The sequence below is a fragment of the Nerophis lumbriciformis genome, linkage group LG26 (assembly GCF_033978685.3).
Source record: "Nerophis lumbriciformis linkage group LG26, RoL_Nlum_v2.1, whole genome shotgun sequence".
NCBI classification, from domain to species: domain Eukaryota; kingdom Metazoa; phylum Chordata; class Actinopteri; order Syngnathiformes; family Syngnathidae; genus Nerophis; species Nerophis lumbriciformis.
This window is the reverse complement of record NC_084573.2, coordinates 11422632-11494720: the sequence shown is the minus strand read 5'-3', so window position 1 is coordinate 11494720 and position 72089 is coordinate 11422632. Positions and strand designations below refer to the sequence as shown.

General features: G+C 39.3%; 2 protein-coding genes and 1 pseudogene across 2 annotated transcripts in view; 1 reads left to right on the top strand and 2 right to left on the bottom strand.

Moving 5' to 3' along the window:
- Positions 1–7654, bottom strand: part of LOC133623909 (calpain-3-like) — a 77684-nt gene extending 70030 nt beyond the window's left edge. The window contains exon 1 of the mRNA XM_072916257.1: positions 7269–7654. Within this exon, the coding sequence (XP_072772358.1) occupies positions 7269–7565 (297 nt within the window). The 5' untranslated portion in view covers positions 7566–7654. The remainder of the gene's footprint in view (positions 1–7268) is intronic.
- A 7475-nt stretch (positions 7655–15129) lies between these two features.
- Positions 15130–49616, top strand: nrbp1 (nuclear receptor binding protein 1). Its single transcript, XM_061987384.2, has 18 exons — positions 15130–15606; positions 15913–16157; positions 22543–22665; positions 27034–27135; positions 27217–27306; positions 27378–27418; positions 27505–27599; positions 27666–27749; positions 27813–27871; positions 31424–31522; positions 31600–31732; positions 31811–31901; positions 31982–32032; positions 38554–38689; positions 38754–38807; positions 38886–38949; positions 39024–39079; positions 48969–49616. Exons 2-18 carry the CDS (start codon positions 15930–15932, stop codon positions 49062–49064), a joined length of 1602 nt encoding a protein of 533 aa, XP_061843368.1. The 5' UTR covers positions 15130–15606; positions 15913–15929; the 3' UTR covers positions 49065–49616.
- Positions 29207–29468, bottom strand: LOC133623467 (SS18-like protein 2 pseudogene; annotated as a pseudogene).
- Positions 49617–72089: the final 22473 nt, after the last annotated feature.

Below are 72089 nucleotides of genomic sequence, written 5' to 3'. Positions count from 1 at the left end.
TCTTTATTATACCGCCGCCTCTTTGAGCTGTAATTTGACCCCCTTAACATGCTTCAAAACTCACCATATTTGACACACACATCAGGACTGGCCAAAATTGCCATCTAATAAAAAACCAAAACTCAAAATTGCGCTCTAGCGCCCCCTAGGAAAAAACACAGACAAAACAGCCTGTAACTTCCAGTAGGAATATCGTAGAGACATGAAACAAAAACCTCTATGTAGGTCTGACTTAGACCTAGATTTCATACACTGACATCAAAAATCAACAGGAAGTTGGAAATTCCCCCTTCAAAACTAAAATTTTGTAAAAACAGTAATTTTTGCCTCTTTGAGCTGTAATTTGACCCCCTTAACATGCTTCAAAACTCACCAAACTGGACACACACATCAGGATTGGCGGAAATTACGATCTAATAAAAAACCAAATCCGAAAACTCAAAATTGCGCTCTAGCGCCTCCTAGGAATAAAACACAGACAAAACTGCTCCTCGGAAGAAAACAGACAAAACTGCTTGTAACTTCCAGTAGGAATGTCGTAGAGACATTAAACAAAAACCTCTATGTGGGTCTCACTTAGACCTACATTTCATTCATTGACAACCCCCAGCAAAAATCAACAGGAAGTTTGGGGTCAAAACAGTCACCTTTTTTTTTAAACATTATCTCTTCTGAGCGCGTTTGTTTCCAAAGACATGTACCTGGGGATAAGTTGATTGGCAACACTAAATTGGCCCTAGTGTGTGGATGTGAGTGTGAATGTTGTCTGTCTATCTGTGTTGGCCCTGCGATGAGGTCGCGACTTGTCCAGGGTGTACCCCGCCTTCCGCCCGATTGTAGCTGAGATAGGCTCCAGCGCCCCCCGCGACCCCAAAAAGGGAATAAGCGGTAGAAAATGGATGGATGGATGGAGCGCGTTTGTCGTTTCGGCTTCAAACTAGCACAGGAGAGAGATTGAACCCTTCTGATTAAACGTTGACGAAAGAGTTCTAATTATTGCTCCGGTTTTGATTTTATGAGCCTTCAAAGAACCGCTGCGCTGATGCTGCTGCGCTGCTGCTGTCTCAAGATGGCCGCTTAAAAGCAGGAAGCACCAGCGTGAGCACACAATGCAGAGAAGGTATGTACACTAGACAAAAGTATTGGGACACTTAGGACTAACACTGGACAAAAGTATTGGGACACTTAGGACTAACACTGGACAAAAGTATTGGGACACTTAGGACTAACTGGACAAAAGTATTGGGACAGTTAGGACTAACACTGGACAAAAGTATTGGGACACTTAGAACTAACACTGGACAAAAGTATTGGGACACTTAGAACTAACACTGGACAAAAGTATTCGGACACTTAGGACTAACAATGGACAAACTATTTAAAGTGCACTACGTATAATAAACGCAACATTATTAATATTTCTACTACGGATAATTTAAACAAAAACTCGTCAAAACAGCCCAATACTTATAATATGGGCTTTTTAAACATAAGATCATTGTCTCCCAAAACGTTATTAGTTAATGAGGTCATTAGAGACAACAATCTTAACATCATTGGTCTTAGCGAAACCTGGCTCAAACCAGACGAATTTTTTGCGCTAAATGAGGCATCTCCTCCTAACTATACGAATGCGCATATTGCCCGTCCCCTTAAAAGGGGTGGGGGGGTCGCACTAATATACAATGAAAACTTTAACCTTACCCCTAACCTAAATAATAAATACAAATCGTTTGAGGTGCTTACTATGAGGTCTGTCGCACCGCTGCCTCTCGATATGGCTGTTATCTACCGCCCCCCAGGGCCCTACTCGGACTTTATTAATGAATTCTCAGAGTTCGTTGCTGATCTAGTGACGCACGCAGACAATATAATCATAATGGGGGACTTTAATATCCATATGAATACCCCATCGGACCCTCAGTGCGTGGCGCTCCAGACTATAATTGATAGCTGTGGTCTTACACAAATAATAAATGAACCTACGCATCGCAACGGCAATACGATAGATCTAGTGCTGGTCAGGGGTGTCACCACCTCCAAAGTTATGGTACTCCCGTATACTAAAGTAATGTCCGATCATTACCTTATAAAATTCGAAGTTCTGACTCATTGTCAACAAACTAATAATAATAATAACTGCTATAGCAGCCGCAACATTAATGCCGCCACAACGATGACTCTTGCTGACCTACTGCCTTCGGTAATGGCACCATTCCCAAATTATGTCGGCTCTATTGATAACCTCACTAACAACTTTGACAATGCCCTGCGCAAAACCATTGATAGTATAGCACCGCTAAAACAAAAAAGGGCCCCTAAAAGGCGCACCCCATGGTTTACAGAGGAAACCAGAGCTCATAAATTATCATGTAGAAAGTTGGAACGCAAATGGCGCGCGACCAAGCTTGAGGTTTTCCATCAAGCATGGAGTGATAGTTTAATATCGTATAAACGCATGCTTACCTTAGCTAAAGCTAAATATTACTCAAATCTCATCCGCCTCAACAAAAACGACCCTAAATTTTTGTTTAGTACAGTAGCATCGCTAACCCAACAAGGGACTCCTCCCAATAGCTCCACCCACTCGGCAGATGACTTTATGAATTTCTTTAATAAGAAAATTGAACTCATTAGAAAGGAGATTAAAGACAACGCATCCCAGCTACAACTGGGTTCTATGAACACAGATACAACTGTATCTACGACGGATACTGCAATACAAAATAGTCTCTCTCTTTTTGATGAAATAACATTAGAGGAACTATTACAGCGTGTAAGTGGGATAAAACAAACAACATGTTTACTTGACCCACTTCCTGGGAAACTTATCAAGGAGCTTTTTGTATTATTAGGTCCATCAGTGCTAAATATTATAAACTTATCACTTTCCTCTGGCACTGTTCCCCTAGCATTCAAGAAAGCGGTTATTCATCCTCTGCTCAAAAGACCTAACCTTGATCCTGACCTCATGGTAAACTACCGACCGGTGTCCCACCTTCCCTTTATTTCGAAAATCCTCGAAAAAATTGTCGCACAGCAGCTAAATGAACACTTAGTGTCTAACAATCTCTGTGAACCTTTTCAATCCGGTTTCAGGGCAAATCACTCTACGGAGACAGCCCTCGCAAAAATGACTAATGATCTACTGCTAACGATGGATTCTGATGCGTCATCTATGTTGCTGCTTCTTGATCTTAGCGCTGCTTTCGATACCGTCGATCATAATATTTTATTAGAGCGTATCAAAACACGTATTGGTATGTCAGACTTAGCTTTGTCGTGGTTTAACTCTTATCTTACTGACAGGATGCAATGAGTCTCCCATAATAATGTGACCTCGGACTATGTTAAGGTAACGTGCGGAGTTCCTCAGGGTTCGGTTCTTGGCCCTGCACTCTTTAGTATTTACATGCTGCCGCTAGGCGACATCATACGCAAATACGGTGTTAGCTTTCATTGTTATGCTGATGACACCCAACTCTACATGCCCCTAAAGCTGACCAACACGCCGGATTGTAGTCAACTGGAGGCGTGTCTTAATGAAATTAAACAATGGATGTCCGCTAACTTCTTGCAACTCAACGCCAAGAAAACGGAAATGCTGATTATCGGTCCTGCTAAACACAGACATTTATTTAATAATACCACCTTAACATTTGACAACCAAACAATTACACAAGGAGAATCAGTAAAGAATCTGGGTATTATCTTCGACCCAACTCTCTCGTTTGAATCACACATTAAGAGTGTTACTAAAACGGCCTTCTTTCATCTCCGTAATATCGCTAAAATTCGTTCTATTTTATCCACTAGCGACGCTGAGATCATTATTCATGCGTTCGTTACGTCTCGTCTCGACTACTGTAACGTATTATTTTCGGGTCTCCCTATGTCTAGCATTAAAAAATTACAGTTGGTACAAAATGCAGCTGCTAGACTTTTGACAAGAACAAGAAAGTTTGATCATATTACGCCTATACTGGCTCACCTGCACTGGCTTCCTGTGCACTTAAGATGTGACTTTAAGGTTTTACTACTTACGTATAAAATACTACACGGTCTAGCTCCGTCCTATCTTGTCGATTGCATTGTACCATATGTCCCGGCAAGAAATCTGCGTTCAAAGAACTCCGGCTTATTAGTGATTCCCAGAGCCCAAAAAAAGTCTGCGGGCTATAGAGCGTTTTCTATTCGGGCTCCAGTACTATGGAATGCCCTCCCGGTAACAATTAGAGATGCTACCTCAGTAGAAGCATTTAAGTCCCATCTTAAAACTCATTTGTATACTCTAGCCTTTAAATAGCCCCCCTGTTAGACCAGTTGATCTGCCGTTTCTTTTCTTTTCTCCTCTGCTCCCCTTTTCCTTGAGGGGGGGGGGGCACAGGTCCGGTGGCCATGGATGAAGTGCTGGCTGTCCAGAGTCGGGACCCGGGGTGGACCGCTCGCCTGTGCATCGGCTGGGAACATCTCTACGCTGCTAACCCGTCTCCGCTCGGGATGGTGTCCTGCTGGCCCCACTATGGACTGGACTCTTACTATTATGTTGGATCCACTATGGACTGGACTCTCACAATATTATGTCAGACCCACTCGACATCCATTGCTTTCGGTCTCCCCTAGAGGGGGGGTTACCCACATATGCGGTCCTCTCCAAGGTTTCTCATAGTCATTCACATCGACGTCCCACTGGGGTGAGTTTTTCCTTGCCCGTATGTGGGCTTTGTACCGAGGATGTCGTTGTGGCTTGTGCAGCCCTTTGAGACACTTGTGATTTAGGGCTATATAAATAAAGATTGATTGATTGATTGACAAAAGTATTGGGACACTTAGGACTAACACTGGACAAAAGTATTGGGACACTTAGGACTAACACTGGACAAAGGTATTGGGACACTTAGGACTAACACTGGACAAAAGTATTGGGACACTTAGGACTAACACTGGACAAAAGTATTGGGACACTTAGGACTAACACTAGGCAAAAGTATTGGGACACTCATGGACTACAAGTAGACAAAAGTATTGGGACACTTAGGTACTAACACTGGTCAAAAGTATTGGGACACTTAGGACTAACACTGGACAAAACTATTGGGACACTTAGGACTAACACTAGGCAAAAGTATTGGGACACTTATGGACTACAAGTAGACAAAAGTATTGGGACACTTATGGACTACAAGTAGACAAAAGTATTGGGACACTTAGGACTAACACTGGACAAAACTATTGGGACACTTAGGACTAACACTAGGAAAAAGTATTGGGACACTTATGGACTACAAGTAGACAAAAGTATTGGGACACTTAGAACTAACACTGGACAAAAGTATTGGGACACTTAGGACTAACAATGGACAAAAGTATTGGGACACTTAGGACTAACACTAGGCAAAAGTATTGGGACACTTATGGACTACAAGTAGACAAAAGTATTGGGACACTTAGGACTAACACTGGACAAAAGTATTGGGACACTTAGGACTAACACTGTACAAAAGTATTTGGACACTTAGGACTAACACTAGGCAAAAGTATTGGGACACTTATGGACTACAAGTAGACAAAAGTATTGGGACACTTAAGACTAACACTAGGCAAAAGTATTGGGACACTTATGGACTAAAAGTAGACAAAAGTATTGGGACACTTAGGACTAACACTAGGCAAAAGTATTGGGACACTTATGGACTACAAGTAGACAAAAGTATTGGGACACTTAGGACTAACACTAGGCAAAAGTATTGGGGCACTTATGTACTAAAAGTAGACAAAAGTATTGGGGCACTTAAGACTAACACTAGGCAAAAGTATTGGGACACTTATGGACTAAAAGTAGACAAAAGTATTGGGACACTTAGGACTAACACTAGGCAAAAGTATTGGGACACTTATGGACTACAAGTAGACAAAAGTATTGGGACACTTAGGACTAACACTGGACAAAAGTATTGGGACACTTAGGACTAACACTGGACAAAAGTATTTGGACACTTAGGACTAACACTAGGCAAAAGTATTGGGACACTTATGGACTACAAGTAGACAAAAGTATTGGGACACTTAAGACTAACACTAGGCAAAAGTATTGGGACACTTATGGACTAAAAGTAGACAAAAGTATTGGGACACTTAGGACTAAAAGTAGACAAAAGTATTGGGGCACTTAGGACTAACACTAGGCAAAAGTATTGGGACACTTATGGACTAAAAGTAGACAAAAGTATTGGGACACTTAGGACTAAAAGTAGACAAAAGTATTGGGGCACTTAGGACTAACACTAGGCAAAAGTATTGGGACACTTATGGACTACAAGTAGACAAATGTATTGGGACACTTAGGTCTAACACTAGGCAAAAGTATTGGGACATTTATGGACTAAAAGTAGACAAACGTATTGGGACACTTAGGACTAACACTAGGCAAAAGTATTGGGACACTTAGGACTAACGCTGGACAAAAGTATTTGGACACTTAGGACTAACACTAGACAAAAGTATTGGGACACTTAGGACTAACACTAGGCAAAAGTATTGGGACACTTAGGACTAACAGTAGACAATGACAATGTGAAATGGAATTAATTCATTTTTCTCCTCAAAATTCTACACACAATACTCTATAATGACAACGTGAAATGGAATTATTTCCATTCAATAGGGTCCTCTGTCCTCTAAATTCTACACACAATACCTTGTTGAATGGGTAAAGGCGGGAAACACCAGCAAAAGTCGGTCCCTTCCAACGCTGCTTGCAGCTTTAATTTTATTTGATTTTGTGCGTGGCATAGATTTGCCGTGCGCAGAGGACGCTTGAGCAGTGCGCAATTGCACAGGCGCGCACCTTAGAGGGAACATTGCTGAAGACGCCGCACCGATCCGCCTGTCGACCTCACGATCCACTCTTCCCCCACTCGTGAACAAGACTCCGAGGTACTTGAACTCCTCCACTAATAATCCCTTCCCTACTAAATAAGCTCAAGCCAGCGAGTAAGACCAGATGTTTTGGTAGGATCAGATACGGTTCACTGTGACATTTGCTTCGCCAACTAAAGGCAGGGATGCTTGTAATTCAAATTTTTGCTTGTAACTTAAAGCATAATAATTAAAGCTCTTATGTCAAATCACTTAAGTTGAGTACTAATAAAATACAACACTTCTAACAGAAAACAATTATATGACGCTTGTACCATTCGACATCCCACTTTATGTTATCGTAATCAAAGCATCACCATGGTAACCCAAAGTGATGAGACAACACTCACGGAAGGACGTTTCCACTCAAACTTCATGGGAGGTTTGTGGCTGTAGAAGAGTGAGGAGTCACAGGCCGGGAAAAGAGGGTCTTCAAACAGCACCTTCTTCTTCACATATTTGTCCCGCAGCTCCAGAAAGGTCTTCAGACGCTTGGCGTCCTTCACGGCCTCGTTCCTGCTCAGGATGGCCGAGTAGATGGAGTTGGCTCCGGCCAGCGGGTAGTCCGCTTTCTCATCGGGCACCAGCGACGCCTCCGTGTCGTGAAGCGTTCTGACGTCAATTTGTTCGACAACGGGCTTCTCCATCTTTTTGCTACACCTAGTCTTGTTCAGAGTGGCTCCAATGATCACTTCCAGCTTAGATGATTATCTGCAAATGGTGACACCCAGGTCAACTCTCACACTCATGGGTGCTGGGACTAAATATAGAGCCCTCACAAGGAGGGGGAGGAGGCTTCTGGTGGGCTCTCTCCAAAAATACACGTCCATTTCTCAACAATCGGGTCCAACAAAGAAGATCAGACACAGAATTTACAGTCGTCCCTCTATTGCGGTTTCACCACATGGCAGATTTTTCCTCTATTAATCATATTCTTCAACAGTTGTGCCTTTAATTAAGCGTTTTTAGGCATAAAAATGGCTAAATGTACTAAAAATGTCAATTAGACTTGTCAGGTTCAAACACTGATGGCATCTATTAAACAAGACAAGAAGCAAAGAATTAAACAGAGACAGAATTCAATTTGGCTCAATTTGAGGAGAGACGCCTGGACACTGTACCCTTGGACAGTGTCTCAGCACGCTCTGCCAAAAGATTGCACGCCTCCTTCTTTTATTTGGACCTTCCCTGACCACACGGCAACAGCTTCTTCCAAAGGGACGGGGGTCGTAAACAGCCATCGCCTTTGATTACAAAACAGTTCAAAAGAAAAGGTTGGTTCAAAAAAAGAGGTCGTAAAAGAGTTCAAAAAGGGGTCGTAAAAGAGTTCAAAAAGGGGTTCGTAAAAGGGTTTGTAAAAGAGTTCAAAAAGAGGTTCGTAAAAGAGTTCAAAAAAGAGGTTTTGAAAGAGTTCAAAAAGAGGTTCGTAAAGAGTTCAAAAAAGAGGTCGTAAATTAGTTCAAAGAAGAGGTCGTAAAAGAGTTCAAAAATAGGTCGTAAAAGAGTTCAAAAAGAGGTTCGTAAAAGAGTTCAAAAAGAGATACGTAAAAGGGTTTGTAAAAGAGTTCAAAAAGAGGCTCGTAAAAGAGTTCAAAAAGAAGTTCGTAAAAGAGTTAAAAAAAAGAGGTCGTAAAAGAGTTTAAAAAAGAGGTCGTAAAAGAGTTCAAAAAGAGGTTTGTAAAAGAGTTTAAAAAAGAGGTCGTAAAAGAGTTAAAAAAAAGGTCGTAAAAGAGTTCAAAAAAGAGGTCGTAAAAGAGTTCAAAAAGAGGTTCGTAAAAGAGTTCAAAAAGAGGTTTGTAAAAGAGTTCAAAAAAAGAGGTCGTAAAAGAGTTCAAAAAAGAGGTCGTAAAAAAGTTCAAAAAGAGGTTTGTAAAACAGTTCAAAAAGAGGTTCGTAAAAGAGTTCAAAAAGAGGTTCGTAAAAGGGCTTGTAAAAGAGTTCAAAAAGAGGTTCGTAAAAGAGTTCAAAAAAGAGGTCGTAAAAGAGTTAATAAAGAGTCCGTAAAAGAGTTCAAAAAGAGGTTCGTAAAAGAGTTTAAAAAGAGGTTCGTAAAAGAGTTCAAAAAGAGGTTCGTAAAAGAGTTCAAAAAAGAGGTCGTAAAAGAGTTCAAAAAGAGGTTCGTAAAAGAGTTCAAAAAGAGGTTTGTAAAAAAGTTCAAAAAGAGGTTCGTAAAAGGGTTTGTAAAAGAGTTCAAAAAGAGGTTCGTAAAAGAGTTCAAAGAAGAGGTCGTAAAATAGTTCAAAAAGAGGTCCGTAAAAGAGTTCAAAAAGAGGTTCGTATGAGGTTCGTAAAAGAGTTCAAAAAGAGGTTTGTAAAAGAGTTCAAAGAAGAGGTTTGTAAAAGGGTTTGTAAAAGAGTTCAAAAAGGTTCGTAAAAGAGTTTAAAAAAAAAAAAGTTCGTAAAAGAGTTCAAAGAAGAGGTCGTAAAAGAGTTCAAAAAGAGGTTTGTAAAAGATTTTAAAAAGAGGTTCGTAAAAGAGTTCAAAAAGAGGTTCGTAAAAGAGTTCAAAAAGAGGTTCGTAAAAGAGTTAAAAAAGAGGTTTGTAAAAGAGTTCAAAGAAGAGGTCGTAAAAGAGTTAAAAAAAAGAGGTTCGTAAAAGAGTTCCAAAAAAAGGTCGTAAAAGATTTCAAAAAGAGGTTCGTAAAAGAGTCCAAAAAGAGGTTCGTAAAAGGGTTTGTAAAAGAGTTCAAAAAGGTTCGTAAAAGAGTTAAAAAAAAAAAAAAAGTTCGTAAAAGAGTTCAAAGAAGAGGTCGTAAAAGAGTTCAAAAAGAGGTTTGTAAAAGAGTTTAAAAAGAGGTTCGTAAAAGAGTTCAAAAAGAGGTTCGTAAAAGAGTTCAAAAAGAGGTTCGTAAAAGAGTTAAAAAAGAGGTTTGTAAAAGAGTTCAAAGAAGAGGTCGTAAAAGAGTTCAAAAAAGAGGTTCGTAAAAGAGTTCCAAAAAAAGGTCGTAAAAGATTTCAAAAAGAGGTTCGTAAAAGAGTCCAAAAAGAGGTTCGTAAAAGGGTTTGTAAAAGAGTTCAAAAAGAGGTTCGTAAAAGAGTTCAAAGAAGAGGTCGTAAAAGAGTTCAAAAAGAGGTTTGTAAAAGAGTTCAAAAAGAGGTGCGTAAAAGAGTTCAAAAAGAGGTTCGTAAAAGAGTTCAAAAAGAGGTTCGTAAAAGAGTTCAAGAAAGAGGTCGTAAAAGAGTTCAAAAAAGAGGTCGTAAAAGAGTTAAAAAAAGAGGTCGTAAAAGAGTTCAAAAAGAGGTTCGCAGAAGAGTTCAAAAAGAGGTTCGTAAAAGGGTTTGTAAAAGAGTTCAAAAAAGAGGTCGTAAAAGAGTTCAAAAAGAGGTTCGCAGAAGAGTTCAAAAAGAGGTTCGTAAAAGGGTTTGTAAAAGAGTTCAAAAAGAGGTTCATAAAAGAGTTCAAAAAGAGGTTCGTAAAGAGTTCAAAAAGAGGTTCGTAAAAGAGTTCAAAAAGAGGTTCGTAAAAGGGTTTGTAAAAGAGTTCAAAAAAGCGGTGCCTGGAGGGGAGTCAGGCCCTGCTTCCTCTCCGCTTTGTAGTTCTTGGGTCACGACAATATCTTTCTGTTGATTACAATACATGAAAGAAACAGAACACCTTCATGTTGCTTCCCATCCTACACAGTGGAGTTTTACAAGCCTTCTTCTTGGTAATTCAAAGACAGCTTTTTGCTTCTCGCTCGGAACTCATTGAAACACAAACTTTTGTGATAACTTAGATGCAATTATTCTGACAACTACAGTAGTACTGGTCACTGTGTGAGACCAAACCAATCAGATCACGCTGTTCAGTATCGTGGACACCGATTGGCTCGCACACCGCACTGAAAGATGCTGATGTGCGTACATGGAAGAGAAGGTTGGATGCTGACCGAAATGTGGCAGTAATTTGACTGTTGGTGTTGGCTTGCCATCAAAGTAGGCCTATGAGATATATAATAGATTATATATTATTATTTTGATGGCGGTATGTGCGGTCAAACTAGACATTTTAGCGGGCTAATGCCAACAATCTGTCCCGACTCCCGACGAAAATATTGCTGCGTAACATTTGGCTAATCGACATCCGTAAAATGTGGCACAATTACTTAGTAAACTATCTTGCAAGAAGTATAAACAAGTGAAGCCTACAGCGTAGGACTCGTAGATTGCCATTTGAAGTTCCTTGGAGTTGAATTCGGGGGGTTGGGTTTGGTTGTTATCATCAGTCATCAACAATTGAGAACAGAGAAATGGATATTGAAACAGCGTAGGTCTGACTTGGTAGGATATGGACAGCAAGTAGTGGGCAGAGAGAGAGAGAGAGATCAGAAGGCATAAGAAAAAGTATCTGCATTTGATTGTTTACATTTGATTATTAACAATCCGGGGAGGGTGTTAGTTTAGGGTTGTAGCTGCCTGGAGGTGAACTTTTATTGCGGTTTTGAAGGAGGATAGAGATGCCCTTTCTTTTATACCTGTTGGGAGCGCATTCCACATTGATGTGGCATAGAAAGAGTATGAGTTAAGACCTTTGTTAGATCGGAATCTGGGTTTAACGTGGTTAGTAGAGCTCCCCCTGGTGTTGTGGTTATGGCGGTCATTTACGTTAAGGAAGTAGTTTGACATGTACTTCGGTATCAGGGAGGTGTAGCGGATTTTATAGACTAGGCTCAGTGCAAGTTGTTTTACTCTGTCCTCCACCCTGAGCCAGCCCACTGTGGAGAAGTGGGTAGGAGTGAGGTGGGATCTGGGGTGGAGGTCTAGAAGTAATCTGACTAGCTTGTTCTGGGATGTTTGGAGTTTAGATTTGAGGGTTTTGGAGGTGCTAGGGTACCAGGAGGTGCATGCGTAATCGAAAAAGGGTTGAACGAGAGTTCCCGCCAGAATCCTCATGGTGCTTTTGTTGACCAGAGAGGAGATTCTATAGAGAAATCTCGTTCGTTGGTTGACCTTTTTGATTACCTATTTTTTTTATCACATGAAAGATTAGCCTCTAGAATGGAACCTAGGTAGGTGACCTCATCTTTCCTGGTGATAACAATGTCACCCACTTTTATAGTGGAGTCATTGACTTTCTTAAAGGGGAACATTATCACCAGACCTATGTAAGCGCCAATATATACCTTGATGTTGCAGAAAAATACCATATATTTTATTAACCGATTTCCGAACTCTAAATGAGTGAATTTTGGCGAATTAAACGCCTTTCTATTATTCGCTCTCGGAGCGATGATGTCACGTTGTGACGTCACATCGGGAAGCAATCCGCCATTTTCTCAAACACCGAGTCAAATCAGCTCTGTTATTTTCTGTTTTTTCGACTGTTTTCCGTACCTTGGAGACATCATGCCTCGTCGGTGTGTTGTCAGAGGGTGTAACAACACGAACATGGACGGATTCAAGTTGCACCAGTGGCCCAAAGATGCGAAAGTGGCAAGAAATTGGACGTTTGTTCCGCACACTTTACCGACGAAAGCTATGCTACGACAGAGATGGCAAGAATGTGTGGATATCCTGCGACACTCAAAGCAGATGCATTTTCAACGATAAAGTCAAAGAAATCTGCCGCCAGACCCCCATTGAATCTGCCGGAGTGTGTGAGCAATTCAGGGACAAAGGACCTCGGTAGCACGGCAAAAATTGGCGGCAGTTTGTTCCCGCAGACGAGCGAGCTAAACCCCATGGATGTCTTGGCTCACACCGTCCCTTATGCCACCGAAGCTGATCAAGAGAAGAATATCGACCCTAGCTTCCCTGGCCTGCTGACATCAACTCCAAAACTGGACAGATCAGCTTTCAGGAAAAGAGAGCGGATGAGGGTATGTCTACAGAATATATTAATTGATGAAAACTGGGCTGTCTGCACTCTCAAAGTGCATGTTGCCAAATGTATTTCATATGCTGTAAACCTAGTTCATAGTTGTTAGTTTCCTTTAATGCCAAACAAACACATACCAATCGTTGGTTAGAAGGCGATCGCCAAATTCGTCCTCGCTTTCTCCCGTGTCGCTGGCTGTCGTGTCGTTTTCGTCGGTTTCGCTTGCATACGGTTCAAACCGATATGGCTCAATAGCTTCAGTTTCTTCTTCAATTTCGTTTTCGCTACTTGCCTCCACACTACAACCATCCGTTTCAATACATGCGTAATCTGTTGAATCGCTTAAGCCGCTGAAATCTGAGTCTGAATCCGAGCTAATGTCGCTATACCTTGCTGTTCTATCCGCCATGTTTGTTTGTATTGGCATCACTGTGTGACGTCACAGGAAAATGGACGGGTGTATATAACGATGGTTAAAATCAGGAACTTTGAAGCTTTTTTTAGGGATATTGCGTGATGGGTAAAATTTCTAAAAAAACTTCGAAAAATAAAATATGCCACTGGGAACTGATTTTTAATGGTTTTAACCATTCTGAAATTGTGATAATGTTCCCCTTTAAGGTTGATGTGGCACCCAAATAGGATGGATTCCGTTTTACCCAAGTGTATGGATAGCTTGTTGTCCGCGAGCCAGGTGCAAGTTCTACAGAGTTCAGCACTGAGGATTTTCTCCACCTGTGACTTGTCCTTGTCTGATAGCAGCAAGGCTGAGTCATCCGCAAACAAGAACAATTCACAGTCGCATGCCGATGACAAGTCGTTTATGTATATTAGGAACAGTAAAGGCCCCAATACACTGCCTTGGGGGACTCCACAGCTCACCGAGAGAGGGGGACACGGTGCCGTTCACCTCTACCACCTGTTCCCTCCCCTCCAAGTAAGATTGCATCCAGCTCGATGAGGTTTTGTTAAATCCGATTGCTCTGAGCTTATCCAACAGTATAGCGTGGTCAACGGTGTCAAAGGCCTTTGACCAACTTCGTTTTTTACAACATATACGTCCCATCCATCCATTTACTACCGCATACGTTACTTTCAAATTATTCAAAAGATCCAAAGTGAATATAAGTATGTGGTACGATATGGTGCTCTGGCGGCATCTAGTGGTTGAAAGATCAAACTACACATCTAATAAAATTTGGAAGTAATTCAAAGGGAACCGTTTGGAGTCATTTGTTTTTTCATAATGGAAAAGCGTTACAAAATAACAGGTTTACTGTATATCGAAATGTGGAAATTATAAAGGGGGACAAATAACAGATAACGACCAAGAATTAATTCAATGAAAAGCACTGTTTTATACAGAGGCATTTCATTTAAATATTAGGACTATTCCCAGTAAAAAAAAAAACATTTAAGAAACATGTAAAGTTAAGAGTTAATTGTTCATGTTATCAGTTTGGGAACTGTTTTTTCTCCTATTTTTCTTTTTTTTCTCTTTCCCTTTTCCCTTTCTTTTATTCGTACTTTTATTTTGAGAATTTTCTTTTCCTTTGTCCTTTCTTTTATTGTAACTGGATCTGCGTATGTTCTGTAATTTTATCTGTGTACTGTTGTTGTTGTTTTTATATTATTTTGAGAATTTTCTTTCTCTTTTTCCTTTCTTTTATTTGTAATTGGATTTATCTATGTTTTGTAACTGGGTCTGTGTATTATTATTTTACTTTGAACTTTTGAAAAGGACCCCAGGAAGACTAGCCTGGGGATCCTCAATAAACAATAAACTGTGATGTGGTGGCGACTTGTCCAAGGTGTACCCCGCCTTCCGCCCGATTGTAGCTGAGATCGGCTCCAGTGCCCCCCGCAACCCCGAAGGGAATAAGCGGTAGAAAAATGGATGGATGGAATAAACAATAAACAATTGTGCTAAAAATAACTTTGCGAAAAGGGACAATGCAGATTTTTTTTTAATTAATTCCTTTACAACTCATGTGGTCATATTTCAACCTACTAACCTTTAAAATAAACATTATGTTGCATTATGTCCTCTTCAAAGGCAATAAAAAAGACCCAGAAAGGGCTCAGGCCTCAAGAGTTAAATCAGTATTTTTACAATGAAGTCAATTGACACCTGGTGGTGATAACACGGTACTACTCAATTGAGGGTTGCCAGGTTTGGGAAATACGTTCGACATTCACTGTGTGGTCAATTCAGGCAGACCTTGTACCAAAAGGGGGCTTGTATTAAAGATTGAATGCTATTTAAATGTTTAAGGTGAGAGAATTATTGCAGAAAAGATTAGATCGCTAATGTTGCTAAACGTCGGGGTATTTTTGAGGACATGAGGGGGAACGGGGGTTAAATGACTTGGCAACCAGCGCCGGTCTGACGTACGAAGGCGTGCTCGTGCCCGTGCCAGTGCTCGTGCCCCAGCTGGAAGTTGACGCCATTGTATCCGGTTAAGTGTGAAAATAGCCCTCGCAAACCTTGAATATGACAACTTAATTGTATCACTCTTTTGTGTGACTTTATTGAATTCCTAATTTTCTCGGTTATCGTTGATGTGTTTCGTAATAGTGTCGTACGAACCGAGGCTAATACACATCTTGAGCGGCAGCAAGGTTAATCCAAGGAGCGGCTGGCTGCTCGTGGATGCTAACGCTACGTGGCTAGCAGCCACTTATATTCACATTTAACTGCATTGTTGGCCTTCAAGTATTATTATCACTGTTATAAGTTCGTCCTGGTTACGTTGGCACTTTTAGCGAACCACGCGAACTTCCGCTAAGAATCACAACATTCTTTTGAGCTAACGAAGCTAACTAGTAGCTTGGCCGGATACAAATGTGTTAAACTGGAGGCGGCACCGTCACAAATCTTCCTTTAACACGTAAGTATTACATTTTATTTTGCCACGACGACTCGTTTTTTTCCTGCATGTAGCCTTTTATCAAACGCCAGCTGTTGTTTCCGCAATGCAAAGTTAGCCGCATCCGCGTGCGAGGATCGATTAGTAAGCCTGGAATATTACATTCGTGCTACACAACTCGTGTTTGAACAATTCTTTATTCTCGCATGTAGCCTTTCATCAAACGCCAGCTGTTGTTTCTGCAATGCAAAGTTAGCCGCATCCGCGTGCGACGATCGATTAGTAAGCCTGGATCATGGTGACTCATGACTTGTTGTGGCACGACAGGCTCCCCGGCGTGGAACATGTCTGAGGGCCCCGAGGGCAAGCAGGCCCCGGACGCTGTCCAGGAAGCCAAGGCGGAGCCGATGGCCGCGGCGCCCGCGGGACAAGGCGTGTCCCCTCCCGTGTCCGTGGTGAGCCAGCCGCCCCCCGCTGCCGCCGCCACCGAGGATGAGGAGGAGGAGAGCGAGGATGAGTCTGAGATTCTGGAGGAGAGTCCGTGTGGACGCTGGCAGAAGCGCAGAGAGGAGGTACGCAGCAGATTTATCCCTGCTAGGGCTGGAGGATTACAATTAAAAAAATAATAATCACAAATATTTTTGATTGCTATTGAAATCACGATTATTTATTCATTTCAAGGGTTTTATTTGTCACATGCAGAGTACACCTAGGGATGTCCCGATCCGATATTTGGATCGGATCGGCCCCTGGTATTTGCAAAAAAATGCGTATCGGCAAGGCATGGGAAAATGCCGATCCAGATCCAGTTAAATAAAAACTCCGCTCCGTGTTTTCCAACGCACCTATTTAAATAGTACATTCCACTTTTCTGCTGCTCCCTAATTTCCGTTCCGCATTTTCCAGCACACCTTCAACACATCCACACGTCTGTGGATTCTCACGCAGTTGCTTTTAGCTGCTGGCATTACACACAGGCTCTTCTCACTCTTTCCTGTGTCTCCCTCTCACAGACAGCAAACGCACCTTCTTACACACGTCACATACTGTCACGTCATACGTCACATACGTATACGTCCTCTCCCAGCAGAGAGGTAGCAGCATGGCTAACGTTAGCTGTTATGCTAGCGCAGCCGTGCGAGCAACGCTCCCTCTAAGGTGCTCGCCTGTGCAATTGCGCACTGTTTAAGCGTCCTCTGCGCATAGCAATTATATGCCACGCACAAAATCAAATAAAAAAATAAGCGCATAACGATTTTCGACACACGGACACGACAGAGAAAACTGTTTTCGTCATCGTTGTTCAAATATTGTAACGTCTATCGAGACGCTTATCTCCGTTCGGTGCCACACGCCCACACCATCAAAATGCCGAGGCAAAAATGTCCACATCAACACCGTATGAAAAAAATAGTGATTTTTTTAGTTGTGATTTCCTTCTCTGCATGAAAGTTTAAAAGTAGCATATATTAATGCAGTATGAAGAAGAATGTTTTAATGTAGAAATGCAAGCCTTGAAAGAAAATTTTGAAAATCAAGACATTTCCTGCAAATGGGTGCATACCCTATATTTTAACTTTAGATTTATTTTCATATCAAACTCTTTTAGCTGTCTTTTTGACACTTACATCAGGCGCCCCCCTCCACACCCTGGATTATAAATAATGTAAGTAATTCAATGTGATTATCTTGTGTGATGACTGTATTATGATGATAGTATATATCTGATAGTATATATCTGTATCACGACTCAAACAAGTTGAAAAACTTATTCGGGTGTTACCATTTAGTGGTCAATTGTACGGAATATGTACTTCACTGTGCAACCTACTAATAAAAGTCTCAATCAATCAATCAAAACACATAGAATCATCATACTGCTGTGATTATATGCATCAAGTGTTCATTCAAGGCTGAGGCAAAATATCGAGATATATATCGTGTATCGCAATATGGCCTTAAAATATCGCAATATTAAAAAAAGGCCATATCGCCCAGCCCTTGTTTCAATGATGCCATTTCTGTTTGTCATGTATAATTTTGTCTATTATGTGTTTATCCTTGAATAAAAAGGTCAGTTTCTTGTTACCAACCATTGTGTATTATTCAAACTCCCCTAATTCAGCTGGCTGGTTGTTATCAAGAGTACTAAAACCCTTTTCAACATGATTCTGACAACTAAGTAGGCTAAATAACTTTAAACTTTAATACATCCTCGGATAGGCCATTATCGGTCGGTATCGGATCGGAACTGCAAAAACAATATCGGTATCGGATCGGAAGTGCAAAAACCTAGATCGGGACATCCCTATACAGTACCAGTGCAATATCAAATAGTATAACAGTATATACAGCAGGGGTGCTCATTACGTCGATCGCGAGCTACCGGTCGATCGCAGAGGGTGTGTCAGTCGATCGCCAGCCAGGCATTAAAAAAATACCGTATTTTCCGCACCATAAGCCTCCCCGGGTTATAAGCCGCGCCTTCAATGAATGGCATATTTCAAAACTTTGTCCACCTATAAGCCGCCCCGTGTTATAAGCCGCACCTACACTGCGCTAAAGGGAATGTCAAAAAAACAGTCAGATAGGTCAGTCAAACTTTAATAAAATATTAAAAACCAGCGTTCTAACAACTCTGTTCACTCCCAAAATGTAATGTGCAAATGTGCAATCACAAAAATAGTAACATTCAAAATAGTGCAGAGCAATAGCAACATCAATAACTCAATGTTGCTCGAACGTTAATGTCACACAACACACAAAATAAACATACAACGCTCACTTTCTGAAGTTATTCTTCATCCATAAATCCCTCGAATTCTTCTTCTTCGGTGTCTGAATTAAAAAGTTGGGCGAATATGTCATCCAAAATGGCCGGCTCCGTCTCGTCGAAGTCATCAGAGTAGGGATGTCCTGATCCAGGTTTTTGCACTTCCGATACCGATATTGTTTTTGCACTTCCGATCCGATACCGATACTGGCCTATCCGAGCATGTATTAAAGTTTAAAGTTATTTAGCCTACTTAGTTGTCAGAATCATGTTGAAAAGGGTTTTAGTACTCTTGATAACAACTAGCCAGCTGAATTAGGGGAGTTTGAATAATACACAATGGTTGGTAACAAGAAACTGACCTGTTTATTCAAGGATAAACACTAAATAGACAAAATTATACATGACAAACAGAAATGGCATCATTGAAACTAGGGCTGGGCGATATGGCCTTTTTTTAATATTGCGATAATTTAAGGCCATATTGCGATACACGATATACATCTCGATATTTTGCCTTAGCCTTGAATGAACACTTGATGCATATAATCACAGCAGTATGATGATTCTATGTGTTTTGATTGATTGATTGAGACTTTTATTAGTAGGTTGCACAGTGAAGTACATATTCCGTACAATTGACCACTAAATGGTAACACCCGAATAAGTTTTTCAACTTGTTTGAGTCGGGGTCCACTTAAATTGATTCATGATACAGATATATACTATCAGATATATATTATCATCATAATACAGTCATCACATAAGATAATCGCATTGAATTATTTATAATCCGGGGTGTGGAGGGGGGCGCCTGATGTAAGTGTCAAAAAGACAGCCAAAAGAGTTTGATATGAGAATAAATGTAAAGTTAAAATATAGGGTAGAAATGCACCCATTTGCAGGAAATGTAGTCTTGATTTTCAAAATGTTCTTTCAAGGCTTGCATGTCTACATTAAAACATTCTTCTTCATACTGCATTAATATATGCTACTTTTAAACTTTCATGCAGAGAAGGAAATCACAACTAAAAAAATCACTAATTTTTTCATACGGTGTTGATGTGGACATTTTTGCCTCGGCATTTTGATGGTGTGGACGTGTGGCACCGAACGGAGATAAGCGTCTCGACAGACGTTACAATATTTGAACAATGATGCCGAAAACTGTTTTCTCTGTCGTGTCCGTGTGTCGAAAATTGTTATGCGCTAATTTTTTTATTTGATTTTGTGCGTGGCATAGATTTGCCGTGCGCAGAGGACGTTTGAGCAGGCGCGCACCTTAGCGGCTGCGCTAGCATCACAGCTAACGTTAGCCAAGCTGCTACCTCTCTGCTGGGAGAGGACGTATATGTACGTGACGTATGACGTGACAGTATGTGACGTGTGTAAGAAGTTGCGCTTGCTGTCTGTGAGAAGGAGACAGAAGAAGGAGTGGGAAGAGCCTGTAGTGCAATGCCAGCAGCTAAAAGCAACTGCGTGAGAGTCCATAGACCTGTGGATGTGTTGAAGGTGTGCTGGAAAATGCGGAACGGAAATAGGGAGCAGCAGAAAAGTGGAATGTATTATTTAAATCTGTGCGTTGGAAAACACAGACCGGAGTTTTTTTTAAACTGGATCTGGATCGGCATTTTCCCATGCCTTGCCGATACGCATTTTTTGGCAAATATCGGCGGCCGATCCGATCCAAATATCGGATCGGGACATCCCTACCTTATACTTATAAATTAAAGGAATATACATTCGTAAAGATGGACCGGCAACTTCTGAACAAGTCGCGGCAGAAAAGGCTATTATTTGCAATGCTATTCGCTGTCCGGGACATGAGACGAGAGCTGGATTTTGATCTGAGACTTCATAAAACTTCACATAACTTCCTTTTGCTTATGTATTGACATCTTGTGCTGGTGAGCTGCTTTCTCGCCTAAGAGCTCGTGAAAGTTTATTGTGGATTATAAACCATGTCTCTCACCTGGATAGCAAAATGATTTGGACATAAACTGAGACGTTGGTACATTTTGACAGCACAACTTGGAACCGGAAATGGCAAAGAAGACCCATCTGTGTTCTTGTTTTACATAAGTATATTGAATGCTAAGCAACATTCCAAAAAAGTGCAGTTCCCCTTTTAAATATAATTAAAATAACATATATAAATTAGTAATGAATAAACAACAAGTAAAATAACAATTGTAACAGCAAAACATTAACAATAGGAATATAAAAAACAAAATTATTATTTTTTCCCCTTTTTTTTTAATTCTGTTTTTTTTTCCTCATTTAACCCTATTCAACCACCCTAAAGTGGTAAATCAAATTTGACAAAATGTTTAAATGAAAATAATCCTCACATTTACTGGTGCAATACATTTTTGGAGAATTTTGATCAGTGTTTTAGGCCAAAGCGTAGTAATAAGTGTGTAAATATCTCAATAAGTGTTTTAAATACATTATGCTTCTGTAAGGTACTTTTTTGAAACCTTTTATTGTGTTAGCACAGTCACACCAGATGTGGCGCACCACACTATTATTGTGAAGGGGGGAAGAGTGCTGTGCTGCTGTTCTCAGATTGACGAGTGAACGGAAGACTTTAGGCTGTATTTAAAAAAACTGATATTCTGTGTTTATCAGCAGATTCCGTTTTATTGGTCAATTACGAGACTCTGTCAATGCAAAACATGTTGTAGACCAAAAATCACTTCATATTCTCTACTGGTCGCTAGTGTTACCATATCTGAGGTATTGTGTAGAAATATGGGGAAACAACTACAAATGTGCTCTTCATTCACTAACTGTTACAAAAAAGATCAATTAGAATAATACATAATGTTGGAAATAGAGAACATACAAACCCTTTACTTATTAAATCACAATTATTGAAATTCAACGATTTGGTGCATATGCAAACAGCTAAAATGATGTATAAAGCAAACTATAACCTGCTACCCAAGAATGTACAACAATTCTTCTCAACAAAATAGGAGAAATATAACCTTAGGGGAAAATCACATTTTAAAAATGTGTACTGTATTTTTCGGAGTATAAGTCGCACCTGCCGAAAATGCATAATAAAGAAGGAAAAAAACATATAAGTCGCACTGGCGTATAAGTCACATTTTTGGGGGACATTTATTTGATAAAACCCAACACCAAGAATAGACATTTGAAAGGCAATTTAAAATAAAGAATAGTGAACAACAGGCTAAATAAGTGTACGTTATATGACGCATAAATAACCAACTGAGAACGTGCCTGGTATGTTAACGTAACATATTATGGTAAGAGTCATTCAAATAACTATAACATATAGAACATGCTCTACGTTTACCAAACAATCTGTCACTCCTAATCGCTAAATCCCATGAAATCTTATACGTCTAGTCTCTTACGTGAATGAGCTAAATAATATTATTTGATATTTTACGGTAATGTGTTCATAATTTCACACATAAGTCGCTCCTGAGTATAAGTCGCACCCCCGGCCAAACTATGAAAAAAACTGCGACTTATAGTAATTAAATTATGGAACGGATTAACCACAGAAATGAAACAAAGCACCAATATGATTCAGTTTAAGAGACCGTTCAAACTACACGTATTCACAAAGTACACAGAATAAGAATTATGATGAACATCTTGAACCCTTTTTTTTCCCTTTTTTTTTTTTTTGAGAAAAAGATTATGTATTTAATATTTATTTGCTTACTATGGTATATTACTTATTTGTTCATGTTCTGTTACAGAGAACAAGGAAATTGGATAAAATTGCTATGGTATGAAAAGGGGTCGGATTAAATAAGCTCTGCTTCTTCCTACTCCTTTTCGGACGTGCTGTAATGAAACAACTGGAATTGTGTGATGCATTACATTGTATCGTATGCACGTTCCAAACTGAAATGACCTGAAATGCGAAAATCATATGCTTTACTTTATTAGGCATACTAACAAAAAATAGCAACCAAAGTGAGATCTCAAACTTCTTGTAGACGTGGTCTTTTTTTCCCCACTCATAGGCTTACTCATCCGTTTCACCGTCACAATCTCCAGAATATGCACGCATGTTGTGCGGCCCATTCATCTTTTTTTAATGATCGAAATTTAAAATTCAATTGTCCAGCCTTAATCCATGAAGGAATTGTGTTTTTAACAATAAAATGCTCTGATACCTTTTGTCCTCCTTGTAGGTAAATCAGCGTAATGTACCAGGCATTGATAACGCTTACCTGGCTATGGACACCGAGGAAGGAGTGGAGGTTGTGTGGAATGAAGTCATGTTCTCAGAAAGGAAAAACTTCAAACTACAAGAGGTAGGTAGGCCCTCAGTTGAGCCCTTGCTTGACGCCATGTGTCACACAAGCTGTTGTTGGGGACGGACGATATATCAATCTTCTTCCATATCACAGACATGATGAAGAGACCTCCGGGTGCTTTTTAGTTGGGGAGGGGTCCACTGCAACACTTATTTACTCGTAGAGAAGAGTGATACGATCTAATTTCAGTCGTCAAAAGACTGGATTTGCAGCTAGGCACCTTTTTGAAAAAGTGTATCAGCAAGAGCCTAATTACAGTATCAGTAAATGTGACGACAAAGTTGCTAAGTTGGCAACACCTGCTTTGTCGTCTTATTTTCTGGCAGACCAGGAGCAGCGTTCTCTGACCCCATGGTCATTTCTTACCAAGTATATTCCGCAGCAACGTAACATGTTGTAATGGGGATATGGAACAAACAGCTCCACCAGCTGTTGAGTTCTTTGTAAATAACATTATGGCAAGTGTAACACACTTATATTGTCGTTTGCATCACGATATTCAAATAATGTAAATAACACTTATCTCAAATTCAATTTGTATATTCTCACTGTCATCTTTTTAGGAATGTATTTGCAGTCTTTGTTTTGATGACTAAAGTCTTTGGGCCGAAAATTTTCGCTGACCGTAAATTCGGTGCATCACTTCTTTTAATATATCAATCAATCAATCAATGTTTATTTATATAGCCCTAAATCACAATTGTCTCAAAGGGCTGCACAAGCCACAACGACATCCTCGGTTCAGATCCCACATAAGGGCAAGGAAAAACTCACAACCCAGTGGGATGTCAATGAGAATGACTATGAGAAACCTTGGAGAGGACCGCAGATGTGGGTGACCCCCCACCCCTCTAGGGGAGACCTGATGCAATGGACGTCGAGTGGGTCTAGCATAATATTGTGAAAGTCCAGTCCATAGTGGATCTAACATAATAGTGAGAGTCCAGTCCATAGTGGATCTAACATAATAGTGAGAGTCCAGTCCATAGTGGATCTAACATAATAGTGAGAGTCCAGTCCATAGTGGATCTAACATAATAGTGAGAGTCCAGTCCATAGTGGGGCCAGCAGGAGACCATCCTGAGCGGAGACGGGTCAGCAGCGCAGAGATGTCCCCAACCGATGCATAGGCGAGCGGTCCACCCCGGGTCCCGACTCTGGACAGCCAGCGCTTCATCCATGGCCACCGGACCTGTGCCCCCCCCCCTTCCACAAGGGAGAGGGGGGCAGAGCAGAAAAGAAAAGAAACGGCAGATCAACTGGTCTAAAAAGGGGGGGTCTATTTAAAGGCTAGAGTATACAAATGAGTTTTAAGATGGGACTTAAATGCTTCTACTGAGGTAGCATCTCTAACTGTTACCGGGAGGGCTTTCCAGAGTACTGGAGCCCCAATAGAAAACGCTCTATAGCCCGCAGACTTTTTTTGGGATGTGGGAATCACTAATAAGCCGGAGTTCTTTGAAGGCAGATGTCTTGCTGGGACATATGGTACAATACAGCTCACAGTTGTGGGTAGTGGGTAATGGCCAAGTGGACTTGGCAACTACTTCAGGGCGTGACGACCCTGCCTGACACGAGCCTCGGGCTCAGCTGGCTCCGGCTGACAGTACCCGATATGGGCCCCTGTCCAGGGTTACAGATAACGGAGTGGAGCCCCGCAGGCGGTCTGGTGTTCGATACGACACTTTTCCGGCAGCTCCTGCAGCCAAACTGATGCCAAACGTATCGCTATGCTTTCCTTTGGACTACGTTAGTAAGGCCGAGAGGGGGATTCTGACGAATGGGCTACCCAGGATCTCCATACCTCTAGCCCAGGCTTGCGCCAAAAAACTGGAGAGGCTACTTCAGTGCCACCGTCAAAAGTAGCAGAAACAACACGGGAGATAGCAGTTACGAGTTATAAGCCGTTTTCGATTGGCATAGGATATCGGCGCTACGAGTCATCGCCGTCGGTGGGAGGGACCATCGTGTCCTACTGGTCAGTTACCGCCCACCTTAAGCTGGGCAGCCACCGGTTAATAAGGTACTGACCCGCCACAGGCCACCTGCTTCATCGGGTGCTTGGAGCTTAAAGGACTGACTTGACAAGCGGACTGTAAATACTGCACCAGGCAAACAACGAAAACAGAAAAAACTGCCAGTCTTGCGTTTAGCAAGCTGGAACGTCAGGACCAGGAGTCCTGGCTTCTCGGAAGATCTATCCACGGTTGACGACAATCGGAAGACGGCCATTATCAACCGCGAGCTCAAGAGGCTCAACATCGATATTGCTGCCCTGCAGGAGACGAGACTCCCCTCAGACGGCTATATCAGAGAAGAAGACTACACCATATTTTGGCAGGGAAGAGAGCCACAGGAACAATGTCTGCATGGCGTCGGACTTGCAGTGAGGAACTCCTTACTCTCCTCAACTGAACCACCAAATGGAGGCACAGAACGCATACTTTCTCTTCGCCTGTCAAGTGCTTCAGGTCCAGTAAACATCCTGAGCATTTATGCTCCTACTCTTTGCAGCTCTACAGAGGCAAAAGATCAGTTCTGCATTCATCTGGACTCTATCATCACTGACATTCTTGCCACTGAGCACCTGTTCTTACTAGGAGACTTCAATGCTCGAGTGGGATCAGACCATGACTCCTGGCCCAAATGCGTTGGACACTTTGGCATAGGAAAACTAAACGAGAATGGACAGAGACTACTAGAACTTTGAAGGCAGATGTCTTGCTGGGACATATGGTACAATACAATCGGCAAGATAGGATGGAGCTAGACCGTGTAGTATTTTATACGTAAGTACCGTATTTTCCGCACTATAAGGCGCACCGGATTATTAGCCGCACCTTCTATGAATTACATATTTCATAATTTTGTCCACCAATAAGCCGCCCCGGACTATAAGCCGCGCCTACGCTGCGCTAAAGTGAATGTCAAAAAAACGCTGCGCTAAAGTGAATGTCAAAAAAACAGTCAGATAGTTCAGTCAAACTTTAATAATATATTGAAAACCAGCGTTCTAACAACTCTGTCCCAAAATGTACGCAAATGTGCAATCACAAACATAGTAAAATTCAAAATGGTGTAGAGCAATAGTAACATAATGTTGCTCGAACGTTAATGTCACAACACACAAAATAAACATAGCGCTCACCTTCTGAAGTTATTCTTCATTCGTAAATCCTTCGAATTCTTCGTCTTCGGTGTCCGAATTGAAAAGTTGCGCAAGCGTGGTATCCAAAATGGCCGGTTCCGTCTCGTAGAAGTCATCGGGAGTCAGTGTCGCTGTTGTTCTGTGAATCCTGCCTTCCGGAAAGCTCGGACCACAGTTGTGACCGAAATATCTGCCCAAGCATTTACGATCCACTGGCAAATGTTGGCGTATGTCGTCCGAGGCTGTCTGCCCGTCTTAGTGAAGGTGTGTTCGCCTTCGGAGCTGTGTGAAAAAAGCCACCCGGCCTCTTCGCGTAAACTTCCCTTAACCACTCGCTCATCTTTTCTTCATCCATCCATCCCTTCGAGTTAGCTTTTATGATGACGCCGGCTGGAAAGGTCTCTTTTGGCAAGGTCTTCCTTTTGAATATCACCATGAGTGGAAGTTAGCATGGCAAGCTAGAACCACAGTGAAGGATGACTTCATTCCCTGTGGTGCGAATATTCACCGTACGTGCTCCCGTTCCACAGTGCGGTTCAGTTGCTGTGAAATACGGTAGTAATCCGTGTGCGGATGGAGAGATTGCGTCTTTTTATGAACCGGATCGCTTAGTAGGAGCCATTTTGTGGTCTTTACAGATGTAAACAGGAAATGAAACGTACGGTGATATCCGCGCGTTTTTTCTTCTTCTTCCGGGGGCGGGTGAAGCGCTTCCTGTTCTATGGGGGCGGGTGAAGCGCTTCCTGTTCTATGGGGGCGGGTGCTTTCCTTGGCGGTTGCTTGCGTAGAAGAAGAAGCGCTTCCTGTTCTACCGGGAAAAAAGATGGCGGCTGTTTACCGAAGTTGCGAGATCGAAACTTTATGAAAATTAATCGTAATAAAGCGCACCGGGTTATAAGGCGCACTGTTAGCTTTTGAGAAAATTTGTGGTTTTTAGGTGCGCCTTATAGTGCGGAAAATACGGTAGTAAAACCTTAAAGTCACATCTTAAGTGCACAGGAAGCCAGTGCAGCTGAGCCAGTATAGGCGTAATATGATCAAACTTTCTTGTTCTTGTCAAAAGTCTAGCAGCCGCATTTTGTACCAACTGTAATCTTTTATGTGTATACCCTATCATTGCTTATGTGTGTATACATATACTATCGTTGCTTATGTGTGTATACATACACTATCATTGCTATCTGTTATTGAGCTGTTTTTCTAATTTCTCTCCGCAGGAAAAAGTCAGAGCCGTCTTTGACAATTTGATCCAGCTGGAGCATTTAAACATTGTGAAGTTCCACAAGTACTGGGCGGACGTTAAAGAGAACAGAGCCAGGGTAGATCAAAAACTCTCAGGTTTTTGTCGTCCAACAGCACTTGTATTCCATTGTTGACTTGTTCACTTGTCTTGGCTACAGGTCATTTTCATCACAGAGTACATGTCCTCTGGAAGTCTCAAACAGTTTCTGAAAAAGACGAAGAAGAATCACAAGACCATGAATGAAAAGGTGTGCAAGAGAAGTATAGGCCAAAGCAAACATTTGTGATTATTGTAATCATGTGGTGATATTTCTTCCAGGCGTGGAAGCGCTGGTGCACACAGATACTGTCTGCTCTTAGGTGAGCTTCTGCACTTTATTGTTAATCTAACACATCCACTTCTGCTATCCTCCGCTTCTTACCGACGGTTCTACTTTACACCTCAGCTACTTGCACTCGTGTGAGCCTCCCATCATCCACGGCAACCTGACCTGTGACACCATCTTCATTCAGCACAACGGTCTCATCAAGATCGGCTCAGGTAGATGACACACAACGGTAGAGATCTTCATCATAGTCAAGCTAAAACAATGGATTCTTTTTTTAGTGGCCCCGGACACCATCAACAACCATGTCAAAACATGCCGGGAAGAGCAGAAAAGCCTTCATTTTTTTGCTCCAGAATATGGAGGTAAGATTGTTGGAGTAGTTGTCTCACATGCAGTATTATGGATGTTATATTCATCTTTTCTAGCTGTTGCCAATGTCACCACTGCAGTGGATATCTACTCCTTTGGAATGTGCGCTTTAGAGGTGAGGACTTGCATTCCATTGGCTCTTTAAACCACATGACAAGGCATCATTTGTGCTGCAACACAAACAAGCGTTCATTCACAAGTTACTCTACTCTACTTTTTTCCTACAATTTGGACCCTGCGCCTTATAAAGCGGCGCAACGAATTTGTGGAATTGTTTCGCTGACGGTCATAATACAAATAGTTTTAAAAACAAAAACAAGCAAACAGGCCAAACACACTAATAAGGTATGTTAATTGTGCTATGGCGCCATATTTTGGACGGGTTGACTCACTGTGGGTGCTGCAGTGTCCTTCCATTTAGTCCTTTCAACCGAAAGTAGAATAGCCGTTCAGTCTTCTAGCCGTCCCCACCTTTTTTACTTGTATGGATTCTCTATTGATCACTCCAAGCAACGTTTGTAAGTTTTACATTATAACTTAAACTGTTTATTCTTAATAAAACCGTTTCATGTTTGATGTCTGCCGGAGTGTTAGGAATATTTGTATGTGCTATGAAGCTAGCGTTGTTAGCGTTAGCTAATATGCTAACACGTTTACAAGTGTCTGTGTTATTACTAATTTACAGTTTCATCATTTTTGTATTGTTACAGTTTCACAAATTCCTCTGTAAAATTCACCAAAAATGTCACAGTGGAGTTATTGAGTATGTTTAACTGATTGGAGAGCTAGCTTTCGCAGCTAGTGGGTACTTGACGATGACCTCTGTTTTGTTTGGTCAGCCATTTTACTGCCGTGTTACAGGCACCGTTTGGAAACAATTAAGGATATATAATTAACAGGGTTCGTACGGGTGCTTAAAACCTTGAAAATGCTTGGCATTTTAATGTTGTGTTTTCAAGGTTTGAAAAATGCTTGAATTTTGTAAATGTTCATCATATTTCTCGGCAGTCTGACTCAATAGGCTAATTATGAAATGGAAAAAAATCTAATAAGTTTCCTTAAAAATGAAAGCTACAGGCTTGATCTGTTGGCTTTAAATTTTTTTAAATTTTTTAATTTTATATATTTTTTTCTAGTAATGATTTTATCTACAAACACTTTCGTTCAACTGCAACAATTTTCACAAAATGTTACAACTTTATTTTTGTAACGTTACTTGTTTTTTCCATTTTCATAGTGTCACAACTTCTCTGTAATTTTACAAACTAATTTGTGTACAATTTCCACTTCTTTCCAGTAAAATAAAAAATATAGAAATGTCATTATTTTGTTCTAGAGTTGGACACAATTACTGCAGCTGTTTATCATAGTATTGAGCCATTAATATAACATTTGTAATATTTCTCTTTGATTCTGGTGGTAGCATTTTATGTGGTCCTGATTATCTGTATTAATACAGCAAGGAAAATGATGTAAAATGTGTTAAAGACTGTGACGTGTTGTCAACAGGGCTTACATCAGCAATGATATTCTGATGCAGGAATTGTTGATATTTGACACATTCCACAGCTCGCCCCTTCTTCATGTATTCGGCGATGCATCTTATTAATTGGTCGTTTTCGTCTAAAAGCCTTTGAATAGTTTCTTGGTTGATTTTAGCCTTGCCGCAAAGTCTTTTAGGCACAAAAACAATCGACATCTTTCATTTCCTTGTTGAGACGAAGCTATTGTTCTTCTACTCGATCTGTTGGCTTTGCACGAGCCCTTACATTAGGTTGTTGTCATGCCCCCAAGAGGACAATGGTGCATTGGTCCATCATGCCGGGAGGTTGTCGTTTTAATAAACATGTGGACCAAAACACGTGGACCAAATCCACGTGTAGCCTGCTGCAAAGTATGCAAAAAGGAAATCCAGTTTTTCGCAAAGGGAGAGTCGGGCTCTCTCGAGTCTTATGAAAGGTAAACCACAGAGATTACTAATCCTACAAGTTAACTAACATTAGCTAAAGTTTTGTTTATAAACTTTTGGTACATGCTAGACCTAAACTGTGACATCAGCGCTAGATTACATGGTAATTACGGACAGTTATTACGAGCTATGAAAGGAAAAAAAGCGAGCGTTTGCCAATGATAAATGATAATATTAAGAACTTCCCTCAACTAAAAATCGATTTGTTATCATAGCCGCAGTTATAAGGCTAGATATGCTTAATGAAAGCTCACTGAGGTGTTGTGAAACAAACAAAATATTTTCCTTTAATGTATTATCCTTGTAGGAGCCTAAATGCTGTTTAAGTTAATTTACATTTTATGGAAGGTGCTTTATGTTTATTCAGCCAAAATGGGACTATTTACTTTATTTGCATAATATGAAAATGTATATATTGCATGCTTACAATAATTGTAAGGTACACTTTATTTGTAATTATTACATTTGTTTGAATAATTTGATGACGTACTATTTTATACTGCTTTAATACAGTGAAGATTACGTAACTGTTCAATTGCATATATGGCGGAAGGATCTGTGTGGTAATATGGTTCGGACACAATGTATTATGGGTAATGGCAGTCAGGTATGGAGGAATCGAGCCACACAGTTTTTTTACCTTACTCTTGCTTTTTCTAACTCTTTCTTACTGTAACAAACTCGCTTTATTTTGCCATTCATTTGTTCCCACATCGTTATTGTTTTACGTTTTTGAATGATTAAGATGACAAGTAAACGATACAAAACGAAGAGGAGTGTCTGGAGATTTGTTTGTTGTTGCCGCAGCAAGTGGGAGCAGGAGAAAGTAGAGGAGCGTCAAGCTAAGGCTTCATTAGGAAGTTACAATCCTTATATTAATGTGGAACAGTTTTGTTAATAAATGAGTGAAATTGACATTTTAAGGGTGCGTGTATTCATATCACATTATGCAGTTTACAAGCACAAATACGGTGTGAATCAATTCTTGCTGTTCGATGTCATTGAGTGCTGTAAGTAAGAAAAAGAACAAGACATTTGAAAAACAACACAAATGGAGACACGTTTGCAAACACCAATGACATTGAATAGTCACACTGCTTCATTTTCTATGCCCCATTCAGTTAATAACTGCTGCTTCAATGTTAGGCTTGGTTTTTAGCAGATTTTCCCTATTTTTCCTACAGACCGCATTTGGCGACTTCAAACAACAAGGCTATGGATTGATTCACACTGGTTTTCGCCCTTTGAAGGGTACTTGAAAAACTGGAAAATTGATCTTGAAAGTCCTTAAAAAGTGCTTGAATTTGGCCATGGAAAAGGTGTACGAACCCTGAATTAAACATTTACAGAATTTTGCTGTGTAAATAACTCTAATCGCAACGTATATATCTGCGGCTAACATACAGGAAAACATTTTTCTTTCTGAAATTTAGTGGGTGCGGCTTATTTGCCGCTGCACTCTATAGTTGGGAACATACGGTACACTTTTTGTCCTGCATAAGTAGCCCAGTAAGATCGCCAAAATATGAGAAATGACCATCAATATGATGCAACTACAACCTCAATACTATCATCTTTGTCAAGGTTCAGTTCTTTGATTGGATCTGACAAGATTGATAAGTATACCTAATGTTGTGGCCAGTGAGTGACCGTGTCCCTTCTGTTTTTAACCCCTTTGTTTGTTCCTCACTTGGACAGATGGCAGTGCTAGAAATCCAAAGTAATGGAGATTCATCGTATGTTTCCCAAGAAGCCATTAACAGTGCCATTCAGTCCCTGGAGGACCCCTTGCAACGGGTAAGTCTTTTCAGCATGGGGGGGATACACAGAGACTCTCAAACTCTTTTTTTTGTTGCACCTCTTAATTTATCCAGGAGTTCATCCAGAAGTGTCTTGAGGTGGACCCCAGCAAGCGTCCCACTGCCAGGGAGCTCTTGTTTCACCAGGCCTTGTTTGAGGTGCCCCTTCTCAAGCTGCTGGCCGCACACTGCATCGTCAGCCACCAGCGTGAGGATATATCAACGCTTCCTGTTTATTTGTAGTCAGTGTGTTAAGAAATACTTTTTTTTTCTTTTTTTTTTGTAGATATGATTCCAGAAAATGCTTTAGAGGAGATGACAAAGAACATGGACCCCAACCTGGTGATTGTTGAAGGGAAGGAGGGTGTTCAGATGAAGTGAGACTGAATAGCTTTATTACATGACATCCATTAGCGGTATTATTTAACTCACTAACGATTGTCCTTTTTTGCTTCAGGCTGTCCCAGTTTCCTGCCCTTGAGCTGGACAAGTTCCTAGAGGATGTCAGGTAAGAGATGAGAGCGTTTTTGAAGAAACTACTGCAAAAACGTTAGTCAAAAACCCTCTGAATCAATGCCTTCAATGTTTTTTTTGGGATAAAATATACTTATTAAATTGTAAAAGAAAAATACTTAATGACAAAAAAGCTTTGGGCACATAAAACTGTAATTTACAGGATTTCCCATAGATTGCTAATATATATGGGGGTGGGGGAGTGGCTAAGGTGGGGTCAGTATGACATTATCATATAATTTGCATAATCAGCAATGATTAGGGATGATGTTTGATAAGAAATTATCGAGTTCGAGCCTATTGTCGAATCCTCTTATCGAACCGATTCCTTATCGATTCTCTTATCGAGTCCAGATACGTTGTTGTATATGGAAAAAACACAATATTTGGTTTAACAAAAGCTCACTTTTATTATATAGGAAAAAAATAAAATCTAATAAATACATAAATATTGACTTACCCCCCTAAAAAAAAAAAAAAAAAAATATTGACTGTTGTTACCCAAAGTATATTAAGTGGGATTTTTCAGAAAAACAAATATATACAGTAACACAAAAACAACCTGTCTCTGTGATCACTATAGGTGTATAAATAATAATATAGTGTTAAATAAAATCAGTCCCTTGGGCACAAAACTGAAAATAATACAGCTCTCCAAAAAATGCACTTCTGCTGCTATTTGACATAACTGTTTGTTATGATGCTTTGACATTGTTGCACTTTATTTCTTTATTGAAAGAAAATTCTATGAAGAGAAAAGTTATTTGCAAATGTGGTTACAATGCTAAAAAATGAAAAGTTAAAGCTAAAAAAAGAAATACACTTTATTGAGTTAACATTTTTTCTTTATAGGGGGAAAGATGTGATGTTATGGGCTAGGGAATATAACAACTATGAGGTTATGAGCACGCTGTGAAAGTAAACGTCAAGAACTCAGCCAACACGCCTCGTCTGCATTATTTATAATTAGACAGACAACACATATACAGTGTGATTTTGTTTTGTTTACAAGGAAAGAAAAACAAAAGTTAAAAAAGGGAGATATATGTTGTGTATATATATATATGTATGTGCTGCGGTTGCTTTAAGAACGTTGCGACAGCTGCCGTAAAGGAGGTGCGTTGCTAGCCTGGTTGCTATGTTTCCGGTTGGTCGTAAAAGTGTTGGTCATGTGTTTGTACCCTGCTCAAATCTCTCAGTAAAGTTATTCATTGGATTATACCTTTTGTTTTGAACTTTATTACACCTTGGAGCGCGTTTTCCGGTCCATTGTTTTCCTGCTTTCGCTATCTGCGCCTAATGAGCTACGTGACGTCATTTCTTGTGATGTCTCAAGGTGCATTTCTGGTCGGGACGGGATTCGTTCCCACGGATTCAAATAAAGAACCAACTCTTTTTCTTTACTATAGTGGTCTCGATAACGGGTACCGGTTCTCAAAAAGGAATTAGAGTCCAAGGACTCGGTTCTTTTCCTATCGAACAACCGGGATAACCGGTTTCGAGTATCATCCCTAGCAATGATGCATGTATTTTCTTTTAAAAAGGCTAAAATGTATGTTACACATACATTAAAAAACAAATATGTGTTATTAGAAGGAATGTAACGGTTGTAAATAGCGCTGTATTGCGGTTTCAATATCCTCACAATAATGCTGTGACCTGTAAAACAAAAACTTGGTGAGTGTAGTTTTTTTTCTGATGCTTTTGCATTGTGTGCTCTGAAAAGAAACTACATCTCCCAAAATGTGCAGCGTGAGGAAAAGGAGGAAGCCTTTGGAAGAAGTGGGTTTGTAGTAGATAAGAGGAATTGTTTTTTATGGACATTTCCTGAACATTTCATCAAAATCTATGCATAACTTTTTGAGTTATATTGCTTACAGACAAACAAATCCTGGAGAAAACATATCCTCTTTTGCGGAGGTAATATAATTTAATTCATCCCACAATGTGGAGAATATTTGAGTATTATGTTTGTGTTCAATTACAGTAAGTGTGTTTATCCTAAAAGTTTCTGCCGCTTTATTTTAAACACAATTTCACTGGAATATTGTACTGTGGCCTTAATACCGTGACAATATTATACTGTGAGATTTTGATATTGTTACATCCTTAATTAGTAATCAGTATTAACATATACCGGTATGTATTACATTATAAGTATCACAGGCTGCATTTTGAAAATTGTTCAGGTTTCTAGAGACTTCTCCAATCCGTTCTGTGAATTTTTCTTAAAGGGGAACATTATCACAATTTCAGAAGGGTTAAAACCATTAAAAATCAGTTCCCAGTGGCTTATTTTATTTTTCGAAGTTTTTTTCAAAATTTTACCCATCACGCAATATCCCTAAAAAAAAGCTTCAAAGTGCCTGATTTTCACCATCGTTATAAACACCCGTCCATTTTCCTGTGACGTCACATAGTGAAGCCAACACAAACAAACATGGCGGAAAGAACAGCAAGCTATAGCGACATTAGCTCGGATTCAGACTCGGATTTCAGCGGCTTAAGCGATTCAACAGATTACGAATGTATTGAAACGGATGGTTGTAGTGTGGAGGCAGGTAGCGAAAACGAAATTGAAGAAGAAACTGAAGCTATTGAGCCATATCGGTTTGACCCGTATGCAAGCGAAAACGACACGACAGCCAGAGACACGGGAGAAAGCGAGGACGGATTCGGCGATCGCCTTCTAACCAACGATTGGTATGTGTTTGTTTGGCATTAAAGGAAACTAACAACTATGAACTAGGTTTACAGCATATGAAATACATTTGGCAACAACATGCACTTTGAGAGTGCAGACAGCCCAATTTTCATCAATTAATATATTCTGTAGACATACCCTCATCCGCGCTCTTTTCCTGAAAGCTGATCTGTCCAGTTTTGGAGTTGATGTCAGCAGGCCAGGGAAGCTAGGGTCGATAGGGGGTTTAGCTCGCTCGTCTGCGGGAACAAACTGCCGCCATTGCTTGCCGTGCTACCGAGGTCTTTTGTCCCTGAATTGCTCACACACTCCGGCAGATTCAATGGGGGTCTGGCGGCAGATTTCTTTGAATTTATCGTTGGAAATGCATCTGCTTTGAGTGTCGCACACATTCTTGCCATCTCTGTTGTAGCATAGCTTTCGTTGGTAAAGTGTGCGGAACAAACGTCCAATTTCTTGCCACTTTCGCATCTTTGGGCCACTGGTGCAACTTGAATCCGTCCCTGTTCGTGTTGTTACACCCTCCGACAACACACCGACGAGGCATGATGTCTCCAAGGTACGGAAAACAGTCGAAAAAACGGAAAATAACAGAGCTGATTTGACTCGGTGTTTGAGAAAATGGCGGATTGCTTCCCGATCCGACGCCACGTTGTGACGTCATCACTCCGAGAGCGAATATTAGAAAGGCGTTTAATTCGCCAAAATTCACCCATTTAGAGTTCGGAAATCGGTTAAAAAAAAAAAGGTATTTTTTCTGCAACATCAAGGTATATATTGATGCTTACATAGGTCTGGTGATAATGTTCCCCTTTAACAATGAGACAAGACTCTTTACTCGCACGATGTGCGAGATAAACAGCGAGAGCTGAAGCAAGCATCTGACACTAACTGACGTCACACCTGCTTGGCGCTGCTGCTTTAGCCAACTGTATCGATCCTTGATAGAGCGCCACTGTCCTACTAATATTGGCAAATTTTGTAGACCACTGTTCCCGGGTCTTTCTCGTACATATCAAAGTGCATCCACATCGCAGTCATACTACATACAGCCTCTGCTGCAGACAATTGTGTGCATCTTGCTTGCGTCACCACAACATCCTGTTTCACTGATCAAAGTATTTTTTTCCCGAAACTTTATCCACTGGCCTAAATTTATAATGCCTCACTAGTCAATACTGCATAAATAATAGGCTTTATATATCCATTCATACAACAATAAACTTGTTTTCACGTAAAAGAAAACATTTTTTTATGGTGTGGCTGCTTTTACTTAGTAGTTTATTAGTATTGAGTGGGAAAACCTGATTACAGTGGGATTATTATAAAGATGTACAAATACTAATTAATTTATAAACTTGATTTATTATTTTTAAATCTGTCTTTTAAACCTATCATAACATGTATGTATTGTTCATATCTTGTGTGTATATATGTATATATATATTAGGGCTGCAACAACTAATCGATTAAATCGATTATAAAAATAGTTGGCGATTAATTTAGTCATCGATTCGTTGGATCTATGCTATGCGCATGCGCTGAGGCTACGTTTTTTTTTTTTTTTTTTTTTTTTTTTTTTTTTTTTTTAACCTTTATTTATAAACTGCAACATTTACAAACAGCTGAGAAACAATAATCAAAATAATAGGGGTGTAACGGTACGTGTATTTGTATCGAACCGTTTCGGTACGGGGGTTTCGGTTCGGTGCAGAGGTGTACCGAACGAGTTTCCACACGGACATATTAAGTAGCGTACTGCACGTTGTGTAAACAATACTCAAAATGCCGGACATTTGAGGCATTTAAGAAACTTCGCCCTGACAGCTCCGCAAAAGAGGACATGTCCGGTGAAAAGAGGACGTATGGTCAGTCTATCGTAGCCCGGTCGCTGCTAGCATGCTAGAAAAAGAGGACGTGTGCGGTGAAACCGATTGCTGCTAGCAGCGACCGGGCTAGGTCCTAACCATACGTCCTCTTTTTCCCGGACATGTCCTCTTTTGCGGGGCTGTCCGGGCGTTGTTTCTTAAATGCCTCAAATGTCTGGCATTTTGAGTTAGGGTTGCGTGTATTTTCAATGTACGTTCAGGGTTAAGAAGGTTTAAAACAAAACAAATTGTGCGTGCAGCAGCATTCGTGAGGGATGGGCAGAGACAGAGAGAGAGAGAGTTGTGATAAACGCGCATGCGTCGTCAGGCTCTGCTTTTTATCGATAGATTTATCAGATTTAATTTTTTATTATCTATAGAAGGGGTGTCAAAAGTGTGCATTTTTGTAACATTTTCCTTGTTTTATTTGGCAAGTTGAAAGAACATGGCGCCAGTATGCTGTTTTTTTTTTCAATAAAATACTGGAAAGGATAGAAATGTAGTTTGTCTCTTTTATCCGATTGTTAATCGATTAATCGAAGTAATAATCGACAGATTAATCGATTATAAAATTAATCGTTAGTTGCAGCCCTAATATATATATATATATATATATATATATATATATATATATATATATGTATGTATGTGTATGTATGTATGTATATATGTATGTATATATATATATATACATATATGTATATGAAATTTGAAATTAAATATATATATATATATATATATGCATACATATACACATGCGTACATATATATACATATGTGTATGTATATAAAATGTGAAATTAAATATATATATACATATACACATACGTACAATTAATAAGTACAGACCTAACTGCTTGGCATCTCTGCCTGTCGCACCTCCTCCAGTGCACTTGGAGGTCAGCTGCAGGGTCGTCAGCTGGTGCCACCATATATATGCCACCATATATATACATACATACATACATATATATATATATATATATTCACATTTCATATACATATATATACATATATGTAAGTATATATATGTATGTATGTGTATATATATGTATGTTTATATATATATATATATATATATATATATATATATATATATATATATATATATATGTATATATGTATGTATATATATATATATATATATATATCTCTCATACAGTGGACATGCACCTACCATGAACATTTCAGACCCCTCCATGATTTCTAAGTGGGAGAACTTGCAAAATAGCAGGGTGTTCAAATACTTATTTCCTTCACTGTATATATATATATATATATATATATATATATATATATATATATATGTGTGTATGTGTATATATATATATATATATATATATATATATATATATATATAGTGTGTCTTTATTTTCATGACTATTTACATTGTAGATTGTCACTGAAGGCATCAAACCTATGAATGAACACATGTGGAGTTATGTACTTAACAAAAAAGGTGAAATAACTGAAACCGTGTTTTATATTCTAGTTTCTTCAAAATAGCCACCCTTTGCTCTGATTACTGCTTTGCACACTCTTGGCATTGTCTCCATGAGCTTCAAGAGGTAGTCACCTGAAATGGTTTTCACTTCACAGGTGTGCTTGAAGCTCATGGAGAGAATGCCAAGAGTGTGCAAAGGGTAGCTATTTTGAAGAAACTAGAATATAAAACATGTTTTCAGTTATTCCATCTTTTTTTGTTATTTACATAACTCCACATGTGTTCATTCATAGTTTTGATGGCTTCAGTGACAATCTACAATGTAAATAGTCATGAAAATAAAGATAACGCTTTAAAATGAGAAGGTGTGTCCAAACTTTTGACCTGTACTGCATGTATATTTTAAAGTACCCCCATTTGAGAAGAAGACATGTCTAAAGTATTGATATTTGTAAAAATCTTCCACTTTAATTCCACCTTTTTTCTCTTTGGCGTGTCAGGAACGGGATCTATCCTCTGACTGCGTTTGGAATTCCGTGCCCACAGCAGCCTCAACAGGAGACGGTGAAGTCACCCATTGTGCCCCCCTCTGTCAAAACCCCCACTCCAGAACCTGCAGAACTTGAGACCAGGAAGGTAAGGAAGAAGGTGGTGGAAGTTTCTGCTGACATGTCGCTGATCCTGTACCAACTGTCGGCAGGTCCTGCAGATGCAGTGCAACATTGAGCCAGTAGATGAAGGCGCCAAGCATCATGTGAGTCACCTCATATCTCTCATCATATTTCATCTCCAAAGCAATCATGGAACATATTTCCAATATATTTCCTGTCAGCTGACTTTGCTGTTGAAGCTTGAGGACAAACTGAACCGACACTTGAGCTGTGACCTGTTACCAAGTAAGTTGGACTCCAGACTGTGTCCCAGGACTTGTAGCGTTCTACGATGATAGCAATGTGTGCTTTGTCTCTAGATGAGAATGTGCAAGAGTTGGCTGTGGAGCTCGTTCAGCTCGGCTTCATCAGCGAGGTAAACTCAGAGTGGATGTGGCATGTATAAATCTGACCAAAAAGGGACTCAATTTGATTAAATCTGAATTTATTTTGGATCAAAACAAAACAGACAATAACATTTCAAATACCACAAACCATATTTTATGTTATAACATTTAATTTGGATTGAATTGATTTTATTTTAAACAATAATTAAAAAACAATTATTTCCCAAACACATTTGACATAATATGATTCATGTGAGGAGACAATATTTTAGTGTATTTTGTTAGTTTTTTCTTATAGCTCATGATGTCAAGTTCATGTTCTATTTATTTGGGAGGGAAAACAATAGTGTGTGCGTGCAATGTTACGATTGTATGAACCATCAGACTCTAGTCCTCCAAGCCACAAATCAAACATGATCTATAGTGGTCGGCGTATTAATCTAAATCACAGGTGTCAAACTCAAGGCCCGGGGGCCAGAACTGGCCCACGACATCATTTTAACTGGCCCGCAAACACCTGGAAATGGGTCAATAAAGTACTTCATGTTTTCTCACTAAATGTAATGGATTTTTTTTCATTTTGACAGAAAAAAATATGTACTGCTTGAAATTGCATGTCTTTTAAACTTTAATAGTATCCATTACTGCAACAAATGTCACGGTATATTATCATATTTTCCAAACATTTTTGTCTAAATAAAAAATAAATAAATACTTAACTTTACAGCAAACTACCCATCAAATTCATAAAAATGATAATACATTTTACGTTGTTCTTTACAGCATATAACTGTAAGTTGAAAAAAACCCAAAATTTGTTAAAACTCTGTTGACTGAGCTGCCAGTTTTTGACTGTAAAATCTAGGGTTGTTGTTTTTAACGGTGTACTTGTACTTTCAACGTTGTTTCTGTGTCGTAAAATACCAGTAACCAAAATTCAATAGTCAAATAAACGTCAGAACCCAACATTGATTAAACGTTGTCAAAAAGCATGTAGTTTCAACGTTGTTTTTGTGTCGTAAAATAACCAAAATTCTATAGTCAAATCAACTTCAGAACCCAACATTGATTAAACGTTGTCAAAAAGCATGTAGTTTCAACGTTGTTTTGTGTCGTAAAATAACCAAAAGTCTATAGTCAAATCAACGTCAGAACCCGACGTTGATTAAACGTTATCAAAAAGCATGTAGTTTCAATGTTGTTTTTGTGTCGTAAAATAACCAAAATTCTATAGTCGAATCAACGTCAGAACCCATCCATCCATCCATTCTCTACCGCTTGTCCCGTTCGGGATCGCGGGGGGGGGGGGGGGGGGTACTGGAGCCTATCTCAGCTGCATTCGGGCAGAAGGCGGGTACACCCTGGACAAGTTGCCACCTCATCACAGGGCCCAACATTGATTAAACGTTGTCAAAAAACATGTAGTTTCAACGTTGTTTTTGTGTCGTAAAATAACCTAAATTCAGGTGTATTACTGTAAATGGAAAGACGGTACATTTGTTTTTACGGTAGAAAAACCGGCATCTAAGTTGCCAAAATAAAAAAGGAACTTGTCCTGTTATTCCATTAACAACATAATGTTGTAAAAAAAACAATGTAAATGTAATAGTAAAATTCTGGCAACTAAGCTGCCAGCTTTTTCCGTAAACCCCCCTCCAAAAAAACAGTGCTACGGGGCGGTGTAGCTCGGTTGGTAGAGCGGCCGGGCCAGCAACTTGAGGGTTCCAGGTTCGATCCCCGCATCCGCCATCCTAGTTACTGCCGTTGTGTCCTTGGGCAAGACACTTTACCCACCTGCTCCCAGTGCCACCCACACTGGTTTAAATGTAACTTAGATATTGGGTTTCACTATGTAAAAGCGCTTTGAGTCACTAGAGAAAAGCGCTATATAAATATAATTCACTTCACTGTTTTTCCATTTACCCTAAAATGTTGTAAAAAAAGAAAATTCAAAAACACTATTTTACAGTTACACTTTGACTGTAAAATGGACAGTCTAATTAAAACAATATATATATTTAATAATGATCCAGAGGCAAATTCATACATTATTCCCTGTTACAAACGGCCCTCTGATGGCAGCCAAAACTGCCATGTGGTCCTCAATGAAAACCGCTTTGACATCCCTGATCTAAATAGAGATAATATTGATACCAAGGCGAGTACTGGTATCGGATTGATACTTAAGTTGCAGTTTCTCTGTTTTATACGTCCAGCAAATAAATTACTTGATCCCCCTCAGAGTTTATGCGCCTGTCAATGCAAACAGCGTTATTTTTCACAAATATGTTTTGTTTTTTTTGTTTTTTATTTATTTATTTATTTTATTTAATCAACATAGATAAAACACAAGATACACTTACAATTAGTGCACCGACCCAAACAACCTCCCTCCCCCATTCACACTCATCCACACCCACTCACACAAAAGGGGTTATTTCTTTCTGCTACCAATATTCTGGTTCCCACAACATAGACAACACATCTACAAGGAACACAGTCCCTGAAGCACACTTGATTGTATGTGCTGCTGGTCCACTAACATTTTCATTAATTACTATTTTTTTATGTAATTATTTTTATATTGTTTTACTTTCTTTTTTATCCAAGAAAATGTTTATTTATTTATCTTATTTTATTTATTTATTTTTAAAGGACCTTATCTTCACCAGACCAGGTTGTCAATGAAATTAGATTTGTTTAAAGGGTTTTTAAAACCAGGTCCAGTCCAGATAATGTCCAAGTCGGACTCAGCAACACACACCTTCATTCACGTATACTGAAAAAAATTAGGGAACACAACAGATTGCATATAATTTATAAACAAAATTACATTTTCAAAATAAGCATTTATGTACAGTCCAGATTATGTCCAGGTCACTCAAATTAGGGAACACAACAACAGATAGCATATAATCTATAAACATAATTACACTTTCAAAATAACCCTTTGAGGACTTACCATCTTTTTTTAATGTTTTTTGGCATCATTATCGTTTTCAACCATATAACTTTCTAAAGTTAAAAAATACAGAATAAATGTTTTAAAGAAAGTAATACTAAGTGAATATCTGTTTTTGGCCTTAAAAATAAACCTTTTACCGAGTACTATAATTAAATTGATTAAATCATGATTGTCAATGAACTCTCCTAAAATAACAGAAACCACATCAAGCTTCATAAACAAACTAATCCTTAAACACATTTTTTCAACTTCCACCCAAAACAAAGACACAATATGACAATACCAAAACAAATGCAGGGTGGATTCAGACTCCTGACAACAAAATAGGCAATCATCTGACTCTGTCATATTCCATAGTTTTAACATTTTACTCATGGGTAAGAAGTTATAAATAATTTTAATTTGAAAATAACGATTTTGCACATAGTAGTTTTATAGATTAGTTTGAATATGGCATCCCACGGCAACGGGCAGTCAAAAAAGTCCTTTTTATTACATTACTTTTTTTTTGTTAATTTGCAATAGTGACTACACAATTGTGTTTTTATAATCAATCAATCATCAATGTTTTTAATATAGCCCTTAATCGCAAGTGTCTCGGGCAAGGAAAAACTCCAAATATCCCAGCTGGGTAAAAAGAAGAAACTCCTGAAAAGTGACCGCAGATGTAGGGTCTCCCTTCTAGGGTGATTGGCTGTCTAGTGGGTGTGATCATTGAATTGATAAATAATGTGGGGAAGCCAACAGATAGTCAAAGTGGGATCTTCTACCGGGCTGAGCCAGGTCAGCTACACAGGGACGTCCACAGCTGGACATGGAAAAGTGATCCTACTCTAGTCCGCTGGTACCTCTCTAGAAATGATTTGTGGCCACCCGGTATCCTCCCCAGGCAGGAGAGGGGAGCACAGAGCAGCAGATCAGCTGGTCTAAAAATGGGTCTACTTAAAAAGTGAGTTTCAGGGCGGGACATAAAAGCTTCTACTCAGGTAGTATCTCAAATTATTGCTGGTAGAGCTACTGGGGCCAGAATAGAAAACTGAAAAAGGATAATTTGTATCCTATTATTACCATATTTTAACATTGTTTTAATTATAATAAATATTTTTATCTGCAGGACATATTTTTACTGTCTTCTCATAATTATAATCAAAAAACAAATTCACAAAATGGTTCAATGATTTTGGCGTTTTAAGTCAAAAAGTGTCAGTTTCGGCAATACTAGCCTTGTATTTAATTGGTATCTCATCCAGACCAAAATTCACAGTATCGCCCACCGCTAGTGCTCTAACAAAGTGGAAGAAGATACATAGCAACCAACCACTGTAGCAACCATGGGAAAAGCAGGCATTATAGAATAGACAGGAGAGGGAATGATGCTGATCTTGGGACTTTTTTTTTAAAAGAAAATTCCCAAACAAAAACTGTTTGGAGTCGTTGAGGTGACCTCTGACAGTGAAAAACCTAAAGTGGGAAAAATATCGTTTTTGGGAGAGGGATTAGAACAGTGGTTCTTAACCTGGGTTCGATGGAACCCTAGGGGTTCAGTGAGTCGGGCTCAAGGGTTCGGCGGAGGTCAAGACACACCCGACTCATCATGTTAATAAAAAGTTCTCCCTATCGGCGTATTACGGATACGGCAACAGCAGAAGTCAGACTGATTTGCAGGTGTGTAATTTGTTGTGAGTTTATGCACTGTGTTGGTTTTGTTCTTTGAACAAGGTGATGTTCATGCACGGTTCATTTTGTGCACCAGTAATAAAACATGGTAACACTTTAGTATGGGGAACATGTTCACCATTAATTAGTTGCTTATTAACATGCTAATTAGTAACTCATTGGCTCTTAACTAGTCATTATTAAGTACTTATTAATGCTTTAAATGGCATGGCTCTTAACTAGTCATTATTAAGTACTTATTAATGCTTTAAATGGCATGGCCTTATCATAACCCTAACCCTCTAATCCTAACCCTAACCAAATAACTCTAAATTAAGTCTTTTGTTACTTAGAATATGTTCCCCATACTAAAGTGTTACCAAAAAAAAAAAAAAAACATTTAATTTTTCACTAAAGAAGGGTTCGGTGAATGCGCATATGAAACTGGTGGGGTTTGCTACCTCCAACAAGGTTAAGAACCACTGGATTAGAAGTAGTTTAATTAAATACGAATAACTATTAAATAATTTCAAAACACTATTTACTAGAGATGTCCGATAATGGCTTTTTTTGCCGATATCTGATATTCCGATATTGTCCAACTCTCAATTACCGATTCCGATATCAACCGATACCGATATATACAGTTGTGGAATTAACACATTATTCTGCCTAATTTTGTTGTGATGCCCCGCTGGATGCATTAAAGGCCTACTGAAATGCGATTTTCTTATTTAAACGGGGATAGCAGGTCCATTCTATGTGTCATACTTGATCATTTCGCGATATTGCCATATTTTTGCTGAAAGGATTTAGTAGAGAACATCAACGATAAAGTTCTCAACTTTTGGTCGCTGATAAAAAAGCCTTGCCTGTACCGGAAGTAGCAGACGAGTAGCGTGACGTCACAGGTTGTGGAGCTCCTCACATCCGCACATTGTTTACAATCATGGCCACCAGCAGCGAGAGCGATTCGGACCGAGAAAGCGACGATTTCCCCATTAATTTGAGCGAGGATGAAAGATTCGTGGATGAGGAAAGTGAGAGTGAAGGACTAGAGGGCAGTGGGAGCGATTCAGATAGGGAAGATGCTGTGAGAGGCGGGTGGGACCTGATATTCAGCTGGGAATGACTAAAACAGTAAATAAACACAAGACATATATATACTCTATTAGGCACAACACAACCAGGCTTATATTTAATATGCCACAAATTAATCCCGCATAACAAACACCTCCCCCCTCCCGTTCATATAACCCGCCAATACAACTCAAACACCTGCACAACACACTCAATCCCACAGCCCAAAGTACCGTTCACCTCCCCAAAGTTCATACAGCACATATATTTCCCCAAATTCCCCAAAATTACGTACGTGACATGCACATAGCGGCACGCACGTACGGGCAAGCGATCAAATGTTTGAAAGCCGCAGCTGCATGCGTACTCACGGTACCGTGTCTGCATATCCAACTCAAAGTCCTCCTGGTAAGAGTCTCTGTTGTCCCAGTTCTCCACAGGCCAATGGTAAAGCTTGACTGTCATCTTTCGGGAATGTAAACAATGAAACACCGGCTGTGTTTGTGTTGCTGCAAACGGCCGCAATACACCGCTTCCCACCTACAGCTTTCTTCTTTGCTGTCTCCATTGTTCATTGAACAAATTGCAAAAGATTCACCAACACAGATGTCCAGAATACTGTGGAATTTTGCGATGAAAACAGACGACTTACAGTGTTTCCCACAGGACAGGCATCTACCGTATTTTCCGCACCATAAGGCGCCCTGGGTTAAAAGCCGCGCCTTCAATGAACGGCATATTTCAAAACTTTGTCCACCAATAAGCCGCCCCATGTTGTAAGCCGCATCTAACTGCGCTAAAGGAATGTCAAAAAAACAGTCAGATAGGTCAGTCAAACTTTAATAATATATTAAAAACCAGCGTTCTAACAACTCTGTTCACTCCCAAAATGTACGCAAATGTGCAATCACAAACATACGTATATCAACATGGACAGAGCTGCGTGAAAAAAGCCACCCGGCCTCTTCGCGTAAACTTAAACTTACCTTAACCACTCGCTCATCTTTTCTTCATCCATCCCTTCGAGTTAGCTTTTATGATGACGCCGGCTGGAAAGGTCTCTTTTGGCAAGGTCTTCCTTTTGAATATCACCACGGGTGGAAGTTTCATTAGCATGGCAAGCTAGAACCACAGTGAAGGATGACTTCTCATTCCCTGTGGTGCGAATATTCACCGTACGTGCTCCCGTTCCACAGTGCGGTTCACAGGAATATCAGTTGCTGTGAAATACGGTAGTAATCCGTGTGCGGATGGAGAGATTGCGTCTTTTCATGAACCGGATCCTTTTCGCTTAGTAGGAGCCATTTTGTGGTCTTTACAGATGTAAACAGGAAATGAAACGTACGGTGATATCCGCGCGTTTTTTTCTTCTTCCGGGGGCGGGTGGTTGCTTACAGTAGAAGAAGAAGCGCTTCCTGTTCTATGGGGGCGGGTGCTTACCTTGGCGGTTGCTTGCGTAGAAGAAGAAGCGCTTCCTGTTCTACCGGGAAAAAAGATGGCGGCTGTTTACCTAAGTTGCGAGATCGAAACTTTATGAAAATGAATCTTAATATTTATCCATATATAAAGCGCACCGGGTTAAAAGCCGCACTGTCAGCTTTTGAGTAAATTTGTGGTTTTTAGGTGCGGCTAATGGTGCGGAAAATACGGTATTTGTGGTGGTGTGGTCGGGGGGTGGCGGCGGCACCGCCGATGACCAAGAAGAACGCGGAGTTGGAATATAATTACAACATTTTATGTACATATTTATATACAGATTTGAACAATTAGTGATTCACTGAAATATATTTATTAATTGTGGTTCTTACAAAAAATATGTCTTATAAAATATAAAAGCTAAAATGCCCCTTTAATTAGTGAATACTAAATAATTTAACTTTAGCCTACTACTACAACCATATTATTTACCAGCAACATGAAGTGAAACAGAGGCAGAGGTGTCCTGCCACAGTCAGTCAACCTCCTCCTCCTCCTCCTGCTGCTGCTGAACAGGTCGTACCTGTGGTCCGGACTGTAGGCCTACCTCCTCTCCAAGTCCAGCCCTTTTCGGCCGTTGAAAATATTTTTCTATACTCATCTGTGTGAAGGAGTGAACATCCAACATTAGAATTTATTACTAACGAGCAGAACCGCTCTATGTACAGTGCCGTCTAACCTTAAGCGGCAGCAGCTCAACACATGCAGGGTTCAACGTTAAGGTTTTTTTCTACTTGCCCGACTTCTCAAATCTACTTGCCCCAATATTTTTACTTGTCCTGCCTAGGTTTTTTTCTGGCTGTGTAGTGCTCATGGCTTATATCTTACTAAAATTCTTCCCGTTGACTATTTACAACACTACACAGTATTTATTATTATTATTATTATTATTATTATTATTATTATCTATAATTACATTTAAATGGCATTGCATACATGTCAAATTAAATGCTATTTCACATTATTTGACCAGTAGCAGTTACACCCATCTGAACAGGTCAGCCACCTGTTTAAAGCCCGATCACAGTTGAAATCTTGAAATGAAGGGCCTTTAATGGCCAAAACATTAACCTGGACAACATTTTAACAGCTGGTTGGCTCAGATTTTATTCTTTTCATTGCATTCACATGCTGCAGTGGACAATTTAGCTTAAGTCCATGTGTGTTTATTGACAACAGGGCTATAACCTGGACACGTTAGCTCGTCGGTGAAACGCTCGGTGAAATCGTGGATTAACGTTAAATATATGACGAGCCGCGAGCGATGCAGCTATAACCTATCTACCTATAACACCTGTAAAAATGAAGCAATGCTACCACGCTAGCAAGCGTTAGCTAGCCGGCTATGAGCCACCAAGCTGCTAACTATCGCCAAAAGGCACCATTTAAGTTTTTTTCCCCATGGCATCCTATATCAAGGCTTTCAGCAGCTTTTGGACGTTTGAGGTAGAAACGTAGGAAGCGCCATCATTATGAAAAGTAGCCGGCGAGTATTTTGATCCCGTCCGTCCATCCGTCCCTCGTCTTCTTCTTCTTCTTCTTCTGTGCTATTGGCGGAGTTACAATGCATAGTAGGCTACCGCCACCTACTGCACCGGAGGTGTAACTACAAGCAACATTCACAGACAGTCCCATTGCTTTTATGAGCGGTCGAGCGAGTCAAAAGCCGAAAAATCCATTTGTGGCGGACGTAATTCTTTCGTGGCGGGCCGCAACAAATAAATTAATGTGTGGGAAACACTGACTTAGTAGCTGGCCACCATGCTGTCCCAAAATGTCCTCTACAACCCGTGACGTCACGTGATGACGTCATCATCATACCGAGACGTTTTCAGCAGGATATTTCAGCGCGAAATTTTAAATTGCACTTTAGTAAGCTAACCCGGCCGTATTGGCATGTGTTGCAATGTTAAGATTTCATCATTGATGTATAAACTATCAGACTGCGTGGTCGGTAGTAGTGGGTTTCAGTAGGCCTTTAAATGATGTAACAAGGTTTTCCAAAATAAATCAACTCAAGTTATGGAAAAAAAATGCCAACATGGCACTGCCATATTTATTATTGAAGTCACAAAGTGCATTATTTTTTTTAACATGCCTCAAAACAGCAGCTTAGAATTTGGGACTCTCCCTGAGAGAGCATGAGGCGGTTGAGGTGGGGGGGGGCCTATATAGGAAATTTCGTTCTTTTCTGTGCTGTAAAGTTCAAATTTGAATGACAATAAAAAGGAAGTCTAAGTCTAATATTGTAGCGTCCCGGAAGAGTTAGTGCTGCAAGGGGTTCTGGGTATTTGTTCTGTTGTGTTTATGTTGTGTTACGGTGCGGATGTTCTCCCGAAATGTGTTTGTCATTCTTGTTTGGTGTGGGTTCACAGTGTGGCGCATATTTGTAACAGTGTTAAAGTTGTTTGTACGGCCACCCTCAGTCTGACTTTGCATTCACTTGTGTGTGTGTGAAAAGCCGTAGATATTATGTCACTGGGCCGGCACGCAAAGGAAGTGCCTTTAAGGTTTGTTGGCGCTCTGTACTTCTCCCTACGTCCGTGTACACAGCGGCGTTTTAAAAAGTCATACATTTTACTTTTTGAAACCGATACCGATCATTTCCGATATTACATTTTAAAGCATTTATCGGCACACATCGGACTTCTCTACTATTTACAAATACATAAGATTCCTGCCCAGTTCTATGAGGAAAAGTGTTGGTGTAATTGAAGCTGATGTCTCCATGTCCTCCCCAGGGGGATCAGCCCCGACTCGCATCCGTTCTCGAAGAGGCCTTTTCCAAGTTCTACAGCCGCAACGGTTCTCTCAACCCCGTCACCGTTTCCTCATAGCTAAGGACCGGCAGCGGGCCCTCCTTCAGACACGGCCCGCCTCTACTGCCTCTAGTGGACGGACAAAAGACTGCAGTTTTGGTATGTTGTGGTGGGTGGGACAAAGCTGCCACTAAGTGGTTTCTCTTTTATGTCATCAAAGTCCAGTTCAGCTATCTGCTTCTCCTCTGAGAGAAAAGCCTCGTCGTGGAAGGAAAACTTACTCTATGGCTTACTTCTCTCACTTGTAAAGTCTTGAAATGTTTAAGGAGAAAGGCCGCAAGAGCGTATTTTCCTTAAGTCAGTATTAAAAGTGTATTTTTAACATTTTTACTTGTTTAAATAGATGTCGTTTTCTTTCCTCCCGTTCTGCAAACTGAAGTGTTGTAAAGTCTGCTGCTTGAAGTTGTCATGCTGGCTTCTAGATCAAATTATTTATTTGTCTTTAAGTGAAATTCTCTTACTGAATGTAGGCTCCTCCCCCAAAACGTTGACTTTGCTGTTACTTTCTACCACCAACTTTGACATGACTGTGAAATGTGTGAAATAGAGGCTGCTTTACATCAATGTGAACATGATTCTTTTTTTTTCTTATTCTGCCTAGTTTACTACACAGTTACTTCAGCAGTGATGACACGGAGACATTCATTGGTTACTTTGCACTACTGTAAAATTATTACATTTGCAAATGGCCTTCATTAAGAAATCAGGGTTTGTATATAATCCATATTCTTGTGTGCTGGCATCATTTAGTCTTCATTAAGACTGCTTGACAAACACACCTTTTCACCTTTCTTTTTACCCCACTTCCTGAGCATTAAAAAAATCACTATCAGTATTTATGGTCTTTGTGCATTTTTAATGTTGATTTGCAAAGCAGCGAAAACGCATTTTAAAATCCACTAAGCTATTTTTTAAATAGGAATTACAAGTATTTGATCCCCTTTGATATATAATAACCTAGTTATTTATCGCAGGCCACATGTTTGGAGCCAAACTGTGGTGGTAAATGAAGTCAGTGTTGCCAGATGGAAAATGACAAACTATAGTACCAGACGCTTAAATTAATGCTATATTGGGAATTATTGTCTGTTCGACGGGGTTAGGGACCAACTGCTACAGTATACAAAACCCGAAAATGGCAGAAAATGCTTTTTTTGGGAAAACTTTTTTTCGCTAAAATGTCGTAAGGGGGGACCCTTACAAAAATTTTTAAAAAACAGACTAGCTTCAGCAGCACAATTCTGGTGCTGTAGTTGTATAAAATGTCTCAAACCGTCATCAGGAGTCCCGACAAAACCCGAAAATGGAAGAAAATACATATTTTACGAGAAAAAATATATTTTGCTAAAATGTCGTAAAAAAATTCAAAAAAACGGACTTGCTTCAGCAGCACAATTCTGGTGCTGTAGTTGTAGGAGATGTCTCAAAACGTCATCAGGAGTCCCGAGAAAACCCGAAAATGGCAGAGATTTTTTTTGGGGAGAAAACTTTTTTTCCCTAAAATGTCGTAAGGGGGCCCTTACAAAAAAATTCAAAAAAACGGACTTGCGGAGGAGATGTCTCAAAACGTCATCAGGAGTCCCGACAAAACCCAAAAATGGCAGATAATGCTTTTTTTGGGAAAACCTTTTTTCGCTAAAATGTCTTACATTTTAAATTAAATAAAAAAATTAGAAGAAAAAACGGACTTGCTTCAGCAGCACAATTCTGGTGCTGTAGTTGTAGTAGATGTCTCAAAACGTCATCAGGAGTCCCGCCAAAACCCGAAAATGGCAGAAAATGCTTATATGGGGGGGGGAATTTCGCAAAAATTTTTTCCCTAAAAACGGACTTGCTTCAGCAGCCCAATTCTGGTGCTGTAGTTGTAGGAGATGTCTCAAAACGTCATCAGGAGTCTCGACAAAACCCAAAAATGGCAGAAAATGCTTTTTTTTTTGGGCAAACTTTTTCGCAACATTTTTTTTTTTTTTTAAACGGACTTGCTTAAGCAGCGCATTTCTGGTGCTGTAGTTGTAGGAGATGTCTCAAAACGTCATCAGGAGTCCCGACAAAACCCGAAATGGAAGAAAATACATATTTTACGAAAAAAATATATTTTGCTAAAATGTCGTAAAAAAATTCAAAAAAACGGACTTGCTTCAGCAGCACAATTCTGGTGCTGTAGTTGTAGGAGATGTCTCAAAACGTCATCAGGAGTCCCGACAAAACCCGAAAATGGAAGAAAATACATATTTTACGAAAAATATATATTTTGCTAAAATGTCGTAAAAAAATTCGAAAAAACGGACTTGCTTCAGCAGCACAATTCTGGTGCTGTAGTTGTAGGAGATGTCTCAAAACGTCATCAGGAGTCCCAACAAAACCCGAAAATGGCAGAAAATGCATTTTTTTGGAAAACTTTTTTTCCCTAAAATGTCGTAAGGGGGGACCTTACAAAAAATTCAAAAAAACAGACTTGCTTCAGCAGCACAATTCTGGTGCTGTAGTTGTAGGAGATGTCTCAAAACGTCACCAGGAGTCCCGACAAAAAACTTTTTTTTCGCAAAAATTTACGACATTTTAGCGAAAAATTTAATTAAATCAAAAGAAAAAACGGACTTGCTTCAGGAGCACATTTCTGGTGCTGTAGTTGTAGTAGATGTCTCAAAACGTCATCAGGAGTCCCGCCAAAACCCGAAAATGGCAGAAAATGCTTATATTGGGGGAAAAAATTTTGCAAAATTTTTTTCCCTAAAAATGGACTTGCTTCAGCAGCACAATTCTGGTGCTGTAGTTGTAGGAGATGTCTCAAAACGTCATCAGGAGTCCCGACAAAACCCGAAAATGGCAGAAAATGCATTTTTTTTGGAAAACTTTTTTTCGCTAAAATGTCGTAAGGGGGACCTTACAAAAAATTCAAAAAAACAGACTTGCTTCAGCAGCACAATTCTGGTGCTGTAGTTGTAGGAGATGTCTCAAAACGTCACCAGGAGTCCCGACAAAAAACTTTTTTTCGCAAAAATTTACGACATTTTAGCGAAAAATTTAATTAAATCAAAAGAAAAAACGGACTTGCTTCAGGAGCACATTTCTGGTGCTGTAGTTGTAGTAGATGTCTCAAAACGTCATCAGGAGTCCCGCCAAAACCCGAAAATGGCAGAAAATGCTTATATTGGGGGAAAAAATTTTGCAAAATTTTTTTCCCTAAAAACGGACTTGCTTCAGCAGCACAATTCTGGTGCTGTAGTTGTAGGAGATGTCTCAAAACGTCATCAGGAGTCCCGACAAAACCCGAAAATGGCAGAAAATGCATTTTTTTTGGAAAACTTTTTTTCGCTAAAATGTCGTAAGGGGGGACCTTACAAAAAATTCAAAAAAACGGACTTGCTTCAGCAGCACAATTCTGGTGCTGTAGTTGTAGGAGATGTCTCAAAACATCATCAGGAGTCCCGACAAAACCCAAAAATGGCAGAAAATTTTTTGTTTGGGAAAACTTTTTTCGCTAAAATGTCGTAAGGGGGGACCTTACAAAAAATTCAAAAAAACGTACTTGCTTCAGCAGCACAATTCTGGTGCTGTAGCTGTAGGAGATGTCTCAAAACGTCATCAGGAGTCTCGACAAAACCCGAAAATGGAAGAAAATACATATTTTACGAAAAAAAAATATTTTGCTAAAATGTCGTAAAAAATTTTTTAAAAACCGACTTGCTTCAGCAGCACATTTCTGGTGCTGTAGTTGTATAAAATGTCTCAAAACGTCATCAGGAGTCCCAACAAAACCCGAAAATGGCAGAAAATGCATTTTTTTGGAAAACTTTTTTTCGCTAAAATGTCGTAAGGGGGGACCTTACAAAAAATTCAAAAAAACGAACTTGCTTCAGCAGCACAATTCTGGTGCTGTAGTTGTAGGAGATGTCTCAAAACGTCATCAGGAGTCCCGGCAAAACCCGAAAATGGCAGAAAATGCTTTTTTTAGGAAAACTTTTTCGCAATTTTTTTTTTTTTTTAAAACGGACTTGCTTCAGCAGCACAATTCTGGTGCTGTAGTTGTAGGAGATGTCTCAAAACGTCATCAGGAGTCCCGACAAAACCCGAAAATGGAAGAAAATACATATTTTACGAAAAAAAATATTTTGCTCAAATGTCGTAAAAAAAATTTAAAAAACCGACTTGCTTCAGCAGCACATTTCTGGTGCTGTAGTTGTATAAAATGTCTCAAAACGTCATCAGGAGTCCCAACAAAACCCGAAAATGGCAGAAAATGCATTTTTTTGGAAAACTTTTTTTCACTAAAATGTCGTAAGGGGGGACCTTACAAAAAATTCAAAAAAACGAACTTGCTTCAGCAGCACAATTCTGGTGCTGTAGTTGTAGGAGATGTCTCAAAACGTCACCAGGAGTCCCGACAAAAAACTTTTTTTCGCAAAAATTTACGACATTTTAGCGAAAAATTTAATTAAATCAAAAGAAAAAACGGACTTGCTTCAGGAGCACATTTCTGGTGCTGTAGTTGTAGTAGATGTCTCAAAACGTCATCAGGAGTCCCGCCAAAACCCGAAAATGGCAGAAAATGCTTATATTGGGGGAAAAAATTTTGCACAATTTTTTTCCCTAAAAACGGACTTGCTTCAGCAGCACAATTCTGGTGCTGTAGTTGTAGGAGATGTCTCAAAACGTCATCAGGAGTCCCGACAAAACCCGAAAATGGCAGAAAATGCATTTTTTTTGGAAAACTTTTTTTCGCTAAAATGTCGTAAGGGGGGACCTTACAAAAAATTCAAAAAAACGGACTTGCTTCAGCAGCACAATTCTGGTGCTGTAGTTGTAGGAGATGTCTCAAAACATCATCAGGAGTCCCGACAAAACCCAAAAATGGCAGAAAATTTTTTGTTTGGGAAAACTTTTTTCGCTAAAATGTCGTAAGGGGGGACCTTACAAAAAATTCAAAAAAACGTACTTGCTTCAGCAGCACAATTCTGGTGCTGTAGCTGTAGGAGATGTCTCAAAACGTCATCAGGAGTCCCGACAAAACCCGAAAATGGAAGAAAATACATATTTTACGAAAAAAAAATATTTTGCTAAAATGTCGTAAAAAATTTTTTAAAAACCGACTTGCTTCAGCAGCACATTTCTGGTGCTGTAGTTGTATAAAATGTCTCAAAACGTCATCAGGAGTCCCAACAAAACCCGAAAATGGCAGAAAATGCATTTTTTTGGAAAACTTTTTTTCGCTAAAATGTCGTAAGGGGGGACCTTACAAAAAATTCAAAAAAACGAACTTGCTTCAGCAGCACAATTCTGGTGCTGTAGTTGTAGGAGATGTCTCAAAACGTCATCAGGAGTCCCGGCAAAACCCGAAAATGGCAGAAAATGCTTTTTTTAGGAAAACTTTTTCGCAATTTTTTTTTTTTTTTAAAACAGACTTGCTTCAGCAGCACAATTCTGGTGCTGTAGTTGTAGGAGATGTCTCAAAACGTCATCAGGAGTCCCGACAAAACCCGAAAATGGAAGAAAATACATATTTTACGAAAAAAAATATTTTGCTCAAATGTCGTAAAAAAAATTTAAAAAACCGACTTGCTTCAGCAGCACATTTCTGGTGCTGTAGTTGTATAAAATGTCTCAAAACGTCATCAGGAGTCCCAACAAAACCCGAAAATGGCAGAAAATGCATTTTTTTGGAAAACTTTTTTTCACTAAAATGTCGTAAGGGGGGACCTTACAAAAAATTCAAAAAAACGAACTTGCTTCAGCAGCACAATTCTGGTGCTGTAGTTGTAGGAGATGTCTCAAAACGTCACCAGGAGTCCCGACAAAACCCGAAAATGGCAGAAAATGCTTTTTTTAGGAAAACTTTTTCGCAAATTATTTTTTTTTTTTAAACGGACTTGCTTCAGCAGCACAATTCTGGTGCTGTAGTTGTAGGAGATGTCTCAAAACGTCATCAGGAGTCCCGACAAAACCCGAAAATGGCACAAAATGCAATTTTTTGGAAAACTTTTTTTCCTTACAAAAAAGTCAAAAAAACGGGCTTGCTTCAGCAGCACAATTCTGGTGCTGTTGTGTGAAAGTTGGTTATTAATAATTGTACAGTTGATGTTCTGGTCACCAGTGAGAGTTGCAGTGATTGCATCCTGCCAGCAGAGGGCGCCCTCACCTCCAACCAGCATCAACTGAAGGACTGCAATTGGATGATTTGGTACATTGTGTTTACATTGCACTGTAAGGGACAAGATATTGACTGTTGCATGAGGACACCACGACATTTAGAAAGCTTCCAAAAAATGTAATTGGTAGAAAAGTGGAGTTGAAACAAGATGAAAGCTGACATAACAAAACAAAAAAAGGCAGAAAATGGGTTCCCAAGTACAAGTGGCAATTACATGGAAGGTCTATTTGTACCAAGCAATAAGCGGCTGAACAAGTCCATTCTTTTTCTTTTCTTCATTTTTTTTTTTTTTTTTTTTGCCAAACGGCAGATGGATAATTCTGGAAACCATCTCGATGCTGTGCAGAACACACATTTTTTCTAGTTTATCCACATTATAATGCAAATTTGGTTAAAAGCTATAAGTAAACATCTCCTGGCATCTATCGCTCTTACACTAACAATGTTGTTTAACAAATTCTTGCCTAATTGCAATTTGTCACGTTAATTAAATACAAACCCCGTTTCCATATGAGTTGGGCAATTGTGTTAGATGTAAATATAAACGGAATACAATGATTTGAAAATCATTTTCAACCCATATTCAGTTGAATATGCTACAAAGACAACATATTTGATGTTCAAACTGATAAACTTTTTTTTTTTTTGCAAATAATCATTAACTTTAGAATTTGATGCCAGCAACACGTGACAAAGAAGTTGGGAAAGGTGGCAATAAATACTGATAAAGTTGAGAAATGCTCATCAAACACTTATTTGGAACATCCCACAGGTGAGCAGGCTAATTGGGAACAGGTGGGTGCCATGATTGGGTATAAAAACAGCTTCCCAAAAAATGCTCAGTCTTTCACAAGAAAGGATGGGGCGAGGTACACCCCTTTGTCCACAACTGCGTGAGCAAATAGTCAAACAGTTTAAGAACAACGTTTCTCAAAGTGTAATTGCAAGAAATTTAGGGATTTCAACATCTACGGTCCATAATATCATCAAAAGGTTCAGAGAATCTGGAGAAATCACTCCCCGTAAGCGACATGGCCGGAAACCAACATTGAATGACCGTGACCTTCGATCCCTCAGATGGCACTGTATCAAAAACCGACATCAATCTCTAAAGGATATCACCACATGGGCTCAGGAACACTTCAGAAAACCACTGTCACTAAATACAGTTTGTCGCTACATCTGTAAGTGCAAGTTAAAGCTCTACTATGCAAAGCGAAAGCCATTTATCAACAACACCCAGAAACGCCGCCGGCTTCTCTGGGTCCGAGATCATCTAAGATGGACTGATGCAAAGTGGAAAAGTGTTCTGTGGTCTGACGAGTCCACATTTCAAATTGTTTTTGGAAATATTCGACATTGTGTCATCCGGACCAAAAAGGGAGCGAACCATCCAGACTGAAAAGCCAGTATCTGTGATGGTATGGGGGTGCATTAGTGCCCAAGACATGGGTAACTTACACATCTGTGAAGGCACCATTAATGCTGAAAGGTACATACAGCTTTTGGAACAACATATGCTGCCATCTAAGCGCCGTCTTTTTCATGGACGCCCCTGCTTATTTCAGCAAGACAATGCCAAGCCACATTCAGCACGTGTTACAACAGCCTGACTTCGTAAAAAAAGAGTGCGGGTACTTTCCTGGTCCGCCTGCAGTCCAGACCTGTCTCCCATCGAAAATGTGTGGCGCGTTATGAAGCGTAAAATACGACAGCGGAGACCCCGGACTGTTGAACGACTGAAGTTCTACATAAAACAAGAATGGGAAATAATTCCACTTTCAAAGCTTCAACAATTAGTTTCCTCAGTTCACAATCGTTTATTGAGTGTTGTTAAACGAAAAGGTGATGTAACACAGTGGTGAACATGCCCTTTCCCAACTACTTTGGCACGTCTTGCAGCCATAAAATTCTAAGTTAATTATTATTTGCAAAAAAAAATAAAGTTTATGAGTTTGAACATCAAATATTTTGTCTTTGTAGTGCATTCAATTGAATATGGGTTGAAAAGGATTTGCAAATCATTGTATTCCGTTTATCTAACACAAGTTCCCAACTCATATGGAAATAGGGTTTGTAATTCCATTGCAAATTGGCGCACAATTAGAGCTGAATTGACAAGAAGTCAGTCACAACAGAGCAGACATCAGACAATAAGACATAATAATAATAATAAGAGAATGTGAGTGAGTTGGTTGCATGTCTAAAAATGCCAGCAGATGAAGCAAACTCTTGTTATATATGCGTTAAATCTACACTTTATGAATGTAAAATATATTGAAAAATACTTCAAAACCTCTAAAAGCCTTAGTGGCCACATGCGTGGACAGCATCTTTTAGCTCTTATTACCAAAATTGTGTACACTACTGAATTGGGGTCTTATGGCCACTTATGTGGACACTTATACTGCCATCTGGTGGTGTCAGAAGAGTATAACATACAATAGAATTTGGGGGGGGGGGAAGTGTAAAAATAAGAATTAGCATGTCACTACACATGAAGTACACATTTGTGTACTTATAGACTAGTACATCATATCAAAAGATATTTTTATTCTAATTAGGGTCAAATAAGCCCAAATAGCAAAGAGAAATTTAAAAAAGCATGTAAACAAACAGCTTGGGCCTTAAGAGGTTATTAAAAGGCATATGTAAATATATCATATTTTCCAGACCATAGGGCGCACTATATATTAGATCTTTTTTCATATATTAGGCGCACCGGATTATAGGGCGCATTAAAGGAGTCATATTATTTTTATTTATTTATTTGAAAGCACTTCCTTGTGGTCTACATAACATGTAATGGTGGTTCTTTGGTGAAAATGTTGCATTGATGATGTTTTACACGTCATCTTCAAGTCGCTTCAGGATGCACCGTTTTGTGGTCGGTCTTATTTACGTGCCTCCACTTTGACAGCGTCTTCTCCCCCGTCCTCTTTGTTGTAGCGGTGTAGCGTGCAAGGCTCGAGTGGAAGAAGTGTCAAAAGATGGCTCTAACTGTTTTAATGACATTCATACTTTACTTCAATCAATAACGGAGCAGCATCTCCTCATCCGTGGCTCACTAGTGCAACAACAACAACGCCCGAAATGTGTCCCGTGAAAAACCGTCCGACCGGAACCCTCTAATAAGTAAAGTTCCTTGGGTGGATAATGTAAACTCACTACACCGGTATGTTTTAGCGCTTTGATAGTTAGTCGATAGGTGTCGGCACGGACTACAATGGCGGACAGGAGCACATTTTCAGGACTTATGCAGATCCCAAATACAGATCAGCAGGTACCAGAAGGTAAGAAAAGTTGCTTTTGCATAATATTGCGAAACAAAACGCAAGGTGATATGTCCGCTAATAGGTGCTATTTTGCGGTCCTTACACACACACCATATAATTTTGGTATGTTTAATGCGCCGACAATCCATCAAGCGGTTCATAGCTTACCGAAGTCGTACTAAAAACATTTTGACCGATTTTTGAGCGCCGTGTGTACCGGTAATGTTCTATATTCTCAATGGAACATTTATGTCACAATGCAATTAAATGCAGTAGAGAGGAACCCAAGGATGCAGATGGATTGTGAGTAAAACAGGACAAAGTACTCACAACAATAGGAGATAACAAAAGGCCACGGTGCAAAAAAGAGAAAACAAAATGAGCACGGTGGGAAAAAAAGAACAAAAGCTAAGATACAAAAACAACTAGACTTGGGTTGGAGTTGCAAGACGTGCAAACTACCACACAACACCAAGTTGGGTGGCACTGGGAATAGCCAAGAAGGTAAGTATCAAAAACTCGGGAAGCATGAAAGACTTCAGACATGGAGAGTCGAGGAGTGGAATCAGACTTTACTTCAATCAATAACGGAGCAGCATCTCCTCATCCGGAAACAACACCGGAAATGTGTCCCGTGAAAAACAGTCCGACCGGAACTCTCTAATAACTAAAGTTTCTTGGGTGAATAATGTAAACTCACTACACCGGTATGTTTTAGCACTTTCCTGGCAAGTTTACTGACAGATATAAGTAATAACTTTACACTACTTTATATTAGAAATGGCAACAGCGGAGGATAAATGTCCCATAACAAGAAGGTGGAGAAAAAGAAGAAGCATATCGACTACAAAGGCGGACGCGCTCAATTTTTCAGGATTCATGCAGATCCCAAATACAGATCAGCAGGTACCAGAAGGTAAGAAAAGTTGCTTTTGCATAATATTGCGAAACAAAACACCACATAATATGTCTTACCTTATACACACACCATAATAATACTGGTATGTTGAAGCACAGTGGTGTGGCTTCATAGCTTACCAAAGTCGTACTAAAACATTTTGATAGATTTTTGAGCGCCGTGTGTAATGTTCTTTATTTTCAATGGAACATATAAAATGTTGGTGTTCTTTACTTGAGTCATATTGCAGTCTACACGTATCTCTTATGCGTGACTGCCATCTACTGGTCACACAGGTACCAAATAAAATTGCTTCGAGTTCGGTAAGCACAAGCAGAATTATTCCGTACATTAGGCGCACCGGCTTATAAGGCGCACTGTCGAGTTTTGAGGGGGAAAAAAAGGATTTTAAGTGCACCTTATAGTCCGGAAAATACGGTGCATACACCTCACAAGAGAGTACACCCTTCAACTATGTACACTACATTACAACTGTTCAAGGCAGAATACGACATATACGTAAGCATGGATATACTTTAAAGTAGTCATTGTACAGCTGGTATATAAAGTGTCATTTCCATAGTAGTGTCCTTGAAGATTTTTTCTATCGTTTACTCGTCTTCAGCAATAATAATTTTTAACCTTGAAAGTTTTTTCCTGGTTAATTTTTAGTCTCGCAGTAATACGCAAGTACTTTGTTTGGGCTGAATAAAAGCTATTTTGCACATTTTTGTATTAGTAAAATGCTTTTCTCAGTTTTTGTTAATATATTTGTGTCAATTACTTTTTCTTCGAAAATGTGTCCCTTTATAATATTATTATAATTAATTTTTTTGGGAGGAATTTCTGCAAATTCAGACATGTTAAAAAAAACGGATAAATTCCTGTCAATGTTAAAAAGCGTTGGATTTAAGATGAAAATAAAGCTTTTTTTTTTTTTTTTAGCTTTGCTGAAATCCTCTGCTTTTTGGGCTTCAGGTTACACAAACTTTTGAAGGGCAACTGCACTTTTGTTGAATTTTGCCAATCGTTCACAATCCTTATGACAGACACAACGATTAATGTTTTTTTTTGCATTTTAAATATTAAATAAATGCGATCAAAAAAATGGAGACCATGGGAGACCTGCAATTCCGCTTATAAAGCCCTTTAAAAACATCTACATTAAGGTTTTATATACATGATGTAACTATATATGTAATGTAGTAACATTCATAATAACATTTAATATTTACGTATTTTGATCATTATCGCATTCATTTCAAAAACACATCCAGACATTTGATTTTATTTTTTTTTGCTAAAATGTCGTAAGGGGGGACGCTTACGAAAAATTCAAAAAAACGGACTAGCTTCAGCAGCACATTTCTGGTGTTGTAGTTGTATAAAATGTCTCAAAACGTCATCAGGAGTCCCGACACAACCTAAAAATGGAAGAAAATGCATATTTTACAGAAAAAAATTTTTTGCTAAAATGTCGTAAGGGGGGACCCTTACGAAAAAGTCAAAAAAACTAACTAGCTTCAGCAGCTCATTTCTGGTGCTGTAGTTGTATAAAATGTCTCAAAACGTCATCAGGTGTCCCGACACAACCTAAAAATAGAAGAAAATGCATAGTTTACGGAAAAAAAATTTTGCTAAAATTTCGTAAGGCAGGACCTTTACAAAAAAATTAAAAAAAACGGACTTGCTTCAGCAGCACATTTCTGGTGCTGTAGTTGTATAAAATGTCTCAAAACGTCATATCAGGTGTCCCGACACAACCTAAAAATAGAAGAAAATGCATAGTTTACGGAAAAAAAAATTTGCTAAAATTTCGTAAGGCGGGACCCTTACAAAAAATTCAAAAAAACGGACTTGCTTCAGCAGCACATTTCTGGTGCTGTAGTTGTATAAAATGTCTCAAAACGTCATCAGGAGTCCCGACACAACCTGAAAATGGAAGAAAATGCATAGTTTACGGAAATTTTTTTTTGCTAAAATTTAGTAAGGGGGGAGGGACCCTTACAAAAAATTCAAAAAAACGGACTTGCTTCAGCAGCACATTTCTGGTGCTGTAGTTGTATAAAATGTCTCAAAACGTCATCAGGAGTCCCGACACAACCTGAAAATGGAATAAAATGCATATTTTACGGAAACATTTTTTTGCTAAAATGTCGTAAGGGGGGGAACCTTACAAAAAATTAAAAAAAACAGGCTTGCTTCAGCAGCAAATTTCTGGTGCTGTAGTTGTATAAAATGTCTCAAAATGTCATCAGGAGTCCCGACACAACCTAAAAATAGAAGAAAATGCATAGTTTACGGAAAAAAATGTTTGCTAAAATTTCGTAAGGCGGGACCTTTACAAAAAAATCAAAAAAACGGACTTGCTTCAGCAGCACATTTCTGGTGCTGTAGTTGTATAAAATGTCTCAAAACGTCATCAGGAGTCCCGACACAACCTGAAAATGGAATAAAATGCATATTTTACGGAAACATTTTTTTGCTAAAATGTCGTAAGGGGGGGACCCTTAAAAAAAATTCAAAAAAACGGACTTGCTTCAGCAGCACATTACTGGTGCTGTAGTTGTATAAAATGTCTCAAAACGTCATCAGGAGTCCCGACACAACCTGAAAATGGAAGAAAATGCATAGTTTACGGAAAATTTTTTTTGCTAAAATTTAGTAAGGGGGGAGGGACCCTTACAAAAAATTCAAAAAAACGGACTTGCTTCAGCAGCACATTTCTGGTGCTGTATTGTATAAAATGTCTCAAAACGTCATCAGGAGTCCCGACACAACCTGAAAATGGAATAAAATGCATATTTTACGGAAAAAAATTTTTGCTAAAATGTCGTAAGGGGGGGAACCTTAAAAACGGACTTGCTTCAGCAGCACATTTCTGGTGATGTAGTTGTATAAAATGTCTCAAAACGTCATCAGAAGTCCCGACACAACCTAAAAATGGAAGAAAATGCATAGTTTACGGAAAAAACATTTTGCTAAAATTTCGTAAGGGGGCACCCTTACAAAAAATTCAAAAAAACGGACTTGCTTCAGCAGCACATTTCTGGTGCTGTAGTTGTATAAAATGTCTCAAAACGTCATCAGGAGTCCCGACACAACCTGAAAATGGAATAAAATGCATATTTTACAGAAATTTTTTTTTGCTAAAATGTCGTAGGGGGGGGGGACCTTACAAAAAATTCAAAAAAACAGGCTTGCTTCAGCAGCAAATTTCTGGTGCTGTAGTTGTATAAAATGTCTCAAAATGTCATCAGGAGTCCCGACACAACCTAAAAATAGAAGAAAATGCATAGTTTACGGAAAAAAATGTTTGCTAAAATTTCGTAAGGCGGGACTCTTACAAAAAATTCAAAAAAACGGACTTGCTTCAGCAGCACATTACTGGTGCTGTAGTTGTATAAAATGTCTCAAAACGTCATCAGGAGTCCCGACACAACCTGAAAATGGAAGAAAATGCATAGTTTACGGAAATTTTTTTTTGCTAAAATTTAGTAAGGGGGGAGGGACCCTTACAAAAAATTCAAAAAAACGGACTTGCTTCAGCAGCACATTTCTGGTGCTGTATTGTATAAAATGTCTCAAAACGTCATCAGGAGTCCCGACACAACCTGAAAATGGAATAAAATGCATATTTTACGGAAAAAAATTTTTGCTAAAATGTCGTAAGGGGGGGAACCTTAAAAACGGACTTGCTTCAGCAGCACATTTCTGGTGATGTAGTTGTATAAAATGTCTCAAAACGTCATCAGAAGTCCCGACACAACCTAAAAATGGAAGAAAATGCATAGTTTACGGAAAAAACATTTTGCTAAAATTTCGTAAGGGGGCACCCTTACAAAAAATTCAAAAAAACGGACTTGCTTCAGCAGCACATTTCTGGTGCTGTAGTTGTATAAAATGTCTCAAAACGTCATCAGGAGTCCCGACACAACCTGAAAATGGAATAAAATGCATATTTTACAGAAATTTTTTTTTGCTAAAATGTCGTAGGGGGGGGGGACCTTACAAAAAATTCAAAAAAACAGGCTTGCTTCAGCAGCAAATTTCTGGTGCTGTAGTTGTATAAAATGTCTCAAAATGTCATCAGGAGTCCCGACACAACCTAAAAATAGAAGAAAATGCATAGTTTACGGAAAAAAATGTTTGCTAAAATTTCGTAAGGCGGGACTCTTACAAAAAATTCAAAAAAACGGACTTGCTTCAGCAGCACATTACTGGTGCTGTAGTTGTATAAAATGTCTCAAAACGTCATCAGGAGTCCCGACACAACCTGAAAATGGAAGAAAATGCATAGTTTTCAGAATTTTTTTTTTGCTCAAATGTCGTAAGGCGGGACCCTTACAAAAAATTCAAAAAAACGGACTTGCTTCAGCAGCACATTTCTGGTGCTGTAGTTGTATAAAATGTCTCAAAACGTCATCAGGAGTCCCGACACAACCTGAAAATGGAAGAAAATGCATAGTTTACGGAAATTTTTTTTTGCTAAAATTTAGTAAGGGGGGAGGGACCCTTACAAAAAATTCAAAAAAACGGACTTGCTTCAGCAGCACATTTCTGGTGCTGTATTGTATAAAATGTCTCAAAACGTCATCAGGAGTCCCGACACAACCTGAAAATGGAATAAAATGCATATTTTACGGAAAAAAATTTTTGCTAAAATGTCGTAAGGGGGGGAACCTTAAAAACGGACTTGCTTCAGCAGCACATTTCTGGTGATGTAGTTGTATAAAATGTCTCAAAACGTCATCAGAAGTCCCGACACAACCTAAAAATGGAAGAAAATGCATAGTTTACGGAAAAAACATTTTGCTAAAATTTCGTAAGGGGGCACCCTTACAAAAAATTCAAAAAAACGGACTTGCTTCAGCAGCACATTTCTGGTGCTGTAGTTGTATAAAATGTCTCAAAACGTCATCAGGAGTCCCGACACAACCTGAAAATGGAATAAAATGCATATTTTACAGAAATTTTTTTTTGCTAAAATGTCGTAGGGGGGGGGGACCTTACAAAAAATTCAAAAAAACAGGCTTGCTTCAGCAGCAAATTTCTGGTGCTGTAGTTGTATAAAATGTCTCAAAATGTCATCAGGAGTCCCGACACAACCTAAAAATAGAAGAAAATGCATAGTTTACGGAAAAAAATGTTTGCTAAAATTTCGTAAGGCGGGACTCTTACAAAAAATTCAAAAAAACGGACTTGCTTCAGCAGCACATTACTGGTGCTGTAGTTGTATAAAATGTCTCAAAACGTCATCAGGAGTCCCGACACAACCTGAAAATGGAAGAAAATGCATAGTTTTCAGAATTTTTTTTTTGCTCAAATGTCGTAAGGCGGGACCCTTACAAAAAATTCAAAAAAACGGACTTGCTTCAGCAGCACATTTCTGGTGCTGTAGTTGTATAAAATGTCTCAAAACGTCATCAGGAGTCCCGACACAACCTAAAAATGGAAGAAAATGCATATTTTACGGAAAAAATGTTTTGCTAAAATTTCGTAAGGCGGGACCTTTACAAAAAAATCAAAAAACCGGACTTGCTTCAGCAGCACATTTCTGCTGCTGTAGTTGTATAAAATGTCTCAAAACGTCATCAGAAGTAAGTCCCGACACAACCTAAAAATGGAAGAAAATGCATAGTTTACGGAAAAAACATTTTGCTAAAATTTCGTAAGGGGGGACCCTTACAAAAAATTCAAAAAAGCGGAGTTGCTTCAGCAGCACATTTCTGCTGCTGTAGTTGTATAAAATGTCTCAAAACGTCATCAGGTGTCCCGACACAACCTAAAAATAGAAGAAAATGCATAGTTTACGGAAATTTTTTTTTGCTAAGATTTAGTAAGGGGGGACCCTTACAAAAAATTCAAAAAAACGGACTTGCTTCAGCAGCACATTTCTGCTGCTGTAGTTGTATAAAATGTCTCAAAACGTCATCAGGTGTCCCGACACAACTTAAAAATAGAAGAAAATGCATAGTTTACGGAAAAAAATGTTTGCTAAAATTTCGTAAGGCGGGACCCTTACAAAAAATTCAAAAAAACCGACTTGCTTCAGCAGCACATTTCTGGTGCTGTAGTTGTATAAAATGTCTCAAAATGTCATCAGGAGTCCCGACACAACCTAAAAATAGAAGAAAATGCATCGTTTACGAAAAAAAAATTTTAATTACAAAAAATTAAAAAAAACGGACTTGCTTCAGCAGCACATTTCTGCTGCTGTAGTTGTATAAAATGTCTCAAAACGTCATCAGGTGTCCCGACACAACCTAAAAATAGAAGAAAATGCATAGTTTACGGAAAAAAATGTTTGCTAAAATTTCGTAAGGCGGGACTCTTACAAAAAATTCAAAAAAATGAACTTGCTTCAGCAGCACATTTCTGGTGCTCTAGTTGTATAAAATGTCTCAAAACGTCATCAGGAGTCCCGACACAACCTGAAAATGGAAGAAAATGCATATTTTACGGAATTTTTTTTTCCCTTAAATGTCGTAAGGGGGGACCTTACAAAAAATTCAAAAAAACAGACTTGCTTCAGCAGCACAATTCTGGTGCTGTAGTTGTAGGAGATGTCTCAAAACGTCACCAGGAGTCCCGACAAAAAACTTTTTTTCGCAAAAATTTACGACATTTTAGCGAAAAATTTACGACATTTTAGCGAAAAATTTAATTAAATCAAAAGAAAAAACGGACTTGCTTCAGGAGCACATTTCTGGTGCTGTAGTTGTAGTAGATGTCTCAAAACGTCATCAGGAGTCCCGCCAAAACCCGAAAATGGCAGAAAATGCTTATATTGGGGGAAAAAATTTTGCAAATTTTTTTTCCCTAAAAACGGACTTGCTTCAGCAGCACAATTCTGGTGCTGTAGTTGTAGGAGATGTCTCAAAACGTCATCAGGAGTCCCGACAAAACCCGAAAATGGCAGAAAATGCATTTTTTTTGGAAAACTTTTTTTCGCTAAAATGTCGTAAAAATTCAAAAAAACGGACTTGCTTCAGCAGCACAATTCTGGTGCTGTAGTTGTAGGAGATGTCTCAAAACATCATCAGGAGTCCCGACAAAACCCAAAAATGGCAGAAAATTTTTTGTTTGGGAAAACTTTTTTCGCTAAAATGTCGTAAGGGGGGACCTTACAAAAAATTCAAAAAAACGTACTTGCTTCAGCAGCACAATTCTGGTGCTGTAGTTGTAGGAGATGTCTCAAAACGTCATCAGGAGTCCCGACAAAACCCGAAAATGGAAGAAAATACATATTTTACGAAAAAAAAATATTTTGCTAAAATGTCGTAAAAAATTTTTAAAAAACCGACTTGCTTCAGCAGCACATTTCTGGTGCTGTAGTTGTATAAAATGTCTCAAAACGTCATCAGGAGTCCCAACAAAACCCGAAAATGGCAGAAAATGCATTTTTTTGGAAAACTTTTTTTCGCTAAAATGTCGTAAGGGGGGACCTTACAAAAAATTCAAAAAAACGAACTTGCTTCAGCAGCACAATTCTGGTGCTGTAGTTGTAGGAGATGTCTCAAAACGTCATCAGGAGTCCCGACAAAACCCAAAAATGGCAGAAAATGTTTTTTTTGGGAAAACTTTTTTTCGCTAAAATGTCGTAAGGGGGGACCCTTACAAAAAATTCAAAAAAACGGACTTGCTTCAGCAGCACATTTCTGGTGCTGTAGTTGTAGGAGATGTCTCAAAACGTCACCAGGAGTCCCGGCAAAACCCGAAAATGGCAGAAAATGCTTTTTTTAGGAAAAGTTTTTCGCAAATTTTTTTTTTTTTTAAACGGACTTGCTTCAGCAGCACAATTCTGGTGCTGTAGTTGTAGGAGATGTCTCAAAACGTCATCAGGAGTCCCGACAAAACCCGAAAATGGCACAAAATGCAATTTTTTGGAAAACTTTTTTTCCTTACAAAAAAGTCAAAAAAACGGGCTTGCTTCAGCAGCACAATTCTGGTGCTGTTGTGTGAAAGTTGGTTATTAATAATTGTACAGTTGATGTTCTGGTCACCAGTGAGAGTTGCAGTGATTGCATCCTGCCAGCAGAGGGCGCCCTAACCTCCAACCAGCATCAACTGAAGGACTGCAATTGGATGATTTGGTACATTGTGTTTACATTGCACTGTAATGGACAAGACATTGACTGTTGCATGAGGACACCACGACATTTAGAAAGCTTCCAAAAAATGTAATTGGTAGAAAAGTGGAGTTGAAACAAGATGAAAGCTGACATAACAAAACAAAAAAAGGCAGAAAATGGGTTCCCAAGTACAAGTGGCAATTACATGGAAGGTCTATTTGTACCAAGCAATAAGCGGCTGAACAAGTCCATTCTTTTTCTTTTTTTTTTTTTTTTGCCAAACGGCAGATGGATAATTCTGGAAACCATCTCAATGCTGTTCAGAACACACATTTGTTTCTAGTTTATCCACATTATAATGCAAATTTGGTTGAAAGCTATAAGTAAACATCTCCTGGCATCTATCGCTCTTACACTAACAATGTTGTTTAACAAATTCTTGCCTAATTGCCATTTGTCACGTTAATTAAATACAAACCCTGTTTCCATATAAGTTGGGCAATTGTGTTAGATGTAAATATAAACGGAATACAATGATTTGCAAATCATTTTCAACCCATATGCAGTTGAATATGCTACAAAGACAACATATTTGATGTTCAAACTGATAAACTTTTTTTTTTTTTGCAAATAATCATTCACTTTAGAATTTGATGCCAGCAACACGTGACAAAGAAGTTGGGAAAGGTGGCAATAAATACTGATAAAGTTGAGGAATGCTCATCAAACACTTATTTGGAACATCCCACAGGTGAGCAGGCTAATTGGGAACAGGTGGGTGCCATGATTGGGTATAAAAACAGCTTCCCAAAAAATGCTCAGTCTTTCACAAGAAAGGATGGGGCGAGGTACACCCCTTTGTCCACAACTGCGTGAACAAATAGTCAAACAGTTTAAGAACAACGTTTCTCAAAGTGTAATTGCAAGAAATTTAGGGATTTCACCATCTACGGTCCGTAATATCATCAAAAGGTTCAGAGAATCTGGAGAAATCACTCCACGTAAGCGACATGGCCGGAAACCAACATTGAATGACCGTGACCTTCGATCCCTCAGATGGCACTGTATCAAAAACCGACATCAATCTCTAAAGGATATCACCACATGGGCTCAGGAACACTTCAGAAAACCACTGTCCCTAAATACAGTTTGTCGCTACATCTGTAAGTGCAAGTTAAAGCTCTACTATGCAAAGCGAAAGCCATTTATCAACAACACCCAGAAACGCCGCCGGCTTCTCTGGGTCCGAGATCATCTAAGATGGACTGATGCAAAGTGGAAAAGTGTTCTGTGGTCTGACAAGTCCACATTTCAAATTGTTTTTGGAAATATTCGACATTGTGTCATCCGGACCAAAAAGGGAGCGAACCATCCAGACTGAAAAGCCAGTATCTGTGATGGTATGGGGGTGCATTAGTGCCCAAGACATGGGTAACTTACACATCTGTGAAGGCACCATTAATGCTGAAAGGTACATACAGCTTTTGGAACAACATATGCTGCCATCTAAGCGCCGTCTTTTTCATGGACGCCCCTGCTTATTTCAGCAAGACAATGCCAAGCCACATTCAGCACGTGTTACAACAGCCTGACTTCGTAAAAAAAGAGTGCGGGTACTTTCCTGGCCCGCCTGCAGTCCAGACCTGTCTCCCATCGAAAATGTGTGGCGCGTTATGAAGCGTAAAATACGACAGCGGAGACCCCGGACTGTTGAACGACTGAAGTTCTACATAAAACAAGAATGGGAAATAATTCCACTTTCAAAGCTTCAACAATTAGTTTCCTCAGTTCTCAATCGTTTATTGAGTGTTGTTAAACGAAAAGGTGATGTAACACAGTGGTGAACATGCCCTTTCCCAACTACTTTGGCACGTCTTGCAGCCATAAAATTCTAAGTTAATTATTTGCAAAAAAAAATAAAGTTTATGAGTTTGAACATCAAATATTTTGTCTTTGTAGTGCATTCAATTGAATATGGGTTGAAAAGGATTTGCAAATCATTGTATTCCGTTTATCTAACACAAGTTCCCAACTCATATGGAAATAGGGTTTGTAATTCCATTGCAAATTGGCGCACAATTAGAGCTGAATTGACAAGAAGTCAGTCACAACAGAGCAGACATCAGACAATAAGACATAATAATAATAATAATAAGAGAATGTGAGTGAGTTGGTTGCATGTCTAAAAATGCCAGCAGATGAAGCAAACTCTTGTTATATATGCGTTAAATCTACACTTTATGAATGTAAAATATATTGAAAAATACTTTAAAACCTCTAAAGGCCTTAGTGGCCACATGCGTGGACAGCATCTTTTAGCTCTTATTACCAAAATTGTGTACACTACTGAATTGGGGTCTTATGGCCACTTATGTGGACACTTATACTGCCATCTGGTGGTGTCAGAAGAGTATAACATACAATAGAATTTGAAAAAAGTGTAAAAATAAGAATTAGCATGTCACTACACATGAAGTACACATTTGTGTACTTATAGACTAAGTACATCATATCAAAAGATATTTTTATTCTAATTAGGGTCAAATAAGCCCAAATAGCAAAGAGAAATTAAAAAAAGCATGTAAACAAACAGCTTGGGCCTTAAGAGGTTATTAAAAGGCATATGTAAATATATCATATTTTCCAGACCATAGGGCGCACTATATATTAGATCTTTTTCCATATATTAGGCGCACCGGATTATAGGGCGCATTAAAGGAGTCATATTATTTTTATTTATTTATTTGAAAGCACTTCCTTGTGGTCTACATAACATGTAATGGTGGTTCTTTGGTGAAAATGTTGCATGGATGATGTTTTACACGTCATCTTCAAGTCGCTTCAGGATGCACCGTTTTGTGGTCGGTCTTATTTACGTGCCTCCACTTTGACAGCGTCTTCTCCCCCGTCATCTTTGTTGTAGCGGTGTAGCGTGCAAGGCTCGAGTGGAAGAAGTGTCAAAAGATGGCTCTAACTGTTTTAATGACATTCACACTTTACTTCAATCAATAACGGAGCAGCATCTCCTCATCCGTGGCTCACTAGTGCAACAACAACAACGCCCGAAATGTGTCCCGTGAAAAACCGTCCGACCGGAACCCTCTAATAAGTAAAGTTCCTTGGGTGGATAATGTAAACTCACTACACCGGTATGTTTTAGCGCTTTGATAGTTAGTCGATAGGTGTCGGCACGGACTACAATGGCGGACACTAGCACATTTTCAGGACTTATGCAGATCCCAAATACAGATCAGCAGGTACCAGAAGGTAAGAAAAGTTGCTTTTGCATAATATTGCGAAACAAAACGCCAGGTGATATGTCCGCTAATAGGTGCTATTTTGCGGTCCTTATACACACACCATAATAATTTTGGTATGTTTAATGCGCCGACAATCCATCAAGCGGTTCATAGCTTACCGAAGTCGTACTAAAAACATTTTGACCGATTTTTGAGCGCCGTGTGTAATGTTTTATATTCTCTGGAACATTTATGTCACAATGCAATTAAATGCAGTAGAGAGGAACCCAAGGATGCAGATGAATTGTGAGTAAAACAGGACAAAGTACTCACAACAATGATCCAAAAATAGGAGATAACAAAAGGCCACGGTGCAAAAAAGAGAAAACAAAATGAGCACCGTGGGGAAAAAAAGAACAAAAGCTAAGATACAAAAACAACTAGACTTGGGTTGGAGTTGCAAGACGTGCAAACTACCACACAACACCAAGTTGGGTGGCACTGGGAATAGCCAAGAAGGTACCGGTAAGTATCAAAAACTCGGGAAGCATGAAAGTCTTCAGACATGGAGAGTCGAGGAGTGGAATCAGACTTTACTTCAATCAATAATGGAGCAGCATCTCCTCATCCGGAAACAACAACGCCGGAAATGTGTCCCGTGAAAAAACGTCCGACCGGAACTCTCTAATAACTAAAGTTTTTTGGGTGAATAATGTAAACTCACGACACCGGTATGTTTTAGCGCTTTCCTGGCAAGTTTACTGACAGATATAAGTACTAACTTTACACTACTTTATATTAGAAATGGCAACAGTGGAGGATGAATGTCCCATAACAAGAAGGTGGAGAAAAAGAAGAAGCTTATCGACTACAAAGGCAGACGCGCTCAAGTTTTCAGGATTTATGCAGATCCCAAATACAGATCAGCAGGTACCAGAAGGTAAGAAAAGTTGCTTTTGCATAATATTGCGAAACAAAACACCACATAATATATCTTACCTTATACACACACCATAATAATACTGGTATGTTGAAGCACAGTGGTGTGGCTTCATAGCTTACCAAAGTCGTACTAAAACATTTTGATAGATTTTTGAGCGCCGTGTGTAATGTTCTTTATTTTCAATGGAACATATAAAATGTTGGTGTTCTTTACTTGAGTCATATTGCAGTCTACACGTATCTCTTATGTGTGACTGCCATCTACTGGTCACACAGGTACCAAATAAAATTGCTTCGAGGTCAGTAAGCACAACCAGAATTATTCCGTACATTAGGCGCACCGGCTTATAAGGCGCACTGTCGAGTTTTGAGGGGGAAAAAAAGGATTTTAAGTGCACCTTATAGTCCGGAAAATACGGTGCATACACCTCACAAGAGAGTACACCCTTCAACTATATACACTACA

Excerpts from the sequence above, each read along its gene's own strand:
- nrbp1 (XM_061987384.2), top strand. The coding sequence starts at position 15,930 with ATGTCTGAGGGCCCCGAGGGCAAGCAGGCCCCGGACGCTGTCCAGGAA. Across the intron at positions 31,523-31,599 it reads TGGAGGACCCCTTGCAACGG|GAGTTCATCCAGAAGTGTCT; the intron begins GTAAGTCTTTTC and ends TAATTTATCCAG. Across the intron at positions 38,690-38,753 it reads CAGAACTTGAGACCAGGAAG|GTCCTGCAGATGCAGTGCAA; the intron begins GTAAGGAAGAAG and ends AACTGTCGGCAG.